The sequence below is a fragment of the Coregonus lavaretus genome (genome assembly GCF_964263955.1).
Source record: "Coregonus lavaretus genome assembly, chromosome: 26".
NCBI lineage: Eukaryota > Metazoa > Chordata > Actinopteri > Salmoniformes > Salmonidae > Coregonus > Coregonus lavaretus.
The window spans coordinates 11240934-11313022 of NC_140013.1; the positions used below are offsets into that span (position 1 = coordinate 11240934).

A 72089-nucleotide genomic window follows, 5' to 3' on the forward strand; every position below is an offset into this window, starting at 1 on the left:
TGTGCCACCAGAAACATTCGGTGCGTCGCTGAGGGGGACTCTCCCGTTACAGGATTCCCAGGGGTGCGTTCAGCCGGCCACAACGTTGTGCTGTGCAACCCATTGCTACGACAGTACATCACATTACCAAGCATGACTTTCCAGTTGGTTGCATGAGCAGTGTTTCAGCGTTCTACTTCAGCTCCATACTGATGACACAGCTGATATTGTGTAATGTGTTCCAAGGAGGGTCACATGAAGTTGCTTGTCGAATATCTGTATCCTGTACACGAGTAAAACCTCAGGCTCGAGCAATGAGCCATGATATATTCAGCCCGTTGATAAATAGTGCACCCATATGTTAAGAATTGGATGATGGCCTAGTGACCTTTGGCATCCTACCTCTCTCGTGATCAGATAAGAGTAACCCATAAGACTAAGATGGAGCCGATATTATAAATAAAATATACAATTGAATTTGGTGTTATAAAGATTAGAAAAAAGAAGAAACCCGCACATTGCTCTTGATAGTATCACTGCTCTTTAATAAGCTTTATGTATCGGCCTCAAGGCCTTCGTCAGAGCTTTTGTGGTTATAAAGATTAAAATGTTGCTAAATAAGTTTTCATTTTTGGAAATGAAGTTGTTACCACTCACAGTCTGACAATAGAAATGCACTGGTTTCTGTTCTCTCTCTTGTCTTGCAGTCGATGCGGTCTTCCCCCGCATCACCTGTGGCTGAGAATCCAGCATGTCTCGCGTCTCCACCACCGCCAAGCGCTACACCGGCTCCTCCTATACCAGTGCCTATAGCTCCTATGGCTCCTCCCTGACGCCCTCCTCCCTCAGCTCCTACACCTCCAACCGGGACAAGCTGCCCTCCTACAGGAGCAACGCTGCCTCCTCCTCGGGCTACTCCTCCTCCAGCTACCTGAGCAGCACCGCCAGCCGCGCCCGCAACTACAGCACCTCCTCGGAGCTCGACCGGGGCCGGCCCATCCCCCGCACTGACCTCCTGAGCAGCAGCAGCCGGCGCAGCGAGAGCCTGAGCCGCACCCCAGTGAAGACCTATGGCTCGTCGGGCCTGAGCGGGGGCTCCGGTTACTCTAGCTATAGCAGCTACTCCTCGTCCACCACGCCCAGCCGCTCTAGCTACCTCTCCTCTTCGCCCGGCACCTCCAGCATCTCCCTCAGCCGCCGGAGGTCATCGAGCCAGAGTGACCTGACGCGGGACCTGTCGTCCCTGGGCCTCACCGAGCCCACGTCCCCCTCCTCCAGTGCCCTGAGGGGTTACCGGAGCAGGGCCAGCGATTTGGCCGAATCCTACAACAGCAGTATGCAGAGCTCCAGCTATGGCCTGTCACGCAGCTCCACGCAGGAGGCCTTGAGCAGCAGCAGCCTGAAGAGCGGTGGTGGTAGCCGCTTCACCTCCTCCTATGAGAGGAGCAACAGCAGCAGCAATGGACGATCCAGCTCCCCCACCAGCAACTCCCCGGTAAGACCAGTGTTCTTCTGTTTGCTCAACTTTTTGCTGGGATCTCAGATTTAGCCTCTCAGGCCACTGACATGGCAGACTGCCACCATGTGGGGGCGCTCATGGTCAGTACAGACGCTCTGCACTGTTACTGTACAGTACTAAGATCCTGTGTTGGGGAACACATTCACTCACTGGCTTAGGGCAACAATAGGCGCATCATTTATTGGAAAAACACTGTTTCCACCATCATTGGTCGCAATAAAGAAAGTTAGACAAAATAAATCCACCCCTGTCGAACGGATAAAAATGTTGTCGATCTTTAGAAAATGTCTCCTATATCTGCTGTTTCCATTACACTTGTCGCAAATATTTTTTTTTGCAACATTGCTTTTGTCTAATAAACCTTGGTCAATGGAAACCTGCCTATTGAGGCAGGTGTCCCATTGACTAGACTCCTTGTGTTCCCTCTGTGACGCATGGAGAGTAATGACATCTGGGGGAGTGGCTGGCCTGGCTATCCTCCTCTCCTCCTCTCCTCCTCCTTAGAGAGCAGAGTGTGAATTAACCCATTTACAGGATTAGCCCTGATTGCTGACCACTGTGGGAAGGAGAAGGAGGAGGACATTTGTTTCACAACCAGCCAAGCCGATCTCTTTGACAAGGCTGTTTTGTTGTTGTAATGGGGCTGCTTTCGCAACATCTTTCACAATTAGCGTCAGGCTCAGGCAGGCAAAGAGGCTGTTGCTGCGCTGTAATGAAACTCTTCAGTGAAGGATGCATCGAGGCTAACAGTTGTTTGCCACCATATCTGCATTACTGCAGCCACTCACAGGTGGTATGGAATCTTCTCAGTAATTAACAGTTATTAATCAAAGAGGGAATGAATCTCCTGGAGTCATTTTAATTATCCTTCTTTATTCTCATAATTTTCCACCCGGACCGGTTTACAGCAGGGAGTTTATACAATAAATCCCCATACCATGACCGGAGAGTAGGCAGGTGCCATGAGCAGGTGAAGTAAGGACTAGGGGGGCATGTATGCAAACAAAGTGATTGCGCTGTAGGGGGGTTTGATTTAGGAGATAGGGGCTTATCGTTCACCCCACTCTAGAAGATCAACTCAATCTCGCTCGTGCAAAGAGCTTTCTAACCGCAAGGGTCTTTCCTGGTTAAATAAAGGTTAGCATAAATCAATATCAGCACTGAATCTTCGTCCTGACTGTCAGGCATCCCTGTGGGCTGAGTCACAATGTTCTGTCAGCTCATCCAGTCCAAGGGATGCAAAGAAAGCCTTTGTTCTTGGTATGGGTCAGGAGGAGTTTTTATGGAGTGCTGTGTTGGGTCATGCCTCAGAGCAACCAGTAGGACCAGCAGCTCCTCATCAGAGTAGCTCTCTCCCAGGCTGAGTGATGGAAGGTCAGGATGGAAGAAGAGAGGATGTGTAGGTCAAGTACACTGAGGTATTGATCATTCTAGGAAGACTGATTTTCTGCCCCTCCCTGCCCACTCTCAAATACATCTGATTATTCACCTCTCTCTCATTGATAAACAAGATATCGTGTTTTACACAAGCACTGGCCTAGCTGCTTACTTTAACCAGGTTTCCCACCATGAATTACCTGACGCATGAAGAAAGGGCTGATGGAAACAGGACATTTCGGTACAATTTCATAATTGTCGATAAACAATTTGTCTGCTCGACATGGTGGGATATTTTTGTCTGTAAAAGTAATTATGCACCATATCGAAGAAAACTTGGAGATACGCGATGATATGTTGTGTGGTCCTCCCACTATGACTCGGGAAAGCATGCAGTTTGTTAGGCTACAGATGAACTTTTTTGATGAACTTCCCATAGGGTGGTGAAAGTGCGTGGTGATGAGCTTGATACTACATTCCAATAAATATTTACATTTTACATTTTAGTCATTTAGCAGACGCTCTTATCCAGAGCGACTTACAGTTAAGTGAGTGCATACATTATTTAATTTTTTTTCATACTTGAGGGTCTTATTCTGGTGACATGATGATCGATGCTTGGCTGCCATTTGACAAATACAAATTATCTCGCTCTTAAAATGTTGAATATTCAGATGAAAATCTGTCGCCAATTAGAGGGAATCCTAGCTAATGATACCAATCAGTCAATCAAATGTATTTTATAAAGCCCTTTTCCCTTAAGGTTAAGGTCAACAGCATCATGAATTCTACCCAGTACCAGGACATTTTAGCCAAAAACCTGGTTGCCTCTGCCCCGTTGAAAGTTACCCCTGGCCAACCATGCAGGATATAACCCCACCCACTTTGCCAAAGCACAGCCCCCACATCACTTAAAGAGCAACTGCCCCTAAAAACCAACTTCTCATTTAGAAAACAGCCTATGTGGCATCGATGTGAGTCAAACATTTATTCTACTGTCAAAATTGACTACACAGTAGAAAATAGGATAATTTTGAGAGTTTTGTGAGAATTGTGGTCGTGACAACATCACAACGTAAATGAAGGTTGGGTTTGTTTCAATCCTGCCCACATGCCCACAGCTGGCAGCACACAAGTAATCATCAATTTGGACTGCAGCTGCCTATGGGGCTAATTAGGACCATTGGTAAATTACACAATGTACATGGGACAATATGTTAAAATTCCAATAGCTCCAAATTTCAAAGACTTAAAAACCTCAAACCAATGATGAATTGTTAAAATTCATATACAGTGAGGGAAAAAAGTATTTGATCCACTGACAAAGAAATGATCAGTCTATAATTTTAATGGTAGGTTTATTTGAACAGTGAGAGACAGAATAACAACAAAAAAATCCAGAAAAACGCATGTCAAAAATGTTATAAATTGATTTGCATTTTAATGAGGGAAATAACTATTTGACCCCCTCAATCAGAAAGATTTCTGGCTCCCATGTGTCTTTTATACAGGTAATAAACTGAGATTAGGAGCACACTCTTAAAGGGAGTGCTCCTAATCTCAATTTGTTACCTGTATAAAAGACACTTGTCCACAGAAGCAATCAATCAATCAGATTCCAAACTCTCCACCATGGCCAAGACCAAAGAGCTCTCCAAGGATGTCAGGGACAAGATTGTAAACCTACACAAGGCTGGAATAGGCTACAAGACCATCGCCAAGCAGCTTGGTGAGAAGGTGACAACAGTTGGTGCGATTATTCGCAAATGGAAGAAACACAAAAGAACTGTCAATCTCCCTCGGTCTGGGGCTCCATGCAAGATCTCACCTCGTGGAGTTGCAATGATCATGAGAACGGTGAGGAATCAGCCCAGAACTACACGGGAGGATCTTGTCAATGATCTCAAGGCAGCTGGGACCATAGTCACCAAGAAAACAATTGGTAACACACTACGCCGTGAAGGACTGAAATCCTGCAGCGCCCGCAAGGTCCCCCTGCTCAAGAAAGCACATATACATGCCCGTCTGAAGTTTGCCAATGAACATCTGAATGATTCAGAGGAGAACTGGGTGAAAGTGTTGTGGTCAGATGAGACCAAAATGGAGCTCTTTGGCATCAACTCAACTCGCCGTGTTTGGAGGAGGAGGAATGCTGCCTATGACCCCAAGAACACCATCCCCACCGTCAAATATGGAGGTGGAAACATTATGCTTTGGGGGTGTTTTTCTGCTAAGGGGACAGGACAACTTCACCACATCAAAGGGACGATGGACGGGGCCATGTACCGTCAAATCTTGGGTGAGAAACCTCCTTCCCTCAGCCAGGGCATTGAAAATGGGTCGTGGATGGGTATTCCAGCATGACAATGACCCAAAACACACGGCCAAGGCAACAAAGGAGTGGCTCAAGAAGAAGCACATTAAGGTCCTGGAGTGGCCTAGCCAGTCTCCAGACCTTAATCCCATAGAAAATCTGTGGAGGGAGCTGAAGGTTCGAGTTGCCAAACGTCAGCCTCGAAACCTTAATGACTTGGAGAAGATTTGCAAAGAGGAGTGGGACAAAATCCCTCCTGAGATGTGTGCAAACCTGGTGGCCAACTACAAGAAACGTCTGACCTCTGTGATTGCCAACAAGGGTTTTGCCACCAAGTACTAAGTCATGTTTTGCAGAGGGGTCAAATACTTATTTCCCTCATTAAAATGCAAATCAATTTATAACATTTTTGACATGCGTTTTTCTGGATTTTTTTGTTGTTATTCTGTCTCTCACTGTTCAAATAAACCTACCATTAAAATTATAGACTGATCATTTCTTTGTCAGTGGGTAAACGTACAAAATCAGCAGGGGATCAAATACTTTTTTCCCTCACTGTACAAATATTGAAAGCATTTAATGCAACAAAAAAAAAGGTGTGCAACATATATTGTCTCATTTACATTGTGTAATTTATTAACGGTCCCTAACAAGCCCCGGAGATAGGCTATCCAAAGTCAAACCAACTTTGCCACGGTCGCACACCAGCCAGCTGAAGCTAATTGGCAAAATAATTTGGCTAACTCTTCCCACCTGCGAACACACACAAAAGACACCCACATCAAACCACACCCTGAAACAAACTCACGTTTGAATTCAGTCATGGCCACTAGCATTTCTTAATTAACCAAATCTAAAACGAGGCCAAATCACGAAGTGCAGTCGCCCTTTAAGGGATATCAACAGACAATTTACTTACTACCCTGAGACAAGGCTGAGTATAGCCCACAAAGCTCTCCCCCACCGCACGAGCCTGAGGGGGCGCAAAACCGGACAGGAAGATTATGTCAGTAATTCAACCCACCCAAGGGAGTACAGTATAGCGAAAAAAGCCTGGCATGACGAGATGCACTCTGGTAGGGACGGAATGGGAGAGCGCGAGCAAGCTAGTGACTCAGCCCCCGTAATAAGGTCAGAGGCAGAGAATCCTAGTGGAGAGCGTAGGGTGGTTCGTCACTCCAGTGCCTTGCCGTTCACCGTCGCACCCCTGGGCCAGACTACACTCAATCATAGGACCTACTGAAGAGATTAGTCTTCAGTAAAGTCTTAAAGGTTGAGACTGAGTCTGTGTCTCTCACATGGATCGGCAGACCATTCCATAAAAGAGGAGCTCTAAAGGTGAAAGCCTTGCCTCCAGCTGTTTGCTTAGAAATACTAGGAACAATAAGGAATCTTATTGACCGTAGCATACGTGTAGGTATGTACGGCAGGACCAAATCAGAGAGATAAGTACAAGCATGTCCATACAATGCTTTGTAGGTTAACAGTCAAACCTTGAAATCAGCCATAGCCTTAACAGGAAGACAGTAGAGAGGCTAGCACTGGAAAAAAAACTATGATAAAAATTTTGGGTTCTAGTCACGATTCTAGCAGCCGTATTTTGCACTAGCTGAAGTTTATTTTGTGCCTTTATCCAGGTAGCCGGAGAGTAGAGCATTACATTAGTCTAATCTTGAAGTGACAAAAGCATGGATTGGCTTTTCTGCATCATTTTTGGACAACGTTTCCGATTTTTTGCAATGTTACGAAGATGGAAAAAAGCTGGTTTTGAAATATTTTTTATACGTTCGTCAAAAGAGAGATCAGTGTCCAGACTCAGAGTAACAACGAGATCCTTCACAGATACTGATTCAAAGGTAAACTCGACGTATTAGACTGATAACGCCTAGTCAACTGAAACCTTCCCTAATTAAGCGCAGAAGTGGGTAGGATAACATGTGATTGGGTGTCACTGACTGTGACTGTAGCAAGCTGCATTGTAAAATAGGCCTCAGTGCCTATTATACTGCACGTCCTTGGGATTCGATCAACATAGACCTACTGCATAGGATTTGTGTTCAGCATGACTGACGAACCATGGGAAAACATTGTGAAGGAAATGTCCAGTTAGTCAAAACGAAGGCTTTTGTGACGGCATCCTGATCTCACATCATGCCATTTTAGGTCATCCAGCCAGGCACCGCCAGGCAAACGGTTTAATCCTAAAGCTCCAGATGTTGCACACTGCCCAGTGTATTCACAAAGGCACACTGTAGCAAAATGTTCTGCAACGGAAAACAAAAATTAGCGTTTCTTATCGGTCAAGTTCAGGTACTCCCTCCCTAATTCAGTTAGTTTTCTTCCATTTGGAGCATAATGAATACGACCCCAATACCCAGCTCCTAGTTACAACGAACAATGGCATCGACATTAGAAGTGGCACTGAGCAAAATAGCTCAGTTCTTTTCACTAAACCCCATGAACTCATGTTCCATGTCAACTCACTGGTGTGGTGGCGTCTAACTCTAAACTCCCTTGTGGCAGTGGCCCTAGAAATAGCCCTGGCAGTAAAGTAAACTCCATCATCCTATCTCTTTACCTGGGATGAGCTGGCTGGGACAGTCCTGGACACAGTAATAATAATGCAGTGCAGTGCTGCACCTTCATGCACTGCCTACAGTTCTGCCTTTATACTGTACTATAGTCTAGGGTGGAAAAGCCTGGGCTTTTTAGAATGGAAGCAGCAATGGAAGCAGTTAAATGAAAAAAAGTTATTTAAAAAGTAGGCCTACCACATGCAAATGTTTTGATCAGGTAGCCTAGCTTTTAGGCTACTTTTCTATCACTCTTAGTGCTAGGTTTTAGTTATATAGGCCTACTGTGTTCTATAATCCGCACAACAACCTTTTTCCCTTTACCTCAGAGGGCTAGGAGGGGTTTTGGGTGGCTGAATTAGTGGCCAGGTAATTACAACAGGTATTAACACACTTTCAGAACCATTGTACAACTCCTGTCTGATGGGACCCCCAGCATCCCATTATGTGTCCGCAACTCCACATAAGTGATGCCAGCCTATCACACGTGGGTGAAATGTGTCTGCTGTTTGTTTCTTGGTTGCTTTAGTCTATGTCTAGATTCCCGCGGAACCAACAATATTTTTTTGCATGTCTGCCACCTTGTTCAGTCAGCTTCAGTAGCATAATGCTTTGATAAAAAAAAATTAACGCCAGTCTGGTCTGTGTAAGAGCTTTAATACTAAGCCCTCTGGAAAACAATTACCCATAACTCATTAGGCATTGTATTATTTCTGAGGAGTTTAGAGGTCTGGATCGTGAGAAATAGGTATACCACTCAGCAAGCTGCCCATGATGATGTCAAACAGTAGCCTAACATTCACACTGCTCAACGTCAAAATCTTGTTGGCTGTTGAATTTGAAGCCTTGGGGAGTGGATTCAAACTGTTCAGTATGTAGCCAAACTGTATCTGTAATCTACTTGGCACTGAGAACAGCAGGCCTTTGATGTTGGTATTTTAAGTGCAACGATGACCATTCAGAACGTTTTCCTCTGTTCCGTTACAGTCAGTGCCCGCAGAATGATGAGTAGCCTAAATATCAACAGAAACAGAAAGTCCTTTTCATGAATGTTGTGTTCTGTACTTCAGTGACTGTTGCATTTAGCCTAGTTTCAAAACATTGAAATGTAGCCTAGCCTAGCTTTATGCTGAACTACGGTATTCCTTTCCTTTTAGTTGTGCTAACCAATTTTGGCGTTTACTTAAAACAAATGAATCTCCTTGATGTGCTCTTATCTAGGAAATGTGGTTGGCAGATGTTCATTGACCAAATTGGTAATGATTTGCCTAGCTAACCAGGTCTTTATCGCAGAAGTCAAAATACAAAAATTGATTTCTTTGTCGGATTTTGTAGTTTGCTATCCTGTAGGCTCTGTGTTTTCCTCCATCTCCCCTGAAGGTGGGATTGTTTTACACACACACACACACACACACGCTCAGCCTGGTGAGTAATGGAATGTGTTCCTTGGCTGTTTGTTGTGTACACATGCTAGGTCACAAGACTGAGCTGGGGACATACTGCTCTCTCGTTCCCATTTAGCCTACATATCACTTCAATGAAACCCAGTAAGTACAGCAATATACCTCCCCTCTTGACTCACGTGTCTTGCTGCCCAATTGATGTTTTGTTATACATTTTTTATTTTATTGAATCTTTATTTATCCAGGTTAGTCTCATTGAGATGAAATCTATTTTTCAAGAGAGACCTGGTCCAAACAAGACAGCAGTAGTAGGGGGGAACAATGTTTCAGACAAATATCAGACATAACAACTTACAGACCTAGACACCATAAACAGAATTTAGACGTAGACAACACATACAATTACAGAAACATACAAGCGTCATAGACGCAATGCTCATGGCGTTTAATAAAGTTAGGCTAGTACAGTTTAGCTCAGTTGAGGATGAGTCACGTCACAGCATGTGAATTTAATGTTTTTATTTTTATTTATTTTTTTATTTCACCTTTATTTAACCAGGTAAGCCAGTTGAGAACAAGTTCTCATTTACAACTGCGACCTGGCCAAGATAAAGCATAGCAGTGCGATAAAAACAACAACACAGAGTTACATATGGGGTAAAAAAACATAAAGTCAAAAATACAACAGAAAATATATATACAGTGTGTGCAAATGTAGCAAGTTATGGAGGTAAGGCAATAAATAGGCTATAGTGCAAAATAATTACAATTAGTATTAACACTGGAATGCTAGATGTGCAAGAGATTATGTGCAAATAGAGATACTGGGGTGCAAAAGAGCAAAATAAATAACAATATAGGGATGAGGTAGTTGGGTGGGCTAATTTCAGATGGGCTGTGTACAGGTGCAGTGATCGGTAAGGTGCTCTGACAACTGATGCTTAAAGTTAGTGAGGGAGATAAGAGTCTCCAGCTTCAGAGATTTTTGCAATTCGTTCCAGTCATTGGCAGCAGAGAACTGGAAGGAATGGCGGCCAAAGGAGGTGTTGGCTTTGGGAATGACCAAAGTCGCTCTGGATAAGAGCGTCTGCTAAATGACCAATTTATTTATTTTATTTTATTTAGATATACCTGCTGGAGCGCAGACTACGGGTGGGTGCTGCTATGGTGACCAATGAGCTAAGATAAGGCGGGGATTTGCCTAGCAGGGATTTATAGATGGCCTGGAGCCAGTGGGTTTGACGACGAACATGTAGTGAGGACCAGCCAACAAGAGCGTACAGGTCACAGTGGTGGGTAGTGTATGGGGCTTTGGAGACAAAACGGATGGCACTGTGATAGACTACATCCAATTTGCTGAGTAGAGTGTTGGAGGCTATTTTGTAAATGACATCGCCGAAGTCAAGGATTGGTAGGATAGTCAGTTTTACGAGGGCATGTTTGGCAGCATGAGTGAAGGAGGCTTTGTTGCGAAATAGGAAGCCGATTCTAGATTTAACTTTGTATTGGAGATTCTTAATGTGAGTCTGGAAGGAGAGTTTACAGTCTAACCAGACACCTAGGTATTTGTAGTTGTCCACATACTCTAGGTCAGACCCGTCGAGAGTGGTGATTCTAGTCGGGTGGGCGGGTGCCAGCAGCGTTCGATTGAAGAGCATGCATTTAGTTTTACTAGTGTTTAAGAGCAGTTGGAGGCTACTGAAGGAGTGTTGTATGGCATTGAAGCTCGTTTGGAGGTTTGTTAACACAGTGTCCAATGAAGGGCCAGATGTATACAAAATGGTGTCGTCTGCGTAGAGGTGGATCTGAGAGTCACCAGCAGCAAGAGCGACATCATTGATATACACGGAGAAAAGAGTCGGCCCAAGAATTGAACCCTGTGGCACCCCCATAGAGACTGCCATAGGTCCAGACAACAGGCCCTCCGATTTGACACACTGAACTCTATCTGAGAAGTAGTTGGTGAACCAGGCGAGGCAGTCATTTGAGAAACCAAGGCTATTTAGTCTGCCAATAAGAATGCGGTGGTTGACAGAGTCGAAAGCCTTGGCCAGGTCGATGAAGACGGCTGCACAGTACTGTCTATTATCGATCGCGGTTATAATATCGTTTAGGACCTTGAGCGTGGCTGAAGTGCACCCATGACCAGCTCGGAAACCGGATTGCATAGCGGAGAAGGTACGGTGGGATTCGAAATGGTCGGTGATCTGTTTGTTAACTTGACTTTCAAATACTTTCGAAAGGCAGGGCAGGATGGATATAGGTCTGTAACAGTTTGGATCTAGAGTGTCACCCCCTTTGAAGAGGGGGATGACCGCGGCAGCTTTCCAATCTCTGGGGATCTCAGACGTTACGAAAGAGAGGTTGAACAGACTAGTAATAGGGGTTGCGACAATTTCGGCGGCTAGTTTTAGAAAGAAAGGGTCCAGATTGTCTAGCCCAGCTGATTTGTAGGGGTCCAGATTTTGCAGCTCTTTCAGAACATCAGCTGTCTGAATTTGTGTGAAGGAGAAGCAGGGGGGGCATGGGCAAGTTGCAGCGGAGGGTGCAGAGTTGGTGGCCGGGGTAGTGGTAGCCAGGTGGAAAGCATGGCCGGCCGTAGCAAAATGCTTGTTGAAATTCTCGATTATTGTAGATTTATCGGTGGTGATAGTGTTTCCTAGCCTCAGTGCAGTGGGCAGCTGGGAGGAAGTGCTCTTATTCTCCATGGACTTTACAGTGTCCCAAAACTTTTTGGAGTTAGTGCTACAGGATGCAAATTTCTGTTTGAAAAAGTTAGCCTTTGCTTTCCTGACTGCTTGTGTATATTGGTTCCTAACTTCCCTGAAAAGTTGCATATCGCGGGGGCTATTTGATGCTAATGCAGTACGCCACAGGATGTTTTTGTGCTGGTCAAGGGCAGTCAAGTCTGAGGAGAACCAGGGGCTATATCTGTTCTTAGTTCTGTATTTTTTGAATGGGGCATGTTTATTTAAGATTGAGAGGAAATTACATTTAAAGAACAACCAGGCATCCTCTACTGACGGAATGAGATCTATATCCATCCAGGATACCTGGGCCAGGTCAATTAGGAAGGCCTGCTCGCTAAAGTGTTTTAGGGAGCGTTTGACAGTGATGAGGGGTGGTCGTTTGACCGCGGACCCGTTACGGACGCAGGCAATAAGGCAGTGATCGCTGAGATCCTGGTTGAAGACAGCGGAGGTGTATTTAGAGGGTAAGTTAGTCAGGATGATATCTATGAGGGTACCCATGTTTACGGATTTAGGGTTGTACCTGGTAGGTTCGTTGATCATTTGCATGAGATTGAGGGCATCTAGTTTGGATTGTAGGATGGCCGGGGTATTAAGCATATCCCAATTTAGGTCACCAAGCAGTACAAACTCTGAGGATAAATGGGGGGCAATCAATTCACATATGGTGTCCAGGGCACAGCTGGGGGCTGAGGGGGTTCTGTAGCAAGCAGCAACAGTGAGAGACTTATTTCTGGAAAGGTGGATTTTTAGAAGTAGAAGCTCAAATTGTTTGGGCACAGACCTGGATAGTATGATAGAGCTCTGCAGGCTATCTCTACAGTAGATTGCAACTCCACCCCCTTTGGCAGTTCTATCTAGACGGAAAATGTTATAGTTGGGGATGGAAATTTCAGAATTTTTGGTGGCCTTCCTAAGCCAGGATTCAGACACTGCTAGAACATCAGGGTTGGCGGAGTGTGCTAACGCAGTGAATAACTCAAACTTAGGAAGTAGACTTCTGATATTTACATGCAGGAAACCAAGGCTTTTGCGATTACAGAAGTCAGCAAATGATAGCGCCTGGGGAGTAGGAGTGATACTGAGGGCTGCAGGGCCTGGGTTAGCCTCTACATCACCGGAGGAACAGAGGAGGACTAGAATAAGGATACGGCTAAAGGCTTTAAGAACTGGTCTTCTAGTGCGTTGGGTACATAGAATAAAGGGGGCCGATTTCCGGGCGTTGTAGAAAAGATTCAGGGCATTATGTACAGACAACGATATGGAAGGATATGAGTAAAGTGGAGGTAAACCTAAGCGTTGGGTAACAATGAAAGAGATAGCATCACTGGAGGCACCAATTGAGTCGGTCTCCGCGTGTATGGGGGGTGGGACAAAGGAGCTATCTAAGGCAGGTTTAGCTGGGCTGGGGGATCTACAGTGAAATAGTACAATTAGAAATAACCGAAACAACAATAAGCTAACCATATTGAGATGGGAGAGAGGCATAAAGCAATCACAGGTGTAATTTGAGAGAGCTAAGACAACAGCTGGTAATGACGACACAGTTTGGGCTGAGGCTAAACATAAACAGGATGCGGTACCGTAAAAAGGAACAGTCCAGCAGACATCAGCTGTATAGCTGAGTTATCATAAGGTCCAGTGAACAGCAATAGGATAGTTCGGAGGTAGTTCGGGGGCTGCTAAAGCACTAGCGAGCAAGAGGCCACGGCTAGCGTGTGCTAGCGGGCCGGGGCTAGCAGATGGAATCTTCGTGGTCGACGTTGTAACGGGAAGCCTGTTGTAACCACATCAGACGATTTCGTCGGCAGACCAGTCGTGTAGGATCGGCGGGGCTCCGTGTCAACACTAGGTGGTCCCGTCCGGTTGACAGAGAGGTAGATAGCCGGGAGATGGGCCTAGCTCAGGATGATTAGCCAGACCACAACGTCCATTTTGTTGCAGCTAGCTGGTAGCGATGAATCCGGAGTTAAAGGTCCAGTGATTCCGGCAGAAAAACTGATATGTTCTGGGTCGATAACGCGCTGTGCAGACAGTGCAGACTGGCCGAATAATAGTCCAGACTAGAGCTGGCTGGTGGGTGGTGCAGGCCACGAACAATGGTGAAAAACCGCTAACGGTAGCTGATAGCAAGTAGCTAGTTAGCTGGCTACTCCCGTCCGGTAGACCTAGAGGTAGATATGAGCCTGGCTCTAGGCTAGCTCGAGGCTAACTGGTGCTTGCATCGGGGGCAGTGGTGATTAGCCAGACAGCAACATCCATTCGGTTGTGGCTAGCTAGTTGCGATCCGGTGATTAATGTCCAGTGATTAAATTATTCCCGCAGAAAAATCCAATGTTCTGGGTGAAATACTGCTAACTGTGGCTAATAGCAAGTAGCTAGTTAGCTGGCTAGCTAGTTTCAACTGGAGATTCTAGATAAAAGGTAAGTCAATAATAGAATCCGTTCCACATTGAGTGAGGCGGGTTGCAGGAAAGTATATTTTGTAGAAGGATGAAAAGTCTGATAGGGAAATATGTACGAAAAATACAAAAAAACAGGGTATTTACAGGCTATTTACAGACACACGACAAAAACAGGACTGCAGTACTACGCCATCTTGGATTCAGGTTGCTTCTAGATCAGGAGCACATCACAATTACAGAGGAAGACATTTCTAAAGACCAAAGGCTAAAGAAGTAGCTGTGGCAGCATGAAAGCAGTTTTGGTTCATGAACCTATAATCTACACCTGTGTTATTACATTTTAGTAGACCTATTTAGTAGATAATTTCATATGGAATCAAAATCACTTTCTGTAGCTGTTATCAGTCTCTGACTGAGGCTGACTTGAGTTGATGGCTGATGATGTTTAGACCTTCATTTGTGTTTAGTCATTTTCACACACACTTCATAATGTCTCCTGTTTACCGATCCCCTTTCTTGGCAGACCGCTGCTCTATGTGTGACTGGTTTGGGGAAATGTAATTCTGATGTCCTCAAATGTAATAGGCAACATCATTGCAAATACAATTAGCTGTGTCGGGGACTCTGTACTTTTCCAATGCTTATGTCATTTGTTAGGTTTAAAGAGAGGTGGTGAAATTGAAATGGACTGATGGAATTTTAGCTGCATAAAGCCATCTGTATTTTCCCACTCACTTTTTGAGTCCTAATAAATCAGGGTATTTTTAGACTTTGAGCAAGAGGGGTGAGCAACAAGATTGAGTGTTGACACATGTAAACAAGCAAACATGTTTGTCTCTCATAGGTGAGAGTTCAGAGCTAACGGTGCTAAATGTTTATTACAGAGGGTAAACTGCAGTCAGCACTTAGTTTTATTGATGAACAGCAAATTGACAATGGTTTGGCAATTAATCCTATTTGTTGATGTTGCATGAGGAAAACATGTTCTAGCCTACAATCTGTTTTACCATGTTGTAAAACTTCACCTTTTGTACTTGTCACCTTTGGTACTGAATGTAGCTAAGTTAGGCCTACCCTATTTTCTTTAGGAGCTCTTCTTTACTAGGAATTTACAAAAGGCTTAATGGCTGATCCTGATGTTCCTCCCCATTTGCCACAACGCACAGAAGAGACATACTGTAAGCCTACTTTAACTGCTGAAGCATCACAGTTTGACCTTCAAATGGCCTGAAAACATTTTGCTGTGGCTGAGTAGCAGGAGTCAGACTGACAGTCTTCCTCTGTGAAGCTAACTATGAAGAGATGTATTATTACAACAAGATTATTACAGCCATGGTCAATAGCCTAACAGATAATGAGCATGTAGTAGTAGCCTAATCTCCCCAACCAGTGCTTAATTTGTAAATCGGGAGGTGCCGGAACATTTGCATAGAGCAGTAGAGTAGAGGCACTTACAGAAGTTGCACACATGGGGACATTTTTTAGTAGCCTAGGGTCCGGGAAAATGTTTGCCTTTTATAAACGCATTTCATGCAATTCTGTGCATGACTGGAGATTGGCAGAATATTATTTTATACCGCACAAATGATCGAAATGGCAGGCTACTTTGACACTGACAAACTGAGAATCTGAGATCAATTAAAATGACCTTTTCTTGAATCCATCAATAGCCTAGGCCTAGGTTTGGAGACACATATTGTAGGCTACAATATGAGGAGAAAATTATAGTCCTAAAAATGTTTTCCATTTTCACTGACTCACCCAATAGGCTCTATGCACGCATCACTTCCGCATTGGCTTAAGGATGCTTGGGCATTTCCGGTTACCGGAAAAAAACAGACAGTGACAGTAGACCGTTATGATGGCAGAGATGAAGTTTACAAGGTGTTTGCTGGAGTTGCCTAAAGTATCTGTTAATGATATACGGGAGGGTCGTCCGGACATCCAGTACGACACCACGTAGCAAACTGGATAAAGGCTTCAAATTTTACGTTTCTTCTTTTCTTTGCAACTTTGAAGGTAATATGCCAACGCTAGCTAGCCTGAGCTAGAAGCCTTGCTTTGGTGTTTTAAGTCATGACTCCGTCCATCTTCAGGTTAATCATGCTTTAAATAAAGTTGAATCATGTGTATATACCTCTCACTTCATGTGTTTGTACTTTTATGAAAGTATCAGGTAAAAACAGGGCTACAAATGAGATCTCTGTGAGAGCCCACTGCTACCGCTCAATGAAGAAACTAAAGCCACCACACCAGCTGAGAGTAGGACTAGATTAAGTAGATAGGCTAGATCTAGATAGTTTTAGATAGATACTTTACTCATCCCGAGGGAAATTCAAGGTTTCCAGTAGCTTACAACAACACACATCACACATGCAACATTTAAACAGATAATAATACTAGTCATTGTTGACAGCTCAAATACATACAGTGGGGGAAAAAAGTATTTAGGTAGCCACCAATTGTGCAAGTTCTCCCACTTAAAAAGATGAGAGAGGCCTGTAATTTTCATCATAGGTACACGTCAACTATGACAGACAAATTGAGGAAAAAAATCCAGAAAATCACATTGTAGGATTTTTTATGAATTTATTTGCAAATTATGGTGGAAAATAAGTATTTGGTCACCTACAAACAAGCAAGATTTCTGGCTCTCACAGACCTGTAACTTCTTCTTTAAGAGGCTCCTCTGTCATCCACTCGTTACCTGTATTAATGGCACCTGTTTGAACTTGTTATCAGTATAAAAGACACCTGTCCACAACCTCAAACAGTCACACTCCAAACTCCACTATGGCCAAGACCAAAGAGCTGTCAAAGGACACCAGAAACAAAATTGTAGACCTGCACCAGGCTGGGAAGACTGAATCTGCAATAGGTAAGCAGCTTGGTTTGAAGAAATCAACTGTGGGAGCAATTATTAGGAAATGGAAGACATACAAGACCACTGATAATCTCCCTCGATCTGGGGCTCCACGCAAGATCTCATTCGTGTTATAAGTCAAGACGAAGTATTACATTAACATAAACATTAAGATAAACAACAACAACGACGAAAATTAACCGTTTCGGATGTTTTTGACGACAAGCATTCAATGCTAGCATACGGTAGCACAGCGTTCTACGATAACCGGAAGTTTACATCCATCCTGAGATTTAACCGGAAATACGTCAAGCTCGCCTGTGCATATCGCCTATGACACGCAGCTCGCTCGTTGGTGATGGCTGATGCGCTTGTGTCTAAAGCCTATCTCTCTCTCTCTTTTGTAAAACAATATTTGGAAGTTGATCAAATATTTTGGTAGCCTACAGCATAGATTCTTCTATTTTCAGCAGGAGCCATTTGCTTTCCAACCTGTGTTTTCCCTCGATTGTACTTGAAATATTGCGAGTACTTGAAATATTGCGAAAGGCCTGTTTTGTCTACGTGCTGTTTTTTCACTGACAGATTTGCCGCGCGTTCCGGATGTAGGCTATTCCTTCTTATTGGGCTACAATCCACAGCGAGGCTATTTTTTAAAAGAAGTTATTGATCCTCTGTAACTAAATTATAGGCCTTATCATGGTGTAGTATTATTTCTGAACAGACAGCAGTAATTCTATAACTTTGGCAAATGTATTTCAATTTATCAGGGGTGCTGCAGTTCCTTCAGAACCCTTCGCGCGGCTATGATTCTATAAGGAAATACATGATGAAGTGCATCACTGGAGAGATGAGAGTTGCAGTCTCATGTCTATCAGAGCAGAGAGGGAGAGAGATCATAGAAAGTTAATCTCATTCTAGTTATGTGAGAGATCCTGGAGGCTTCTCACATAGACACTGCCACGAGTCTCAAACATAGGTTACAATGTTGCGCAAACCATAAACTCGGCCGGGCCCAACCAGAATCAACTCTTAGAATATTAGGCCCGGGCTGAAAATCTACTTTTTCACATTACGTTTTTTTGTGGGGGCAGGATAATTAACAAAGAAGCAACTCGAATGAACTTTGATAGCTTTTATTTTAATTTTTACAATAAAATAATTTGTCATGCCACAAGGGGTACCGGATCCAGCCAAATAGTTTCCGGAACAAGACAGTCCAAAACGGAGAGGTGGCTCAAATTAAGCACTGTCCCCAACACGATATACTGTACTCCTCTGAAACGTAGTCCTGCATTGAAATGAATGGGTCTCACACAGAGAAGCCCTTTAGAAAGGACACATATTCGACAGTAAATGTGTTGTATCTCATTGCTTGATGTATGGACAACGGGAATGAATGTTCCACGGGTGTGCTTGGAAGCACCATTCGAGTAATAAGCATAAGAAAAATGTGAATGGACCGCTCTGACTGTGTTTGACTGTGTTTGATGTCGGAGAGGTTTGTGGCAGCGGCTGACGTCTGTAGGACTAAGCCGAAAAGAGGCGGGTTTCGGTGTTGTAAAACGATGGAGAGGCAGTGTACATTTATTTACTTCTCAATCAGCCCTATGATTGATTACTGCACGAGTGATATTGTTGTTATTTGCGTATACTGAAGGTCTTCGATTTATTGAATATATAGGGGAGAAAACAAGACATTGCTCAGTCTGTTTTCATTACGAAACTATTGAATTAATGTATTGTTTATGTGTTTTTTCATGATATCAGGAGTACCAGTCTGGTATGTATCGCTTGTAAGTCGAGTGTAGATGAATGGCTCGGTTTTTCATGACAACCGCAAAAAGGAAACGAACAAGCTCGAGCAAAAATACTAATATATTCGTAACGTAGGCTACCCTTTCATACAAAGATCCTGCGACATAGAATATCAGGAGAACGAGCGCAACTCCCGGTGAATCAAGAGCGCACCGGCTCTATCTGCCTGATACCGGCAGAGCTTCAGAACACACCGGTAGCCGACTATCTCACAGTCATCATGCCCAGCATGAGACAGTCATACACGGTGACCGTACCCGAAGAACCCCCGGCCTCTGCTTTCCCGTTCATGAAGCAAGAGATGCGGCGGAAAAACTCGAGCATGTCTGGCTCCGTGCTGGTGTCAACCTTCGTAGGACTTCTCATTAATCAAGCCAAGGTAAAACAAGAGAGGATATATTGGCACCAAGATGATCTATCGAATGCTTGTCTGCGTATTAGTTACAGTAATAGATGTGTTGTTAATCAATAAGGATCTAGGAGGCTTGATGTTGCGTTTAATGGAGGAAAATAAGTAGGGGGTCTTCTACACATCAGCATTGACAGCGATATAGCATTGCAGTCACTCTAGCAGTAACCTAAACCTCCGTTAAGCCTCTGTGGAGGTTCAGTATTCTGGCAGGTCATTAGACTAGTTATATAATCTCAAATTAATCTCACTCCATAGCTGGCATTTGATAAATTATATTACATAGCCTAGGCCTGTATCAAAATATATTTAGAATGGATTTGTGTATAATTTTTATTATGCAACATTGTAATATCGTATGGAACATTATGGCCCACCCTCTCCCTATTTTTATCCATAATTCCATATCCATAGAGAGAAACAAATCGAGGTAAAATTGTTGGTCAAGGGGTCTATTTTCAGACTGATGTTGAAGTAATCTGACATACATTAGTGAGCTAATGGTGTTTATGGATCTAGCCGTGACTGGATAACTTGTTGGCCAACAGTTCTCCACTATAGTCTAATGATTGATGATTTTATTAGAACCTTGAACGTTGATGCTTCATTGATCATCTTCAATAATCGGAGTTCCTCCTAGAGAATGTGTATTGTATTGAATGCTTCAATGAATAAACTCAATTGAAGGAGCGGAGTGGCATGACTGAAAGTGTACTTGTCTACGCTATCCTTGGCTCCCAGGCTTCGCTCACATGAGGTGAAAACCTGTGGCAGACGCTAGTACCTGGCTATCACAATGAAGAGTGTGTTTTTTCAGTTGTCCCTCAAATGTTTTATCTATGGATCATATTAGGTCTTGTGAGGCTTTTCCATAACCTGTTTTGAAATGAGAGAAAGTGTTGCTATTGTTTCAGTGCATTGTCTTGGTCTTGAATAGTCAGAGAGACAGTGGATATAAATATCAATTGATTGAGCTGGTCCATGACTGGTCCATGACTGGTCCATGACTGGTCCATGACTGTCCATGACTGGTCCATGACTGGTCCATGACTGGTCCATGACTGGTCCATGACTGGTCCATGACTGGTCCATGACTGGTCCATGACTGCTCAGTCACTCCATGTGAAGACAGTTGGTGGGTTGCTGTTGTTGTTTCCCAGCAGGGGCCAAGCACAGGAAGGTCAGAACACATTGTTCTCCATCTCCAGCAGCTCTCACTCAACACAACACAACTCTGCTGCCAGCTAATGATTATACCGCATTCCATGGAGCAAGGTGGAACAGTGTCAGGCAGGCCTACTCAACCCATTCAGGGCACAAGTTGTACCTGGCTGTTTCATCATGAGATAGTTCAGCTCAGTATCAATGTCAGTGTCTGCCAAGGGCCACGGAATCCAAAACACCTAAATCCCAACAACAACAGATAACATTTCAATCAAATGTCTCGGATTGATAGCGTGGAGGCAGCGATCATGTTATGTGTAAATACATTGAGAATGCAAGGCAATTCATTAATAAGGCTCTGTGTTATGTGAAAACTAGGCCACATTTGTATCTGTAAATGGAATGACTGTAGACTAGAGATTGGACTAGCTACAGTTTGAACCAAACACTGCCTATTACCTAATGCCCTCCATCATGCCTTTCAACTCATCACCTTTTTGTGGCAGCTGCCAGCGGATGTAGGGCTATTATTAACGCATAATATCCTGGATCAATGTATGGATTGGCGTAATGGATGTGTTCTAACACTCCACATAGGTCCCAGAGCTGTTGAAGTGTTCTGGCAAGACAGCTCGCATTCAGACAGAGAGAGAGATTACAATACTTGCTTTATTGGTCCATTTCCACAGATATTCTTAATTTCTTGTTGTCACAGTACCCAACCTAACACACAACCTGAGAGCAGCACAGGGGCAGAATACAGGGGCAGTATACAGGGATATTGAAGCCTGTAACCCTGCCGGTTCTGCAGATTTCCCCGCAGGCAGCTCGGGGGTTTGAACCGGCAACCTTCCGGTCACGGGCCCGCCTCTCTAACCTCAAGGCTACCACCACGTGTAGTATCCATCCACACTCACACATTGGTCACAAGCTTCCTGTAACAGACCTTCAACCATGCTGCTGAATAGAACTGCTCAGCACTCACTGCTTAGAATAGCTGTCAATACAGTTGCACTGTGGTGTAGGCCTAAATGTAGGGTTAGGCGGCCATAGACAGATAATTCATTTGACCAACATCATTTGCACCTCAAACCCATTTGCCAAGCTTTCACAGTATTTATTTTCAATTTGTGTACAATGTGTATTCTGTGGAATCTAGAGGAAGTATGCTCTCTTGTGACAGTTGGTTACTGTCTGACTGAGATCAGGACAGAATAGCATTCTCTGCACTGCTATATACACCTATTCTTCCTCTGTTGCCTCAGGCTAGAGCTTTGTCACCAAAAAGGATCACCCAAAAGCCTACAAATCGAGATCATTTCCAAATTAATTAGTATGTTAGGCAAGATTGTCGCTAATGATGTTGCATTCGGCATAGAGGGAGCGATTGATTCCACGTGGGGGAGAGAGTGTTGTAAACTTCCTGACTGGGACACACACACAAGGTGATTAGTGCACTGCTATAATGATTAACAGTAGTGGGCCTCTTGCATGTGCCGGGGCTTGTCACTCCACTGTGAAGACTAGAGTTCTATAAGTAAGCTTATCATCAAAGGTTAATGAAAATACATTTTCATAATTGGTGACACTGATTCATCTGTTACTAGTCCAAAGAAGAACACTGGTCAGTCTGTCAGTTAATCAGTAAGTCACACTAAAGCCCTTGCCAGATGTTGTGAGTGTGACCAAGTGCGTTTGTGATGTCATATTGTCCTCTAGCTTGTTCATGTAAAAATAGCGTTCCCTGGGAGAGAGGCTTTCAGGATGACTTCTGCAGTGACAGTCGCACCGCTCTGACAGCAACCAGCCAATGAGAACGCGGCAGCAAGTTCTGAAGGAAAGGTGCTATTTTGGGCTCTGATGATATTACTCAGCAAAGTACGGCAAATTGTGACGTCATGGGGCTCGTTCTGGAAAACTGTTCTGGAGGTGACAAGCGGTGTGAGTTTGTTATGAGCATTATCAGAGGTCATCCAGTGTGATAGGTCATCCAGTATGATACTTGCCTTGCAGCGACCTAATAATCTGTCCTTCCTCCTGAAGTGTAGCCTACACTCGCATACTACTTCCCACAAATGTAAAAGCATTGGATTGGTGTAGGCTACAAAGGGAATTATACCAGTCAATTCCTTTCAATTGAAGGGAAGTGAACAAGTGAAAATTAGGGGGGAAATGAGATTATTGGGACACACGGTAAGAATGTCTCGGACAGTAGGAACCAAACCACAAGGAACTGACAGTTAACCAATAACTGACAACAGTGGTTGCGGACTAATAAATCGCTTTATTTTACATTGGAATTGAGAGAGGAGGATTTAGATAATCCTGAGTTAATTTAACTGTTGGATGGGTTTTTCTGTTCTGTTGGGAAAGGGGGACAGATGGCGTTGGGTTATTTATATAATAGTAATACGCTACAGCCCGTCCAAGTTTGTGTTCTCATAACTACATAAGCTGGAAACACTACACACTGTCCTGATTGAACTCCCAGATACCAGAAGCACATGGGTGTGTCTGTTTTTCACTGTGTGTCCTGTGGTGATTGGTCACTCCTGCGGTCATGGGGAGGGACTAGTGAGGGAGGCTATATGAGCCTGGCCAGAACAGAACATGCAGGTGAGGGTTACTGGAGAGCTTCAGTCAGGGTCACTTCAGTGTTATATTGAGTTCCACTGGAAGCTGGATCAGGTTTCCTCTCCTGTGCCCCAGCAGCGCTGTGCTCTACATCAACCCATAAAAACATAATTGTGTCGGATTTCTGGCCTGTCTGACTCTGCGGGAACTGTTCTCTACCTATCCCAGTCTCCCTTCAGCTGGTCTAAATGTGGGGACTGTATCATTGTGATGGGGCCTTATGTTCACTTATGTTCAACGTACTAGGCCTAAATAATTGATTGCACCGGCCTTAAGGCACAACACATTGCATTCCATATTAAAGAGATAGGCTAGGCCCTACTGTACTTAATGTCAAGTTTTGTCCGCAGTCAGATTGGTGCTTTGGTAATTATTTCCATTACTACTCAATTATAAAACGACTGAATTTATATAATTGAACAGCAGTGACGTCGGCCATTTGATTTTCTACAAAGCCCTTATTCTACAATTGTAGACCGTTATCCACCTTAAAAGCCTTTAGGCTATTGCTAAGCCAAGACTTTTCAGTTGTGTAGAAAACACTGCACATCTGAGGTGGCATATACGACATGATTCCCTCTGTATTGAACCAGGACCAGGCTAATGTTTGGACAATGAATATGTCAATCTTTACATCTCATAGCATTTATAGTAGCCTAACCTATAATAGAAAGGCCCAGTTTTCTGAGGATGGCCCATGTTTATCGCACACGTCCTTCGACCGTAGGCCCATGTAAAGATCACATTCTCTCACACGCTTTTTCTGGTAAATGTTGTTGTTTTTCCATCTTCTTCTTCCCCCTAGAACTCCAAGAGTGCCCAGGGCCTGGTGGGCCTACGGAACCTGGGAAATACCGTAAGTAATGGCCTGGGTGCACACACACTCATACATATGTACACAGACACATCATATATTCATACTCTAATTAGGCCTCTATTCATGTGTATTGTGTAAGACACGTTGAATATTGTCAGTGTACCGAAAATAGTGTAATCCACATCTCCTATCCTCTGCCATCAGCTTAAGGGCTGTGTTTTGATATCACTAACACATTCCCTTAGCTAGTCTATTTCCATTAGCTGAGATTATTTGCCATGCCATCTCATGGCTCTACGAACAGGAGGGGAGGGGACAGGGGAGGGGGGCATTTGCTAGGCAACAGGGAGAAGGATGGGTCCCAAAATAAACTGTCTACTTGTACTGTCTTATCAGGGTGCTTTTTCTGCTGTTGAACTCTGTACCGGCTGGGGGACTTGACTGTCTCTTTCTCTATCCCTGCTACCTTTCATTCACTCAGCCTACTGTTCCTTGTTTTCCCCATTCTAGCACATATCACGTGGCCACATGTGATGTTGGCTGTTCCTCTGTGTGTGTGTGCGTGCATGCATGTATGTATGTAACAAAAAAATTCTAAAAATAACTCCAGCAGATTTCACCTCTGCACATTTGTCTTCGACGTTGAAAACGTTATTGTCAAATTGTGTATGCAGGAATTCTTTTTCAAATATTTTTCAACAATCTCGATTTTGGAGCTGTAACTTCCTGCACCACAAACAGCATGGTAGTGTGCGTGTTAACCATCTTCTAAAGACTGTGTGTGTGTGTGTGTGTGTGTGTGTGTGTGTGTCCCTACAGTGCTTCATGAACTCCATCCTGCAGTGTCTCAGCAACACGCACAACCTCCGGGACTACTGTCTGCACAACTCCTACCGACGCGACCTTAACAAAAACAGCCGCACCAACACTGGAACACTCATGGAGGGTGAGATAGCTAGCCTAGGTCCCCTGCAGTCAATGAATGCTGAAAATAGTATTTACCAGCCAGTCTCCCATTTTACAGTGTTTGCCCCTATTCCAAGGGAATCTGATCTATCTTCTTGGTTTCCTGGTTGTGCTTGTAGAATTCGCCAAGCTCCTCCAGACCATGTGGACGTCCTCGAGCAGCGAGGCGGTCGGCCCCTCAGAGTTCAAAACTCAGATCCAGAGATACGCCCCCCGATTCGTGGGATACAAGTACGTGTTGTTCCTCAACTAACTATTCACTGAGGCTAACTCTGAAATGGCACCCTGTTCTCTATATAGTGCACAACTTTTGACAACAGCAGAGCCCTATGGGCCTTAATGAAAATGTATGCACTTTATACAGATGTAGGATCTTAATTTGAGCCCGTTTGCTACAGCAGGAAAATAATCCTGCAGCAACAGGAAATGTGAACTATTATATGGATTATAATTAACAGACATTGTTGTAGGGGTTGATACATTTTTCGTAAGGGAAAATCAAATCCGAAATTTCAAAGTGGTAATGACAAACTTCAGAAGCGTTTTTAAACCTCAAATACACTAGAAGTTTGAAATTTCCTGCAATGCAGGAAAGTTCTCCTTCAACAGGGTGATCGCATTAAGATCCTACATCTGTAGGGAATAGGTTGCCATTTCAGAGGCACTCCAAATCTAATACCTTTGTATCAGTAATGGTATTATAGATGATTTCCCAATGCGTTAAAAAATAACCAGTGTGTCTGTCTGTCTGTGTCCCTCCCTCCAGCCAACAGGACGCCCAGGAGTTCCTGCGCTTCCTGCTGGACGGGCTGCACAACGAGGTAAACCGGGTCACGGTGCGGCCGCGGGGCAGCTCGGAGGACTTTGACCACTTGCCGTGAGTGTTGCTCTCCTCTCCTGCTCTTTCTCTCTCCATTAACTACCATGGGACTATGGTCAAGAGAATGTTAACTGGGAGGGTAGGGCTGCAGCACGTCCCATGGTATTAGTATGCAGTCAGTGGGTGTGGAGGCGTGACGCCTCGTGGGTTTAAAAGAGGGAAGGCGTGGGAGCAATGAGCATGAGGCTTTAACTCACTGAATACTGACCCACCCTCTCCTGTCCGGTCGTCCCTCCCACAGTGACAGAGAGAAAGGGGAGAGAATGTGGAGCAAGTACCTGGAGAGAGAGGACAGTAAAGTAGTGGGTAAGGGCACGCATCAACACCCACAGGGGTTAAGTAACACTCTGTGTTGTTAATAAATAGAGTTTTCTGGTAATGTGTAGTCTGTTGATGGATGAAGTGCGTGTGTGCGCAGGTCGGCATTTATTGTCATGCATCTTTCCCTGGAGGCAGCTCTGCAGAGTGGTCACTAGCTGGCACTGCCGCAAAGTCATAACATCGGATTTTAAACCTAACCTTAATCCTAACCTTAACCACACCGCTAACCCTAATGCCTAACCTCAAATTAAGGTAACATTTTTACGATATAGCTAGGCAATTTTGACTTTGCAGCTGTGTGTCTCCGTCTGTGTGTGTGTGTGTGTGTGTGTGTGTGTGTGTGTGTGTGTGTGTGTGTGTGTGTGTGTGTGTGTGTGTGTGAGAGAGAGAGAGGGGGTAGTAATGTTCTCTCTCTGCCCTGCCCTCCACAGACCTGTTTGTGGGTCAGCTGAAGAGCTCGTTGACATGCAGCACATGTGGCTACTGCTCCACTGTCTTTGACCCCTTCTGGGATCTCTCTCTACCCATCGCCAAGGTCAGTATCAACAATGCACACCAGCTTCCTCCCCACAGTATTGTACATTCACCGTTCATACAGTCCCAGCGTTTTATGTAACCTAATGTGCTGTGTGTCTATGTGTCAAGAAGGGCTACGGAGAAGTGAGTCTGATGGACTGCATGAGTCTCTTCACCAAAGAGGATGTGCTCGACGGCGATGAGAAACCAACGTGCTACAGGTGTAAAGCCAGAAGAAGATGCACAAAGAAGTTCACTGTACAGAAATTCCCCAAGATCTTAGTGCTTCGTATCCTTTCTCAAGCTGTTCATATTTTTGGGCTGCATTTGTCTGATGGTACTCTATCCCATTAGATGTGGTAAAGGAGAGAGGAGTTGGCTGACGCCTGGTCCCAGATCTGTATATATGTGCTTAAGCCAACAAATCATGTATGAGACAATTGTAGTCAGAGGAGTTGGTTAGGATTAAACTAAAGCACACAGATCTGGGACCAGCCTAGAAGTGCTCTCCGTTGCTATAGAGGTTTGCCTATGTGTTAATGTATGTATGTGAACCTTCATATTTAACCCACTCAAGGTTCCATATGAAACTCCTGAATCTCTGTATTTACAGACGCTTCCTCCCTACACTGCTTTTTCCTTTACCCACCCACTTGTCCAGATCTGAAGCGCTTCTCTGAAGCGCGGAGAACCAGCAAACTGTCCACATTTGTCAACTTCCCCATGGAGAAACTGGACCTCAGGGAGTTTGCCTCAGAAAACAGCAGTGAGTACCATCGTCTGTCGAGTAGAATCGTCTGACAATAGCATTGTACTGATTCCTCTCTCTTTTTCCTGTCCCTTTCCCCCACAGTAAATGCAGTTTATAACCTGTACGCAGTGTCCAATCACTCAGGCACGACCATGGGCGGCCATTACACAGCGTACTGTCGCAACCCCACCTCGGGAGAATGGTACACGTTCAATGACTCCAGGTATGTCTTTCCCTCTCCCTTTATCACACTACACTACCCACAAGGCTCTGCTAGCAAACCATACTGCTCAGAACTGAGCTCTTTTAAATTGAATCGACTGGAAATCTTCGACCACTTGAAATACTCCTGCTTAGAACATTCAAGCACTCTTCCACCTCACTCCATACACAGGGTACATCCCTAATGGCACCATATTCCCTTTATAGCGCACTACTTTTATCACTAGTCTGGTCAACAGTAGTGCACCACTATATTCAGTAGGGAATAGGATGAGGGTTAGAATGGACTACCACAGTGTAGGACCTCTGTGTAACAAATCATTTGCCAGTTCTCATGTTGAGAGTGCTAGAGCAGAGATTGTCGGGGAGAGGACATGAAGAGCCTGTGTCTGTCTGTCTGTCTGTCGGTCCTGCTGGCTGGCTACACACCATTCACCCAGAGCTACTTACTTTCTTAATAACAGTACCTCCCTGTAATTCTGTCAAGTGTGCAGTAGCCTACCTCCTCCCTCTCTCCCATTGCAACATTGCAGCACATTCACATGCATCCCCTCTTCCTCTCTCCCCTCACAGAGTAACGCCAATGTCCTCCAGCCAAGTGCGCAGCAGTGACGCCTATGTGCTGTTCTACGAGCTGGCCTCCTCCTCGCGGATGTGATGGCCTCCCGGAGGTGGAGGGAGGGAGGAGGAGGGCAAAGCCAGGCCCATTAGGACTAATCACATACACAAGAGGGTACTGCTCCCCCTCCCCAACTCCATCCACAACAGAGAGAGGCTACTTCAACTGCTGGACGTCCACCCTCAGACTATGGAAACACTACAGGAATCTGTCCTCTTTGCTGTTCCCGTTCAAACCAGCCCTCCTCACTCCACCCTCTCTTCTCTCTCCTGCCTCTCTCTCTCTCTGCTCTTGGGGAGCAGGATGGTCGGAGGAGTCAGCCTGTGCCTGTGCTTGTGTGGTGCGTGAGTATGTGTGTGTTAGGCGAACACAGGGGAGCATCTCGAGGCAATAAAAACCAAGCGTCTCCGTCTCTGAGTCCCTCTCTCTATGCACTGCAACAAACCAAACTCTCGTCCCGACTGCACCTTCTTCTCTTCTTATTGTTCGAGATCGCCTCAATATTAAAAGACATTGTTTCAATTTTCATTTTGGATTTTCTTGTTGATTTTTGTATTGGTATTACCCTCATCATCACGGTGGAAGATTAACTGAACTGTGTTGCGGCAGCGCCCCCTGCTGACATGTTGGAGTAGGACAATATGGCGCCGTCAGAAATTCTTCTTACCACACTGCTCACACAAACCTGAGTGTCCCCTCCTGCCGACACACTGCAATGTCTCATCCCAGTTTCTCTGTTCAGCTGTGTATAGTACTATTCTGTCTTCTCACTGCTACTGCTCTCGCTCTCACTGCTGCTCTCTCTCTCTCTCTCTCTCTCTCTCTCTCTCGCTCTCACTGCTGCTCTCTCACTTTGTCCTGCATCTTCCTCTCTGAAGGGTTGTCCTCTGAGAGTGCTGTGTTCAGAGGATGCCCTGTACCTTGTGTTATTTTTTTTTAGTGTGGCTGCTACTGATGTTTTAAAGTGCTGTGAATGAAAGGACAATCCAGTACGAACTAATACTATTGATCACAATCTTGTCAGTATGGATTTGTTCATCCTCAATTGTCATGCCATTGAACAACATGGAAAGAATGTTTTCAAAAAAACATATCTGTATATTTTTATATTCTGATGCAATATAGAGAATGTACTATACAGTGGTGCTGAAAAGACCCGTTACTGTCTTCAGTTAATTTAACAGGTGAAGGAGAAAGGCTCTTAATTATGCTTACAGGTGACTTCCATGTGATACGAGTCATACTTCTTCACAGTGGCAGTCAAAACACATGAATTTATTATATATATAAATGAATTTTAAAAACAGTGGCTTTTAGTTTCGTATTTCGTGTTGTGTTGATGTTATGTCAGTTATTATGGGTTATATATTTTACATTACAAACACGAGAATTACATTGTGCTGCCAAGGCACATAGCCCTTACAGACACTGGATGCCTGTGCACGTAATTTAAAATATTCAGGTTATAAAATAACTAGCTTTTTATTTGGGTGGCTAAAAGAGCAAACAGATCTTCACCTATATTTGATTATTATCATCTAAATCTATCATATAGGCACCCTATGTTGTGGCTTTAAATGGTCGCAGACCGTGGTTGAAATGGTTTATGGGTGAGAGCATGGTGCCAACAACACCAGGTTTATGGGTTAAATTCCCGCTTGGTTAACATACTGATTATGTGTCACTGTCAATGTTGACAGTTCTGTAATCTCATTCACCAAACACTTCCTACCAATGCTCGTAACAAAGATACTGATAACTTCCCCTTTCAGCTGCTATACACAATTAGCCTGGGGACGAGGTTAACAGTTCTGTTGCTATGGATAAAAGTGTCTGCTAAATTACCATATTAATAACAAACCACCAAGCTCATCCAACGTTGTATATCCACTTGATTGACATGTATTCTAAAATGATTTCCCTGTATTGAGAAACCCCCCCCCCATCCATTCAACAGTTTGTTTATGGGAATCCCAGACTTGCCTCCTGGACTGACGTGGTGTTCCCTTAGCTCAGGCCTATTTCTGTAGCCTTTCTGGATTTCACTGTCCTGCTGAGGGCTGATTCCATGTAAGTACAACACCCAGGAATAGTTCTGCTCACTCTGCTCCCTGGTTACAATAGATGACATCACTCAACAGAGAATACTGGGAGGAGTCATTCTTAAATACAAAATGGGAAGTAAACTTTTATCTCGTTTGCTTTGAGTCTATCTATATCGGTATATACACTGAGTATACCAAACATTAGGAACACCTTCCTAATATTGAGCACCCCCCCCCCCTTTTTGCCCTCAGAACAGCCTCAATTCGTCAGGACATGGACTCTACAAGGTGTCGAACGTGTTCCATGTTGACTTCAATGCTTCCCACAGTTGTGTAAAGTTGGCTGGATGTCCTTTGGGTGGTGGACCATTCCTGATACACACGGGAAACTGTAGAGCGTGAAAAAACCCAGCAGCGTTGCGGTTCTTCACACAAACGGGTGCGCATGGCACCTACTACCAAACTCTGTTCAAAGGCACTTAAATCTTTTGTCTTGCCTATTCACCCTCTGAATGGTACACATACACAATCTGTCTCAAGGCTTAAAAATCTCCCCTTTATCTACAATGAAGTGGATTTAACAAGTGACATCAATAAGGGATCATGGCTTTCACCTGGATTCACCTGTTCAGTCTATGTCATGGAAAGAACAGGTGCTCATAATGTTTTGACTTGAATCAACCCACTTATGACACGCCTGGTTGGTTGCATATTAACTAGAACAACTTCTGAAAAACTGTAAAGTGTAACTGTTATGAATGCCTTGGGCATGACTAGGCTACGATACCACTTATCATAGGGTGGGTTTGTTATACTAATCAATGGGTACTATTGAAGCAAATGGGAGGTACCTTCTTCACAATGTACCAGGTTAGGGAGGAGAAGAGATTTTGTGTTATCGCCAGAACGTAAATCACAGGAGCATGGACTTGGCTGTTGCAATCTACTGCACTTCTCAATGGTAACATAAAGAGTGGCACATTCAAATGGCAGCTCACAGTTCAACCACTCTTGGTAAGTCTTTTGACTGTTATTCTATTCTTGTATCATTAATAGTGCCACATATGCATTAGCTATAATAAGATCATTTGTTGTTACTCAATAAAATGAATGCATGAATAGATATAAAATACCCCTATTAGGTAAAGACCCATGTATTTCAAAGCTGAGCCTGCTTTACTTGGAGAGAGACTGAGTGGAAAGAGCTCAGTGGGGAACACCATCTTGGGCAAGAGGGAATTTCACACAGGGGTAATGACAACTCACAGCTCCAAGAGGAAGGGCACTGTTACTGGAAGACAGGTGACTGTGGTTGACACGCCTGGATGGTACGTGGGACACAGCACCCCTGGCAGCGTGGCACAGGAGCTGAGGCGAGCCCTGTCCCTCTGTTCCCTGGGGCCCCATGCCATCCTCCTGGTGGTCTCTGCCACAGCGGACTTCAGTCAGGGAGAATGGAGGACCATGGAGGAGCATCTGAGGCAGATGCAGGCCCCTATCTGGCAGCGAGCTATAGTGCTCCTCACCCACGGAGCTGAGATACCAGGAGGAACCACCGTCGAGGAACACATCCGAGGGAAGGGCAAGAGTCTCCTGTGGCTTGTGGAGAGGTGTGGGAACAAGTTCCATGTTCTGGACAGCCAAGCCAGGGACAAAGAGGTTCAGGTCCAATTGCTGTTGGAGAAAATTGATAGGATGGTGGAGATAAATAGCCGCCCAAGGGAAATACAGGAGAGGTTGTACACCCAGGTGAGAGAGCGCTTGAGGATGGGAGGAGGGAAACAGCAGGGAGAGGACATGGAAATGCTTGTCATGCAGGACATGAGGACAAGGCAGAACCAGCAGGTCACAGCAGTGGTCCCGATAGGTAAGTGCTCTGCTCTCACAAGGCTCAATGATGAGCTGGGGTGTAAAATTGCATGTTTGTGGCAAACGTTAAAGAATACAATTGCAAATAGAGAACATTAGGCTACTTAGTAGCATTGTATATTTGCACAGGCTATATTGAGATGTTTTTGTTTCTTTTTGACAGAGACATCCAAACGTAGGCCAGCTGCGTTTTGCCTTGTGCTGCTGGGAAGAAGACTTTCTGGGAAGAGTTCAGCAGGAAATACCATTCTTGGCAGAAGAGAGTTTGACAGTGGCAAAAGTCCAGTGTGTGGTGGGACAGGGAGAGGTGGAAGGGAGGACAATCACAGTGGTGGACACTCCCGGTTGGAGTCTCTACGGTCTGTCCAACCCGAAGCAGGTCAGACTGGAGATGAGAGGCAGTGCATCCCTGTGCCCCTATGGGGTAGTTCGTATGTTCCTCTTGGCCATACCTGTTGACTCCTTCACAGAGAAAGATAGGCGTGCTGTGGAGAAATACCTGAGTGTTTTGGGTGAGGGAGTATGGAGAAGCACCATGGTGCTTTTCACCTATGGCAATGAGTTAAGAGGCAGAACCATTGAGAAGCACATTGAGGAGACTGGAGAGCCACTCCGTGGGCTGCTGGGGAAGTGTGGTCACAGGTACCACGTATTAGATAACAATATTAAGGGTGACCTAACCCAGGTTCTTGAGCTGTTGGAGATGGTGGAGCAGTTGTAGACACTGGATCATTCACCTCTGCTGAAAACACCCTGTTAAATTAAATGTTTTAAATTATACATTGATGTTATTTGCGATAAATTATTTAAAGTATGTTCTTGTAATGCCTAATACTTAGTTTTCCCCTTTTTATAAGAAATTACCAAACTGTATTAAGACTGTATTAAGTCTTTATTAATGTATTAAATACATTGGAAATGAAAAGTAAGTATACTAACACAAGCTTCACATTACTAAAATGTGTTGAGTAAATTGCCACAGTAGATTCTCTCTGGTAAACGAGGAAATACCTACTATCAATTTCAACAGAATTGATAGTTCTCAAATAGTTAAATCTGTGCTTAGTCTGCTCAAATATTAGGTTTAATTTACACCGAACATAATACCCACCTGAGGGCTAAATAGTCTTGAAAAATGTTGGCAGCAAACAGTGCAGTCAACATTCTGTTTTTCCTGTGTTCTGTATCACATTGTACAACAGCTGATTAAAATAACACTGTAAAAGTGTGAGAAAATGTGATCAGTGTTATTGCCTGATAGTTGCTGGTTGAAAATACAATCTACACAAGACCTTCTGATCAGTAGGTTTCCATGGGGACATCACCATGTGATAAATTGATTAATAGATCACAACAGTATGAGTCAAACAAGGAAATGGTTCCAATCGTTTTTCCACCATTCATTTTTTAATTTTTTAATTTCACCTTTATTTAACCAGGTAAGCCAATTGAGAACAAGTTCTCATTTACAACTGCGACCTGGCCAATATAAAGCAAAGCAGTGCAATAAAAATAACAACACAGAGTTACATATGGGGTAAAACAAAACATAAAGTCAAAAATACAACAGAAAATATATATACAGTGTGTTCAAATGTAGCAAGTTATGGAGGTAAGGCAATAAATAGGCCATAGTGCAAAATAATTACAATTAGTATTAACACTGGAATGATAGATGTGCAAGAGATTATGTGCAAATAGAGATACTGGGGTGCAAATGAGCAAAATAAATAACAATATGGGGATGAGGTAGTTGGGTGGGCTAATTTCAGATGGGCTGTGTACAGGTGCAGTGATCAGTAAGGTGCTCTGACAACTGATGCTTAAAGTTAGTGAGGGAGATAAGAGTCTCCAGCTTCAGAGATTTTTGCAATTCGTTCCAGTCATTGGCAGCAGAGAACTGGAAGGAATGGCGGCCAAAGGAGGTGTTGGCTTTGGGGATGACCAGTGAGATATACCTGCTGGAGCGCATACTACAGGTGGGTGTTGCTATGGTGACCAATGAGCTAAGATAAGGCGGGGATTTGCCTAGCAGTGATTTTTAGATGGCCTGGAGCCAGTGGGTTTGGCGACGAATATGTAGTGAGGACCAGCCAACAAGAGCGTACAGGTCACAGTGGTGGGTAGTATATGGGGCTTTGGTGACAAAACGGATGGCACTGTGATAGACTACATCCAATTTGCTGAGTAGAGTGTTGGAGGCTATTTTGTAAATTACATCGCCGAAGTCAAGGATCGGTAGGATAGTCAGTTTTACGAGGGCATGTTTGGAAGCATGAGTGAAGGAGGCTTTGTTGCGAAATAGGAAGCCGATTCTAGATTTAAACTTTGGATTGGAGATGCTTAATGTGAGTCTGGAAGGAGAGTTTACAGTCTAACCAGACACCTAAGTATTTGTAGTTGTCCACATACTCTAGGTCAGACCCGTCGAGAGTAGTGATTCTAGTCGGGTGGGCGGGTGCCAGCAGCGTTCGATTGAAGAGCATGCATTTAGTTTTACTAGTGTTAAACAGCAGTTGGCGGCTACTGAAGGAGTGTTGTATGGCATTGAAGCTCGTTTGGAGGTTTGTTAACACAGTGTCCAATGAAGTGCCAGATGTATACAATATGGTGTCGTCTGCGTAGAGGTGGATCTGAAAGTCACCAGCAGCAAGAGCGACATCATTGATATACACGGAGAAAAGAGTCGGCCCAAGAATTGAACCCTGTGGCACCCCCATAGAGACTGCCATAGGTCAAGAAAACAGGCCCTCCGATTTGACACATTTGACACATTGAACTCTTCCCATAGGGTATTTTAGAAACACTTAAAATAAGGGCTGTGTTTCGTGTATGCTTACCTTTGCGTGACGTTTTGATAACCGTGTAAATCTCTCTAGGACAAGGTGACTTTTATCAATATATTCGCCAGTATATACTCCCCAAAAATGAAATGCTAATTAGCTGCTAATGTGGCTATCATAAAGAACTACAAATGCCATGATGATCTGGATGAGACTGCTGAATTGAGTCAAAGGTAAGAATCTCTGGATTAACTATCTAATGTTTGCTCAATATAGTAATGAATAAATTGGCAACATTTATTTAAATTGACAATTCTGTGAACTGTCTTGTGCAAGTTTTAAATGTACACAATACCTGCTAGCAAAGGTGTCAGCTAGAGATGACATGTAGGAGCTTGCAGGGATTTGTAGTCTTGCATGATGTCTACTTTGATGCTAATTTTTTATTTTTCGAATCTGAGAGTAAATCTGAGAGTAAATAGAGCCGAATATATTGATATAGGTCACGTTGTCCGAGAGAGATTTACATGGTTATCAAAACGTCACGCCAGGGTAAGCCTACACGCCCTTATTTTAAGTGTTTCTAAAATTCCCTATGGGAAAAATGAATGGTGGAAAATCAATTGGAACCATTTCCCTGTTTGACCGCTAGGTTTTATGGGTATTATGACACCAGTGTGGGGCTCTATTGACCAATAACAAAAACTATTTTATTAGGATCTCTTTTGGTCCTCATTTGGACTAATCTACCAAGAGTCCTTAAACATTAAAATACAATTTATAATATGATCACATTTTCACATATAACACACTGTTACAAACAGACATAATACACTGACATATTGACCAGATAAATACTCTAACAGTCTGAAATGATAGATTGATTCCTTCATCTACCATAGTACTGCACAACCTTCCAATGTATTACATTTAAATGGTTCTAAAGTATTGTTTGAATGTATATATTGAAAGGTTTCTGGTTTACTCAGATAAATTATTCTTTATTGCTCTGAATCTAAATGTTATTTTGCCTATTTCTCTTTTCTGTCTGGATAACACATAGATGGTGGACAATCTATTCCTAGTATTGACTGAATGTCTGTCTCTTACCAACTGAATACTGTTGTGAATGGAGTTTGGCCGTTTTAAGTGGTGTACATGTTGAAATAAAATAAGCATGTTTTTTTTTATTATCTTGTTGATTGATGACCAACCAAGAGCATTGGGCATGACTACAACAGAAGAACCACCTCTCCACCTTAAAACAATCCTTGCTGCTTTGTTCTGTGCAATCTGCAGCCTGCTAATTTCATTTGCTGATGCATTTCCCCAGACCACAGAACAGTAGTTAATAATATAATAATATGCCATTTATCAGACGCTTTTATCCAAAGCGACTTACAGTCATGTGTGCATACATTTTTACGTATGGGTGGTCCCGGGGATCGAACCCACTGCCCTGGCGTTACAAGCGCCATGCTCTACCAATTGAGCTAGTTGCGGTCAGCGAAAGGTAGGCTTTATTGCATGAATAGTTACGTATGCATAACCTAGCTATTTCTTGTCCTTGAATGACATTTAACTAATAATTGACAACATGTATTTGAGTGAGTGTTTGAACTCCTGATCAACCTATCAGAACCAATAAAACAACTATTTGTGCAATTTCATGGCCTTACCATATCCCATCTGTTCACAAGGTTGATGTCCTCCATCCATGCCACTTGGCTACTATTGTTGGGTTCATAATTGCTACTGCCTCCAGTGATGTAATATCTGACAGGTAAGAATTCATATTTGGATTATTGCCACTAAACCAATGTGTAGTGATTGAGTCACCTCCTCCCCTCCTCTGAGTGGGACTTGAACAGTGATACTTTGTTTGCCGGCTGAGTGCACTACCCCCAGAGCCATAAAAACAAGAGCTTTTGGGGCAGAGGCAGTAGTACACTCAGATACAGAACTGACATGTACAAGAGCCCATCACCAGAGTTATCTCTAGAGATCAAACGGAGTACAATTCCCCCCCTACTGCATGCAGCACAACACCTTAACACTGTGGTCAATTTACACAACCATTCTCATTATCAGCAGGGTTTTGCTGTGTACCTCAATTATTCATAATACATGATCATCTCATAAACACTGTATTCACATCTCAGACACAGGTTATAGATTAGAATGGGAAGGCTTTTACATGCACTGTGCCGTAGTATTAGTATTATACAGCCTACACATGATATCTGACTAGTCAGCTGGCATTGATGATCAGTTTATGATTCATGTTGTCATCACTCAAGAATTACACTTTATGATACCTGACTCAAAGCTCCAAAGTTGCATTGGGTGGAGGAATATGATTTAGTGATTTGATAGGGATGAGGCCACAGTTGGATATATTTTTAGTGGTAACAAACACTACAAATATTAAGTGGATATGTGCTCACCTTCATCTTGATCCTTATGTGGGTCACCTTCAACTTTAGGCACAGACTGACCAGTGACTGTGTGGTTTGGCACTCCTTGCATGTCTTATATCTACACCATGTACCTGAGTAACTACCACAGTCAGAAAGCACTCCCTCCTTCCCTTCAAGCTGTTCCTCCTCTGGCATCCCCTGCTGGTGGTCCATCACATGGTCCTCCTCACTGTCCTCAAGCCCATCATTCTGGTGAGGAAGGAGCACAACAATTACTGTACAGCAACGTTAGTTCTTTGTAGTCCTCATGCATTACGTCAGCAGTTGATCTTTTTTTAATGCGTGATTGAATTGATTTCACGTCGATTACAACACTGTCTATTAATGCCTAATGGACCAGTTTCTGTCATTGAGAATCTGCTATGTCTTCCTCATAAGCTGGCAGGGCTCAGTGAGTTAGTGTTTCATATTCATATAGTGCTGTTCCCCCCCCCAGTTCTTCAGGACATGGTGGAGACTTCTTCATGGCAGAATTCAGCACTCACTTTGTCTCGTTAGGAAAGGTTCTAATCCAGGTAAGGATTCATAAACCCCTTTGTTTTTTAGTTGTGCTTTAGAGAGTCTGTTGACCATAGTATGAAATTGTATTATAACTAAACTTTCCATATGTTTTCCTCTCTAGTTGGGACTAGAGGACTCATGGCTTCACAGAGTCAATGGTTCTGCTGAGTTTCTTCACCTGCCATATCCTGCTCTTCCCCTACCTGTACTGGGTGTATGGTCAGCAGTACACCATTCCCTTTCCATCTACAGCTCCACTGCAACTTAGCCAACCTATCCATACTGGCACCTCAGATCTACTGGTTTGTGCTGCTGTGTCCAAGGCCTATCGGCTCTACCTGCGTCAGACTAGGTCAAAGGGTCAACCTGCTCACAAAGATGGCTCAAAAACAGATTAGAGGTGCCATCTAATTCTGTGGTTAGCAACATGTAATGTCAATTATGCTTCCTTTGATGCTGGTCTTCCATGCCTTGAGTTGACAGTTCTCAATCCTTCCCTCTGAAGGAACAGTCTGTGTGGAATTTAGGACCTGCAACCGCCTATCAATACAAAATTACCGGTATTTATCTAAATTCTCAGGGGTATACTGTGTGTTATATTGTCTGTACTATTACTATGAAGCATGTGCAGTAAATATTTAGTGATGTTGAATACTTTTTTCTGACTGAAAGAGTTTGACACAATACATCATGACTGAGCAGGATAACTTTCTATCCCCCAATAATTTTTCATAGTTAATTTAAATATTTGTTAATTGTTGCACTAGGAAATACAGATTTGACAGAGAAATGTAGTAGAGGTGAAGCACTGAAAGACCAAGCTTGTTGGTGAAGTTGTAACCCTGGCTTGTGTCCTAGTGTGGATGATCAAAGTTTGTTTCAATATGTGAGTTTTGATTAATAGGCCATTGAAAGACATGCAATTTGTCAGTTTTATTCAAATTCAAAATGAAATTTATTTTAATTTTCAACAAAAGGTCAGAACACATTTTAGTTTTGAGGCTGGGATTAATAAACCCTCATTCAAGTACTTTTTTCAGACAGCACATCAACCTGAAGACGACAGCTGAGCAATTTTCTGATGCAACACAGCCTTCATCTCGGCGCTCTCCAGGTTGTCTGTGATGGTGGTGAAGAAGTGGCGAGTGTTCTCTGTCTCCAGGTGGGAGCTGCTGCTGGGGTGTGCGGCCAGCACTGCCTCATAGTGGGTCAGGATCTCCAGGGCACACAGGAACAGGGACTCGCACTGCCCGCCGGGCATCATCACCTGAACGTGCTGCACATGGCAGAAGAGCTGGCTCAGTACAAACAGCACCTCCTGGCTGGCGGTGTTGGTAGCTGCCCTCTCTTCCTTTGGGTCTTTGGGTGAGGTGGAGGTGGTGTTGGAGGAAGACTGTGACAGCTTTCCCCTCAGGGAGTCTATGACCTCCCTCATGGCGCTGGCGTACAGCCGCCCCACGTGGGCCCAGCCCTGGCCGGGCAGCCAGTCTTTGCAGCTGGAGCCACAGAGCAGCTGGAGGACACGCAGCAGCAGCACAGACAAACGCAGCTCGCAGGAGAACGCCCGCAGGTCCAGCAGGGGGAGAAAGTCCACATACTCCAGAGAGTAAGGCACGTGGAGCCGGCCTGAGCGGAGCAGCTCTCGCATGGCTCTCAGCAGCCTGCCCCACTCAGTGACGGTGCACCAGGGTAGGGTCTGTGTCACGGCCACCAGCAGGCCTTTGCTGAACATGTTGACGTCGTCGGGCCGGTGCTGGTCCAGAGCCAGAGAGGCCAGCATGGTGTCCTGAACCTCGTCGGAGAGAGCGCAGCACTCCATCCACGCCAGCAGCCCTGTGCCCTGCCCATACTGGGACAACTTTAGGCCAGACCACTCCTGCTCCGGCAGCTCGCACACAGCCAACAGTGAGGATGGCACCTCATTTTTGAAGTGATCTCCCCACACCACCTTCAGGTGGAACCGAACAGTCCAGTCCAGGGCCTCCACTTTATTGTAGAGCCAGAAGAGGGCTCTGGACCAGGTGTTGGGGGCTGAGGCCACTTCCCTTCCCACCACCTTGCCCAGTGCAGTCAGCACAGTGACGAGCAGCTCCTTGGACTCCATGGATAAGTGATGTGGTGCGCCCTCTGCAGGAAGCTCCCAGCACCTGCAGCCGTCGTTCAGAAGCTGGCAGAGGACGTAGAGGAGGGGGAACGGGGAGCAGTTCATAACCCAGTGTGGAGATACATCCTGGGAATCCAAAGAAAAGGCAGAGTGGAGCAAACGCAGGCCCAGCTCCAGGCTGCAGGTGCTAGAGCCAGACGAGGGGGAGAGGTGAGGCAGGACGAAAGCACACACAACCTCTTCAGGGTGCAGGAAACTCTGGCCTCTCTCGGAGCTCTCGGAAACGCTTGGCTGCATCAGTGCAACCAGGAAGTGCAGGAACTGGTCCTCCTCCTTAGCCGACAACAGTTTAGTCATGGCAGTATCTTGAAGACAGCTGCACAGTAAGCTCCCCACAGTGCTGCCCGTCCCCTCTGTGCAACCAGGGGCACCGCCCCTCAGCCCTGAGAGCTGTTGGAGTATCTTGGAGAGGAGGCTGTGGGCCCCAAGGTTCACCACCGCCAGATGGCAGCAACGACGCAGGGTGGCCTCTGGGTTCTGAAAGGCCACGCGGGCTATGGCGGCCACGGCCAAGCTAAGGTTGTTCTGCGCCGCTCCTCCCTGGATGATGCAGTTGAACGCCATGTTGAGCTCCTCACTAAAGCCCTCCGTCACAGCCTGGGGCAGAGAGCCCTGGAGACCCCTCTTGGAGCAGGTTAACATTTCCGCTAATGTTGTGTTTTTCTCTTTTAAGGGAAGCTCTGCGAAAATGTTCACAATAATGTCCTTCAGCTTTTTGCAGTGCTCTACTTCAGTATCCATTTGGCACTTTGCAATGAGAGTGGAGACTAATTTCATGACAATGTCCTTTCGCTGGAATGCGTTTTTGTTTCTCTCCAGACAGCTGATCCACTCCTCCACGCTCAGGGACCAGCTCAGTTCAGTAGCAAATAGCATAGTGAAATCTTGGAAGCCCTCCAAGCGGTGGTTAATGATAGCTACGGCAATGTGGGCCATTTCCCCAGCGTTGCTCTCTGTGTCGGGGAAGGACAGTGAGCCTAACAAGCCTCTCAAAGTGCTTTGCACATTGTTCAGTGTCTGCTGCTCACCCTCATCGATGGTCCCAGACATGGACCTTTCCTCTAGGGACTCAAGCACTCTGACCAGACAGCTTTTCAGACGGAGTGTCAAGTCACTGGGGTCACCGCTGTCTGTCATCTCCAGCAGCCCTCTCTTCTCCCAGGCCTGAGTGAGCTGGGAGACAGTCTGCAGGGCTTGCATTAGTGTCATTCCACAGGGTTTAAACTGGGAGGGTGTGTGGGCTGCCTTCAGGTCACTGTGGGCCTCGCTTATCACCTGGACCAGGTTAAACTTCTCTATCCCATCACGCCTCTTTCTCACAGTCACTGCACTAGTCAGGCTCTGAAGTTGCACCTCAGCTGGGAGGATGATAGCTTGGTCTATCAGATGCGAGGTGTACAGGGAGTCGAGGCAGTTGGACAGGGCACGGTAGCAAAGGTCAGAGGTGCTCAGATGCTCTTTCATCTCCTCCAGAGCATGAAAAAGAATGGACAGCACATCAGTTGTGGACGGTGGTGATGTTGGGGTGTCTGGGTCTGACTTGAATCTCTTGGCAGCCTGAGGTGAGAGGCCAGTGGTGTTGGTGAGGCGGGTCCACTGGTTAGTAAAGACCTTATCCAGGTCATCCTCCTCTTGCCCGCCCTTCCACAGCTCCCACCACACCTCCAGCAGGACGCGGACGTCCTCCTCAGTGCTGTTACGGGTGATGTGTTGAACTAGTTTCTCTAGCTCTGAACTCAGGTGGGCCGATGGGACGCACAGAAGCAGCTGGGCGTAGATCTGAGAGAAGCCTGTCAACTTGACCAGCTCGAACAGCACTGTGCGGTTAATGTCAGGTAGGCTGTTCTGCAGAGAGAAGAATGGATTCTCTCTCCAGCCGATTTCCATGTCCTCTTCGCTCTCCCTCCCCAGTAATTTGCTCCATAAGATGCAGATGATTTTCTTCTTCCAGTGGACACTACTCGGACAGCTACCACCCTCCTGCCCACAGATCTCTCTGACAGCCTGTAGAATTGGGTGGCCAACCTTACTCCAGTCCTCCTTTTGTAGGGCACTGAGTGACGCTGGCTGGCACAGCCTGTTGGCCAACAGAAAACCTCCCTGGAGAACAGCAGTCTTCTCACAGCTCAGCCAGGAATCTGAAAGCACAAGCAGAACAGTGAGAATGAATGAACACATAGGAGTAGACTAGAGAGTAGTTAGTTCAGTACAGAAACCAGGTTGCCAGGACCAAGGATAAATACATTTGAATTCAGTCACTTTTTGACAGCTTTTGCTCATTTTTTTACAACTTTGCATACAGTACATGTTTGCCCATGGAAGAAGTTGTCAGAAAGTTACTTTTTGTAACCGAATGACAAAACATTCCAGAGATAAAGGTGTTCAAAGTTGACCCAATTTGCATACCCCACCATATCATCAGACATCCATGTCTTCATCACTGGAAAAGATAAATGGTTGAGTTTGATATAATTGAAAAGCTTACAAATAGGGTTGCAAGCTTCGGTTGAGACACAACATGCTTTTGAATACAGGGTAGGTGTCATTTCAGTCCTAGAAATATAATTCATAGAATGGACCTATCCTTCAGACCACTGCAATTTAGCTGGTACGCCATTGAATTTGAACTTCTAATTACTACCACAAAGATGACCTCCGATCTACCCACATTTGAATGTCCACTGATAGGGGAGAAATTATAGGCGTAGCGCCTATGTGAAAGCTAGGTGATTTGCAACAGCACTAGGCTGCATTCAAAACAAATCTCACCCTCCACCGCATCCCATTTCCCATGGCGGAGATTTGCGCTTGAGCCTTTTACTACAAACAGCTGTAAAAACTATATTTTTTGCTATTAAAAATATATTTCAGACGATTTAGATGGTACACTGATTCACTATTCAGTGCTTGTTTTCTGAAATTGAGTGAACAGCGTAGATTTTTAGCAAACAGGAAATGACAGAGCGATTTCTACATTGGCCACTTAACCCGATTTCCACTAGATAGCACAGCTTTCCCATTTTGAAATCAGATGCCACTCAGGCACGAGAAATCAATAGGCGAATATCACAGCCTATCACAACACTGTAGGGTAAGTAATACTGTGGAACACATCATTCCACTATTACTGCAGAAATATTTGACATTTTCTGAAATTACAACGCAAAAATTCTTAATAATGATCCTGTGTAGATTTTTTTTTAAACCTTTATTTAACTAGGCAAGTCAGTTAAGAACAAATTCTTATTTACAATGACGGCCTACCCCGGCCAAAACCTCTTTAAATGGTCATGTATATTCTATATTCTATTATCTATATTTCTATGATTTCAATATGTTTCCTATGGAAGATTAACAGTAAAACTTAAAACAGATATTCCCATTCAAGTCAACATTCTCTTATGTGTGGACCTCCAACCATCTTTGTGGTACCATTTGAAAACGTATTAGTACATTTATCAGCCCAAACATGACACCCACCCTGTCTTCAAGAGCATGTTGTGTCTTAACTAATGGCAGTCACAAGACGACAACCTCAGATGATGTAAAATAGGGTCTAAACTACCACATATGTGAATAGCAAAAATCAGTTAACGCGTTTTTAGATAGTTGGTTTTTAAGGTTAAATGACAGTTAAGGAATTATAAAATAGTTTGACAACCCTGTTTGTAAACTTTTAAGTGGATATCAATGTCAACCGTTTTTTTTCTCCACCCCCAGCGATGAAGACATGTCTCATGGTATGGTGGGTATGCAAAATAGGTAATATTTTTCCATTCAGGTCCAAAAAGTCACTTTCTGAGTACTTCTACAATGGGCAAATATGTATATAGGGTTTAGTTCAAATGAAAAGGGGTGCCGTCAAAAACGGATTGAATTCAAATGCATTTACCCCAACACATAGCTACACATTTCACTACTGGTACTACTGTGTATTCAGTCTCAGCTAGCTAGTTCTGTAAATAATGCAAATACATACAGCTAACATGTTATAGCTATAAACAAAGCAAATGCATTCAGCTCAAATCACATAGCTACCTTGATTCATCATTGTGTTTGGGTGAGGCGCAGTTCAGTCTTCAAATGTGCATCCTTTCATCCACGCTGGACCCAATTGCACGCCAAGCCAACTACAACGAAGAGCACGTGTACAATTTAGTTCAATGAATTATTCTACTAATTATAATAAAAGGAGACAAGTTAATACTTTAACTAGATACTTACTTTTGAAGGCGAGATTACAAGAAACCACTGAAAGACACGTGTTGATTTGTTTTTTTCTTCGATCATTGAAAACAACTCGTCGTATGTCCGCATGAACGTCACGTGGGCGGGACCTATTTTATTGAAGAGGGTCATACTGTACTTTCGTGCCTTTACAGCGCCACTCGTGGTATGGATGTATGGGGGGGGTTGTTTAGTTTTGGTTTAAATATTGTTTTGTGTCATAGTTTTTAACACTTTCTTCCTCATTCAAATATCTGATTATATTACTTTGCTATTACAAGCCATTGTAAAAATCTAACGCTAACTTATCTTACAGACAGCTGCACGAGCAGGTGCAATCTTTTTCACTTGCGTCAAGTTGCGGAAATGAAAGTGAAAGTCTGAATGGCACAGGGAAAGATAGCCCCAGAAGACAGTTTTGTAACATTATGAGTTTAAACGTCAATATTCTTCTCTGTTTATTTCTCTGTGCAGGTAGGCTACTTTATGACCTATTATTGCGAGTATATCTCTTTCCTCCGATGGTTTCACGCATGCTGTGCTCATTCAGAGTTGTTATGAATGGACTATTTGTTAGCCTATAATTATGATTGATTTTTAAAGGTGAAATTAAATTTAAGCTCTCATTGTGATTATTCTACATTCATCGATTTGACAGAGGTGACAGGAATCCAGTCTTTAGAACAGGTGCCTTGGCTGCCCTGTCAGCTGGTGGATGAACGTGTCAAGTTCAATGATGAGGGACATGCTGAAACCGAGTACCAACACAGAGACGCTGGGCTGCAGTTTGGCCATCCAGGGGACAGTGCTTTGAACCCTAATACCATCACCTTCCTTGTGACAGGTGAATGAGAGAAACAGCTAAACAAATGTTAGATTTGGTTATGTTTTCTACACTGATGGTTAATGTTTGGTGTTTCAACACTGAGAGGTGCTATTCAAACCGTGTGTGTGTATGTGTGTGTTCAGGCTCTAAGGTGGACATGAGGAAGTACATTGAAGGGGCAGTAGTGGAGCACCAGCTGCAGTGTGAGATCCGCAGGTACAGCACGGAGGGCATCCAGATGCGTTGGCCAGGTTTAGGAGCCCAGGAGCACGACATCTGGTTCACCTGCACCTTACGGCACACCGACGGCCTCTTTGTCATCACCAGCTTCCTCAGACATACCCCTGCCACGCCGACACCTGGCCAGGCAAACTACCACCACTGGGCCGCAATCGCAGACAGAGAGACGCTAACCACCTCAAGTAATGCAGACTTTTCATTCTGTCTATTTGTTATGCAGTAGATCACATTCTCTCCCGAGTGGCGCAGTGGTCTAAGGCACTGCATCGCAGTGCTAGCTGTGCCACTAGAGATCCTGGTTCGAATCCAGGCTCTGTCGTAGCCGGCCGCGACCGGGAGACCCATGGGGCGGCGCACAATTCGTCCAGGGTAGGGGAGGGAATGGCCGGCAGGGGATGTAGCTCAGTTGATAGAGCATGGCGTTTGCAACGCCAGGGTTGTGGGTTCGATAAAATAATGTATGTGCTAACTGTAAGTCGCTCTGGATAAGAGCGTCTGCTAAATGACTAAAATGTAATGTAAATGTAATGTCGAACTCATTCCACGGAGGGCTGAGTGTCTGCGGGTTTTCTCTCAACCCTTGAACTTGATTGATGAATTAAGGTCACTCATTAATAAGGAACTCCCCTCACCTAATTGTCTAAGCCTTACTTGAAAGGATAAATCAAAAACCCGCAGACGCTCAGCCCTCCGTGGAATGAGTTTGACATCCCTGCAGTAGATGTAGGCTGTACTCTAGTCCAGTGCTTCCCAATCATGGTCATGGAGACCCTAATGGGTGCACATTTGAATTTTTTGCCTAGCCCTAACACCTGATTCTAATCAAATGCTTGATGATGAATTGATTATTTTAATCAACTGTTTTAGTGCTAGGGCAAAAACTAAAATGTAAACCCCTTGGTGTCCCCTGAACCAGGATTGGGAAGCACTGCTCTAGTCGGTAGCATATGTCAGTGTCAGTTGAGGCTGCTGAGGGGAGGACGGCTTATAACAATGGCTGGAACGGAGCTAATGGAATGGCATCGAACACATGGAAACCATGTGTTTTATGTATTTGATACCATTCCACCTGTTCCGCTCCAACCATTACCACAAGCCCGTCCTTATCAACTAAGGTGCCACCAACCTCCTGTGGTCAGTGTTTCCTTTTATACCCTTTAGGCAGTTGTCTTGACTTATGATCTACAGTACCAGTCAAAAGTTTGGACACCTACTCATTCCAGGGTTTTTCTTTATTTTTACTATTTTCTACATTGTAGAATAATAGTGAAGACATCAAAACTATGAAATAACACATGTGGAATCAAACATTATTTAAACAAATCTAAATATATTTTATATTTTATATTTTAGATTCTTCAAAGTAGCCACCCTTTGCCTTGATGACAGCTTTGCACACTCTTGGCATTCTCTCAACCAGCTTCATGAGGTAGTCACCTGGAATGCGTTTCAATTAACAGGTGTGCCTTGTTAATTTGTGGAAATTCTTTCCTTAATGCGTTCGAGCCAATCCGTTGTGTTGTGACAAGGTAGGGGTGGTATACAGAAGACAGCCCTATTTGGTAAAAGACCAAGTCCATATTATGTCAAGAAAAGCTCAAATAAGCAAAGAGAAACTACAGTCCATCATTACATTTACGTCATTTAGCAGACACTCTTATCCAGAGCGACTTACAGTTAGTGCATACATTATTTTTTATTTTATTTTTTTATCGAACCCACAACTCTGGCGTTGCAAACGCCATGCTCTACCAACTGAGCTACCTCCCTGCCGGCCATTCCCTCCCCTACCATGGACGACGCTGGGCCAATTGTGCGCTGCCCCATTGTCTCCCGGTTGCGGCCAGCTACAGCAGAGCCTGGATTCGAACCAGGATCTCTAGTGGCACAGCTAGCACTGCGATGCAGTGCCTTAGACCACTGCGCCACTCGGGAGGTGAAGGTCAGTCAAACCGAGTTTCTTCAAGTGCAGTCGCAAAAACCATCAAGCACTATGATGAAACTGTCTCTCATGAGGACCGCCACAGGAAAGGAAGACCCAGAGCTACCTCTGCTGCAGAGGATAAGGTCATTAGAGTTACCAGCCTCAGAAATTGCAGCCCAAATAAATGCTTCACAGAGTTCAAGTCACAGACACATCTCAACATCAACTGTTCAGAGGAGACTGTGTGAACCAGGCCTTCATGGTCGAATTGCTGCAAAGAAACCACTAAGAAGAAGAGACTTGCTTGGGCCAAGAAACACGAGCAATGGACATTAGACTGGTGGAAATCTGTCCTTTGGTCTGAGTCCAAATTTGAGATTTTTGGTTCCAACCGCCGTGTCTTTGTGAGACGCAGAGTAGGTGAACGGATGATCTCTGCATGTGTGGTTCCCACCGTGAAGCATGGAGGAGGAGGTGTGATGGTGCTTTGCTGGTGACACTGTCAGTGATTTATTTAGAATTCAAGGCACACTTAACCAGCATGGCTACCACAGCATTCTGCAGCGATACGCCATCCCATCTGGTTTGCGTTTAGTGGGACTATCATTTGTTTTTCAACAGGACAATGATCCAACACACCTCCAGGCTGTGTAAGGGCTATTTGACCAAGAAGGAGAATGATGGAGTGCTGCGTCAGATGACCTGGCATCCACAATCACCCGACCTCAACCCAATTGAGATGGTTTGGGATGAGTTGGACCGCAGAGTGAAGGAAAAGCAGTCAACAAGTGCTCAGCATATGTAGGAGCTCCTTCAAGACTGTTGGAAAAGCATTCCAGGTGAAGCTGGTTGAGAGAAAAACCCTTGAATGAGTAGGTGTGTCCAAACATGTGTGAGTTCAATTTTCATTTAAATTGTAAAATACTTCTCTCTCCTGAAAGTCTGAGTCACATATACTGTACAGTATGTTTATGTAACACACATCAGAATAAGACCCTAGCTATAACCTCCCTTTTTTTTCTCAATTCCTCCCTCTCTGCCCTCTGCACCCCTTGCCCCCCTTCCTCCCCTGCCTTGGCTGTGACCTGTGAACTGTGACCTGTGTATAGCTGTGATGCTAGTCCTCACCCGCTCTCCCTCTGTGCGAGTGGGCCTAGTGAAGCAACAGAGCCTGCACTGTCAGTTTGACGTGGACCACAAGGCGGCCGACCTGACAGTGGAATGGCGTTTGCAGCGACGCGGCGAACGCACCACGCTCTTCAGCCACTCCAGCCGCTCGGGCCAGACGGAGGGTGACGGGGTGACGCTTAAGGGCATTGGTAGGGGCGACGCATCCCTGACGCTCCCCCTCACCAAGCAGGGCAGCGAGGGGACGTATATCTGCTCCGTCTCAGTGCCTCCGCTGTTTGGCAGCCATGATATCGCTCTGCACATCATGGGTAAGGTGGAGGGGTTAGGGGTCACAGGACTTGAGGCACATACATTTAATTGTTGAAGCTTTGCTCCGTCATTTGCTCTATCATAAAACATTTAAAGGATAAACAAATTACTTTTATTATCATTACCTGATATGGTATACACATTTATGAATATGTACATCTCTATGACATGATAACCATAATAACCAATTAAAGGTGTCATAGACTGCCATTTTGATCACCTAGTATATACCACCAACATCCTCATTGTAATGCCAGTCATTTCTGACATCGTCCCTCAGAGCCACCTCGCGTGTCCTTGAACGTAGACTCTACCATCTCCCTGGTGGACAGGGGGGAGCAGAAGGTGGTGTGTGAGGCGGAGGGCTACTACCCCCTGGACGTGGAGATGGAGTGGTTCAGGGAGCCCAGTGGTGGAGGTGGAGGCCTCCTACCAGAGAAGCTGGACACTGTCCTGTACTCCAGCCACCGCCACCACCGGGACGGGACCTACTCTCTGTCGGCCTTCTTCCTGCTCCACGCTTCCCTGCATGACTCAGGCTCCAAGTACTTCTGCAGGGTGTCTCACAGCTCCCTGCGCATGCCCATCCGCAAGAGCTTCACCCTCATCGTCACAGGTTAGGTAGTTTAGGAGCTTATCATAAAGTTTTAAAGAAAATGTCGTTTTCTCAGGCACAGTTGAGTACCTTATAACCCTTTATTGAAAACAGTTTGATTACGTACAATGATACAGTATGCGTTCATAAACATTTCTGCAGATTTACAGAAGCATATTTTATAAATTCTATATACACTGAGTATACCAAACATTAGGAACACCTTCCTAATGGTCGACCCCCCCCCCCCTTTCCCGCAGTTGTGTCAAGTTGCCTGGATGTCCTTTGGGTGGTTGACCATTCTTGATACATACGGTAAACTGCTGAGCGTGAAAAACCCAGCAGCGTTGCAGTTCTTCACACAAACTGGTGTGCCTGGCACCTACTACCATACCACGTTCAAAGGCAATTAAATACTTTGTCTTGCCTATTCACCCTCTGAATGGCACACATACACAATCCATGTCTCAATTGTCTCAAGGCGTAACAATTATTCTTTTTAACATGTTTCCTACCCAGGTGTTCTTAATGTTTCGTATACTCAGTGGATATAGTCTTCAGAGGATATTGTGATCCAAACACAGACTCTACTATAATGTATGCAGTACCAATTCATGGCCACTTGATGGCAGCCCCAGTACATACATTATGTACTGTAATATGCTATGAGAGGAGAGCATACTACAAAAACTGCATTGACTGATAAACTTTGGATGTTGTGTTTTAACAGAGTTTGGCAGTTGGAACTTTGTGCTGTGGTTGATCTTTGGCTTTGGATTCATCCTAGTCATGGTGGCCATTTTGTGTGTGATGCTACCCCGCCTGAGCTCAGGTGAGCCTCTCTAGTTCACCACAGACTCAGTCCTTTACCTTTTGTCATTGTCATGTTAAGTTTGTTCATGAGCTAACCCAATTGAAATATTGCTAATTGTTGTTTGCTTGCTAGGACAACCTTTGAACTTTGAATGTTTTTCTTTCACAGCAAGAAAAGCAAACCAGGTGGGTACATCTTCATACATAACGCATGTGTGTGTTTCAAGTTGTATTAGTCGTACAGTTCCTTTGGAAAGTATTCAGACCCCTTGACTTTTTCCACATTTTGTTACGTTACAGCCTTATTCTAAAATGGAGGAAATAAAAACAATTCCTCAGCAATCTACACACAATACCCCATAATGACAAAGCGAAAAGAGGTTCTTAGAAATGTTTGCAAATTTATAAAAAAACAAAAAACAGAAATACCTTATTTACATAAGTATTCAGACCCTTTGCTATGAGACTCGAAATTGAGCTCAGGTGCATCCTTTTTCCATTGATCATCCTTGAGATGTTTCTACAACTTGATTGGAGTCCACCTGTGGTAAATTCAATTGATTGGACATGATTTGGAAAGGCACACACCTGTCTATATAAGGTCCCACAGTTGTCAGAGCAAAAACCAAGCCATGAGATCGAAGGAATTGTCCGTAGAGCTTCGAGACAGGATTGTGTCGAGGCACAGATCTGGGGAGGGTACCAAAAAACATTCTACAGCATTGAAGGTCCCCAAGAACATAGTGGCCTCCATCATTCTTAAATGGAAGAAGTTTGGAACCACCAAGACTCTTCCTAGAGCTGGCCGCCAAGCCAAACTGAGCAATCGGGGGGAGAAGTGCCTTGGTCAGGGAGGTGACCAAGAACCTGATGGTCACTCTGACAGAGATCTAGAGTTCCTCTGTGGAGATGGGAGAACCTTGCAGAAGGACAACCATCTCTGCAGCATTCCACCAATCAGGCCTTTATGGTAGAGTGGCCAGACGGAAGCCACTCCTCAGTAAAAGGAACATGACAGCCCGCTTGGAGTTTGCCAAAAGGCACCTAATAACTCTCAGACCATGAGAAACAAGATTCTCTGGTCTGATGAAACCAAGATTGAACTCTTTGGCCTAAATACCAAGCGTCATGTCTGGAGGAAACCTGGCACCATCCCTATGGTGAAGCATGGTGGTAGCAGCATCATGCTGTGGGGATGTTTTTCAACGGCAGGGACTGGGAGACTAGTCAGGATCGAGGGAAAGATGAACGGAGCAAAGTACAGAGAGATCCTTGATGAAAACCTGCTCCAGAGAGCTCAGGACCTCAGACTGGGGCGAAGGTTCACCTTCCAACAGGACAACGACCCTAAGCACACAGCCAAGACAACGCAGGGGTGGCCCAGCCAGAGCCCAGACTTGAACCCGATCTAACATCTCTGGAGGAACCTGAAAATAGCTGTGAAGCAGATCTGCAGAGAAGAATGGGAGAAACTCTCCAAATACAGGTGCCAAGCTTCTAGCGTCATACCCAAAATGACTCAATGCTGTAATCGCTGCCAAAGGTGCTTCAACAAAGTACTGGTTAAAGCGTCTGAATACTTATGTAAATGTGATATTTCCGTTGTTTATTTTTAATAAATTAGCAAAAGAAATTACAAATCTGTTTTTGCTTTGAATATTATGGGGTATTGTGTGTAGATTGATGAGGGGAAAAAAAACAATTTAATCAATTTTAGAATAAGGCTGTAAAGTAACAAAATGTGGAAAATGTCAAGGGGTCTGAATACTTTCCGAAGGCACTGTACATACGGGATACGCATGGCATACATCATCCAACGAAATGCTTACTTGCAGGTTCCTTCTGGACAATGCAACAACAATAAGAAATAATAAAAGATAAGAATACGAACATAAAGTAAATGGCTCAGTAGAATAGAAGAAACATTTTAGCATAAGTATAATACAGGAAGGCAAAATATATAGTCCAATATTTACACGTGTACTGGGGAAGGTAGTAGTAAATTAAGAGTTTGGTAGCAGCAGTTGTTATGTGTGTAGCATGAATGTAGGATTGCGATACTTAGAGGTATCGTGGCAAGGAAACAAAACATGAAGCAGACTACATTTCCTGAGGAAAGCAGTCCTAATGTTGGAAACAAGCAGCAGTCACCCAGAATCACATGTTTCTTTTCCAAGCTATAGCACACAATATTTTACATATAGTAGGTTTATTTAAAGGACCAAAGAGTTTAGTCTGCTTTGTGTTTTCCTTTTTGCCATGGAAAATCAGGTATTGTAGTATCACGATACTGATATCCTGACAACCCTACATGACTGTATACGTGTGGGTGTGCATGAGTGAGTGTGTATTTGTGTGTGTGTGAGAGAGAGAGACTTCCCTGCTCATTGTGTGTGTGTTTACTGTGTCTCTCCTGTTCAGAGAAAGCCCTACTGAGAGAACATGCCAGAGTGGTTGGAGCTGATCTCCATGGATACAGACAGTCCATTCCTACCCTCTTTCTTCTCCCCCTTCTCTTCATCTCAGTACTTCTCTATCAGGTGGTTTATTTCGGGGATGTGGGTATATTGTGTGTCAATCAAGGAATTTGATATAGGGTTATGTTTCCCCTGATTCTCCCATTTATAAAAGTACAGTAAATATAAATATAGAAAGATTGATCATGTATTTTTAATTCATTGGGGAAAGAGAGACTATCCCACAAGGTCATGGGTTAGGGTTAGGGTTAGGTTATGGTACTGCTCTATGATAATACCACTTTAAGATTGTGTAAGGTAGCTTAAAATATTAAAATACTTGACATGGAATAATTGTATTTGATAAAAATGCATGATAATATTTGATATAATAATAATAATAATAATAATAATAATAATATGCCATTTAGCAGACGCTTTTATCCAAAGCGACTTACAGATATGAAAAATATGCACTAGGAAATGTATTTGTTTGAAGTTGTTTAAAATTGCAAACCAAGGGTACGGATGAGAATATGTGTGAATTCTTTTTTTTTTCATTTATATTGAATAATTGCTGTTGTTTTTACTGTTTTCGCTCTAGAGGGTCAGAGAGAGTGTGATATGTGTGATGTCCAATCCAATCAAGCTTTATTTATACAGCACAAAATAGCCCTTTTTCCCTTTTCTAATAGAGTATGAAAAGCTGTAGTCCGACGCGTTTGACACACTATTGTCTGTCTTCTGCTGAAAGCCAATATGTTTCCTAGCTGGAAGCCTCAGAGGCTTTGGAGTAATCTTGGTTATAAAGTCTTTAGTACCCTACATATGGAGAAATGCTGTGCCAAAACCCTATCTCTCAGTTTCTACATAGTCAACTATACCATAAACCAGGGGTACTCAAGTACTATTTGAGAAGGTCCTGTCACACAAATTTCCGAGGTGGCAAAAGTCCGGATGGATAATGTAATTTATCGGCTTAGTAACAAACCCCCACCTCGCAACCCATGCAACCCCAGACTGTTTACACCCCTCTTGTTGGTGGAGAGAAAATGTTGCAGTTTTAAAGCTAATTTCCTGCAATTCTATGCATTCTTCCATGTCTTATGTGTGTTTATATGATACCAGGGGTCAAAGCCCGAAACGTGTAAAAACAACAACAAAAAATCGATGGTCCGTATTGACCCCGTTCCGGATCCAGTCCGCGGTCCGCCAGTTGAGTATGGAGGCCATAAACACTTCACTCTGGAATGGCAGCTGTTCCCAAAGGGCACTTGGTACATCCCCCCTTCTTTACCCCGTCCACCCACTCACCCTCACCATCATCCTCTCTCACACTTATTCGACCCCTCATTCTCTAGCCCGCTTTTCCACTTTCAAGTGAACCCCCATACTCCATATTCTACCATTCACCTAGGCATTGAAGAGATGTCCCATATCCCATCCAGAAAATGACTTGATTCTTCAGTGTTTCGTGCCACAGCACGGACGGTGGGTCTTGAGAAGCAGAGCACTGCAGAGCTGTCCAGTGGAGTACATGCCAATGCCCTGCTAGTGCAAATGCCAAGCCATACCTCTGCACTCTAGTGTTGGCACGTGGGGAGAAGTGTGGCTCTGGAGAGGCTATCATCACAGAGCAGAGCCAGTGTAAAGCTGCATGCCTGGTGGGTCAGGAGTCAGCTGAGGGCCAGGGCTCCGCTCTGCCACCCAGCCCAGCTCAGAGCTCCACTAGTGGGAAGGGCTGTAATGGGATATGGGGGCTCAAGGATGCACAGAGTAGACCCATGGGTAGTTCTAACTGAGCATCTGCTTCCTGTAAACGATGATGATGCACAATCTGGGGTCTTACTGGGGTCAGGATTGGTTGGTGTGGTCTAGGTCTATTATAGTCAACTATTATTGTGGGTTACATATTTAGTCCCTCAGAGGGGCTCCATCGAATATAAACTGGGGAAGTAAAGAGACAGATCTGGATAGTAACTTCCATTCAGTAAATGTTTCCGGGCGAGTTTCGGAGATATACTCCTTCATCAAAGGGATTGTAAAAAAAATTAAATGGTGTAGCTAGTGTGTTTGTAAAAATGATTCATGCAAATTTGTTGATAAGCGTGCACCTGTTAAGAAACTAACTGTGAGAACTGTTTGAGCCCCCTGGATTGATGATGAATTGAAAAATGGTATGGTTCAAAGAAATGATGCATACTGTAAATTGAAAAATGTTTTCACTAAACTTAATAAAAATAATAATACATTATATTACCACACAAAGATAAATGACATAAAACACAATGGAAAAATACTTTGGAGTACCTTCAATTATATAATGGGCAGAAAACCCAATTCATCTCCATCGTTCATTGAAGTCGATGGGTATAACAAAATCTTTCAATATTGCCAATCATTTCAATTACTATTTCACTAGTAAAGAGGAAAAACTCAGAAGTGAAATGACAACAATGAACAGTGAACCATAATATTTTTGTATAAAATATTTAATAATGTAATAGATGAGTTGTTAATTTGAATCTGGTCAAGTTAGTGTGAGAGAGGTGGAAAAACTATGGTTATCCATCAAGAATGGTAGGGACTGTATTGTCACCCCTATTTGCTATATATTTAACCAAAGCCTAAAGGAGTGTGTCCACATGCGTGGAAGGAAGCTAAAGTAATTCCACTGCCTAAAAATAGTAAAGCACCCTTTGGTGGCTCTAACAGCCGCCCAATCAGATTGCTTCCTGTTCTTAGTAAACTGTTGTAGAGGATTGTTTGACCAAATACAATGCTATCTTTCAGAGAACATGACTTTCAACATGCATATAGAGAAGGGCACTCAACTTGTACTGCACTAACTCAGATGACTGATGATTAGTTAAAATAAATGGATAGTAAGATGATAGTTGGAGCTGTTTTGTTATATTTCAGTGCAGCCTTTTATGTTATTGATCATAAATTGTTATTGAAAAAACTAACTTGCTATGGCTTTACATCACCTGCCATCACATGGTTGGAGAGTTATTTATCCAATAGAACCCAGAGAGTGTTCTTCAATGGAAGCTTCTCTAACATCTGATATGTACAGTGTGGTGTCCCTCAGGGCAGTTGCCTTGGGCCGCTACTCCTCTCTATTTTTACAAGTGATTTGCCACTGGTCTTACACAAAGCTACCATGACTATGTATGTGGATGATTTCACACTCTACCCAAAGCCAGTGAGCTCACTGAAATTCTAAATAAGGAGTTACAGTCAGTATCAGAATGGGTTATTAATAATAAACTGGTTTTAAATACATCTAAAACTAAAAGCATGGTTCAAAACATTCTCCAAGACCTAAACCTCAACTGGAGTTGTATATAAACGGTGTGACCATTGAGCAAGTTGAGGAAGCTAAACTCCTACGTATAACATTGGATGGTCAATTATCATGGGCAAGTCATACTGACAAAGTTGTTGTGAAGATGGGAAGGGGTATGTCTGTTATAAAAATATGTTCTGCGTTTTTGACACAAAAATCAACTGTACTAGTTGTTCAAGCTCTGGTCTTGTCCCATCTTGATTATATCTAGTAATATGGTCAAGTGCAGCAAAGAAAGAACTAGCAAAGCTGCATCTGGCTCAAAACAGAGCAGCACGCCTTGCCCTTAACTGCATTTAAACAGATTTAAAAACAACTCATGGAAAGGCGGGGACTGTGAGGGGGGACATGCAAACACACGCACACACAGACACACTATCACAAATTGTTTTTTTTGTTTTATTGTTTGTATTATTTTTTGGATGCATTGTTTGTATATCATTGTATTTTACATTTGTGTGACTGTCTATCAGTGTATCAGTGGTTTGTTACTTGTTATGTTTTTTGTGGACCCCAAGAAGAGTAGCTGCTGCTTCTGCAAAAGCTAATGGGGATCCAAATAAACAAATAAGTATATTGAAGACAACTCAACTGGAGGAGTCAGTCTGTCAGGGATAAACATTTGCCAGAAGGATAAACAGAGTTTAGGTGGGACCAGATAGAAGGGCTGTTCAGTTGCCCTCAGCCCTGGTCCCCTGTCTACTAACAGTCAGCCCTGGTCCCCTGTCTACTAACAGTCAGCCTTGGTCCCCTGTCTACTAACAGTCTGCCCTGGTCCCCTGTCTACTAACAGTCAGCCCTGGTCCCCTGTCTACTAACAGTCTGCCCTGGTCCCCTGTCTACTAACAGTCAGCCCTGGTCCCCTGTCTACTAACAGTCAGCCCTGGTCCCCTGTCTACTAACAGTCAGCCCTGGTCCCCTGTCTACTAACAGTCTGCCCTGGTCCCCTGTCTACTAACAGTCAGCCCTGGTCCCCTGTCTACTAACAGTCTGCCCTGGTCCCCTGTCTACTAACAGTCTGCCCTGGTCCCCTGTCTACTAACAGTCAGCCCTGGTCCCCTGTCTACTAACAGTCTGCCCTGGTCCCCTGTCTACTAACAGTCAGCCCTGGTCCCCTGTCTACTAACAGTCTGCCCTGGTCCCCTGTCTACTAACAGTCTGCCCTGGTCCCCTGTCTACTAACAGTCAGCCCTGGTCCCCTGTCTACTAACAGTCTGCCCTGGTCCCCTGTCTACTAACAGTCAGCCCTGGTCCCCTGTATACTAACAGTCTGCCCTGGTCCCCTGTATACTAACAGTCAGCCCTGGTCCCCTGTCTACTAACAGTCTGCCCTGGTCCCCTGTCTACTAACAGTCAGCCCTGGTCCCCTGTCTACTAACAGTCTGCCCTGGTCCCCTGTCTACTAACAGTCTGCCCTGGTCCCCTGTCTACTAACAGTCTGCCCTGGTCCCCTGTCTACTAACAGTCAGCCCTGGTCCCCTGTCTACTAACAGTCAGCCCTGGTCCCCTGTCTACTAACAGTCTGCCCTGGTCCCCTGTCTACTAACAGTCAGCCCTGGTCCCCTGTATACTAACAGTCTGCCCTGGTCCCCTGTATACTAACAGTCAGCCCTGGTCCCCTGTCTACTAACAGTCTGCCCTGGTCCCCTGTCTACTAACAGTCAGCCCTGGTCCCCTGTCTACTAACAGTCAGCCCTGGTCCCCTGTCTACTAACAGTCAGCCCTGGTCCCCTGTCTACTAACAGTCTGCCCTGGTCCCCTGTATACTAACAGTCTGCCCTGGTCCCCTGTATACTAACAGTCAGCCCTGGTCCCCTGTCTACTAACAGTCAGCCCTGGTCCCCTGTCTACTAACAGTCAGCCCTGGTCCCCTGTCTACTAACAGTCAGCCCTGGTCCCCTGTCTACTAACAGTCAGCCCTGGTCCCCTGTCTACTAACAGTCAGCCCTGGTCCCCTGTCTACTAACAGTCAGCCCTGGTCCCCTGTATACTAACAGTCTGCCCTGGTCCCCTGTCTACTAACAGTCAGCGCTGGTCCCCTGTCTACTAACAGTCAGCCCTGGTCCCCTGTCTACTAACAGTCTGCCCTGGTCCCCTGTCTACTAACAGTCAGCCCTGTTCCCCTGTCTACTAACAGTCTGCCCTGGTCCCCTGTCTACTAACAGTCTGCCCTGGTCCCCTGTCTACTAACAGTCAGCCCTGGTCCCCTGTCTACTAACAGTCAGCCCTGGTCCCCTGTCTACTAACAGTCTGCCCTGGTCCCCTGTCTACTAACAGTCAGCCCTGTTCCCCTGTCTACTAACAGTCTGCCCTGGTCCCCTGTCTACTAACAGTCTGCCCTGGTCCCCTGTCTACTAACAGTCAGCCCTGGTCCCCTGTCTACTAACAGTCTGCCCTGGTCCCCTGTCTACTAACAGTCTGCCCTGGTCCCCTGTCTACTAACAGTCTGCCCTGGTCCCCTGTCTACTAACAGTCTGCCCTGGTCCCCTGTCTACTAACAGTCTGCCCTGGGACCCGTGGCGCCTTTCTGCTGCTGCTGAACAGGCGTGTGGTGTGGCCCCTGGCTTAATCACATATGCCAATGGAAAACAAACAGCACTAGATCTCACTGGGAGGTGGAAGAAGGGAGATGGAGGCTTGTAAAATAAAATGAAAGCTAAGGCAGAAGAAACAGTGCTTTTGTTTTCCAGTGCAGTGCCAGACTTGGCTTTCCTCCAAAGCAGCCACCTGTGAACCTGCTGGTGGAGTGTAAAGCTTGTTCTAGGAGAAAAACACTAATTCTAAGGTAAATGATGGTAAATGTGCTGGTAGAGTAGCTCTACCGGAGGGTGAAATCAAGGTTCAACTAGAGCGAACAGATAGGACAATAGGAAGGGAACAGAAACAGTAGGAATTGCGCCAGTTGGCTAGGATTAAACTGACGTCATTGAATATCACTTGCCCAGTTTTTGAGACAAGGGTAAGTTAGGTCTAGTTTAAGTCCACAGGCACAGTAGCGGTTTCGCTTGAGCTCAGTTATGCTGCTTGTGTAATCCCTACGAATGCCACAGATGTTGTTACACGAAATAAACTATTTGCTCAGGATAAGACCTTAGTGTCTATAAGAGGCTGCAGATGTCATGTGTACAAAAAGCCACAGCATTTGACCTCCCCTCATAAAATGAACTTGCTTCTAGTATCCTTAGCCGTTTTGAAATGTCTGGCTTGGCCATAGCCTTTGTCTCATTTTTGGCCCCTTGTGCCTCAGTCTCTTTGTCTGACCTTCCTCTTCTATTGCCATCTCTTTTTTCATTTTTGGGGTACTTTTATCCCCTTTTTTGGTAGTTATAGTCTTGTCCCATCGCCTCAACTCGCCTACGGACTCGGGAGAGGCGAAGGTCGAGAGCCATGTGTCCTCCAAAACACAACCCTGCCAAGCCGCACTGCTTGCTTAACCCAGAAGCCAGCCACACCAATGTGTCGGAGGAAACATCGTCCAGCTGGCGACCGAAGTCAGCTTGCAGGCTCCCGAAGTCAGCTTGCAGGCACCCGGCCCGCCACAAGGAGTCACTAGAGCGCGATGGATCAAGGAAATCCCAACACAGCCTGGGTTCAAACCCGGGTCTGTAGTGACGTCTCAAGCACTGCGATGCAGTACCTTAGACCGCTGCGCCACTCGGGAGGCCCCTGCCGTCTCTCTTTTCATCAACTTGTGTTTGTGTATGTTTGAACATTATGTCACACACAAGGTGCGAGTCTGCCCTCTATGTGGCAGGTAGTGACCCTGTCGCCAGGTTGTCTCCCTGCAGACCTATGGAAAGCCTAGCTAGCAGGGTGTAATGTCGAGGTCAAGATCAGGGAAAGTCCACCTGTGTCAGGACTCAGAGACTCCAGGAGAAGCTTACCAGGCCTTGTGACGAAACCACAGTCCACACACTTTTAACTGGCACTAACTTAATCACCATCCATGCAGAGCAAGTGGAAAGATTTGTGTGTGCGTCCGTCTTTCCGTCTGTCTGTCTGTCTGCATTCATCTGTCTGTGGCAGTTCTCTTATAACCCAACACTCACTCTCCTCACCAGTAATCCCACCGTTTCTTATTCAACTTCCAGCCTGTGTCTGCTGGGACCATTTTCTACTCATTACTGTATGTACTATATACAAAATACCATGTGCTCTTATTATGCAGTCTAGAGATGATAGAGTGAACCTGACTGCCCTCAATGCCCCATCCTAATTCAGTTTTCTGACCTGTTGTGAAGTTTCAGAATAGCGTTGTTGACTAGATCGTGAGAGAAAAATTATGGAGATTGAACACTGTCCCAGCCAAAGGATCCTCATCTCCCAGTGCTGCTTATCCACCCATCTCTGGGCTGGGTCATGTTGCCTGAACTGGCCTCACCCAGACATGGGTTCAAATACTATTTGAAGTCTTTCCAATACTTTGAGCGTTTGCTTTAGCCTGCCTGGAGTACCAGATTGGCTGGATTTCACCGTTTTGGGACTGTTCTATTGGTTCAATTGCCCCAGGCAAGCTCAACCAAAGGTAGCTAAATGAATTGAAAATATATCAAATAATATTTGAACCCAGGTCTGGCCTCACCAAGTGTGTAATAAAAGGTATAAATACAAGCAGCAGCTTGGAAGAGATGATGTCATGTGAAAGACACATGCATCTTGGTACCTCAGCAAACAAGACACAACTCATCACCGTTGCTCAAAGTACCAGCAGCTTCCCCTTCTCTTTCCTCTCTGTTTGTCTTTCCCTCCGTTGTCTTCTCTCTTCTTTCATTAAGAGCTAAATAAACCAGTGAAGAAGCCTAGCACCACTAGGACTGTGTTCCAGAGCTAGGCATGTCCAGTTGCTCTCTATCCCTCAGTGTTCTGTTGACACATCCTATCATTACTCACTGCTAGTTGTTCAGCAGGATCCATTCTGAGTTTTCAGTCTATGTATAGTCTTCTGTGGGAGTCCTCTACTGCCTGGAGTATTTGAACCCAGGTCTGGCCTCACCAAGTATACAATAAAAGGTATCAATACAAGCAGCAGCTTGGAAGAGATGATGTCATGTGAAAGACACATGCATGGACTTTTTCCCTTCATGTTGAAATGTTGTGTAAGTGGCTATAGTATGATTCATATGGCTTTCAACAACTAAACATTACATTTACATTTACCTTTTAGTCATTTAGCAGACGCTCTTATCCAGAGCGACTTACACTGAGTGCATACATTATACATTTTTGTTTTGTTTTTATTTTTTTATACTAGCCCCCGTGGGAATCGAACCCACAACCCTGGCGTTGCAAACGCCATGCTCTACCAACTGAGCTACATCCCTGCCGGCCATTCCCTCCCCTACCCTGGACGACGCTGGGCCAATATGTGCGCCGCCCCATGGATCGTTCGATCATCAAAACATAAGTGTCATAACATAGTTATGTTATGTGGGCCAATGTGAGTAAGGGTATTAGTAGGAACTCTCAGCAGCTAGTTAGACCATAAGAGGCTTCAGTTTCTAAAGAGTCGGCCCTGTGAGATTTTACATAGAAGTGGCTGTGTTTCAGGCTGAGAAGTAAAACTGTAAAGTACACCATGATGATTAGGAAGTGGTGATGGCAAGCATTTGAAAGCTCGAGTTGTTTTGACTCCTGAGACTTGAGATACACATTTCATGTTGAGTAACAATATATTTTTAGCATTTAATGCTCAGACTGTTTACATGTTTGTTTACATGGAAACTGAAAGGGATACACAGTATGTGTCTGTTATGGGACTTAGTTCCCTGAAATTGAGTGGTAATATAACTCCTGTGGGGGGTAGATGTCTGAGTGCTCGTTAGTGGGCTATATTCATCCAGGATCCAGTGATAAATGAGAGGCATCCAGACAGACACAGGGGAGGAAGAGGGGCAAGCAGAGGGATCACATTATAAACATTATCCTCGTAACCATTTCTTTGGTGCATGTTGCTGGCTTGGTTTATGTCTGAAATGGCCCCTTATTCCCTATACACTGAGTGTACCAAATATTAGGAACACCTGCTATTTCCATGACATAGACTGACCAGGTGAATCCAGGTGAAAGTTATGATCCCTTATTGATGTCACCTGTTAAATCCACTTCACTCAGTGTAGATGAAGGGGAGGAGACAGGTTAAAGAAGGATTTTTTAACCCTAGAGATAATTGAGACATGGATTGTGTATGTGTGCCATTCAGAGGGTGAATGGGAAAGACAAAATATTGAAATTCCTTTGAATGGGGTATGGTAGTTGGTGCCGGTTTGAGTGTGTCAAGAACTGCAACGCTGCTGGGTTTTTCCACGCTCAACAGTTTCCCATGTGTATCAAGAATGGTCCACCACCCAAAGGACATCCAGCCAACTTCACACAACTGTGGGAAGCTTTAGAGCCAATATGGGCCAGCATCCCTGTGGAATGCTTTCAACGCCTTGTAGAGTCCATGCCTCAAACGCATTGAGGCTGTTCTGAGGGCGAAAGGGGGTGCAACTCAATATTAGGAAGGTGTTCCTAATGTTTTGTACACTGGTCAAAAGTAGTACACTGTGAATAGAGTGCCATTTGGTACCCACCCTACAGTACGTGCTCAATTATTACACTGAGTCTGGCCTTGGCCTGGGCCTCCCGGTACCTCTCTGTCATCTCACCAGTTTGTAGTGGCAAATACAAAAAGTTATTGATGCCACTTACTAGTGACCTGGGGATAATTCCATTGCAACAATCCAATAAAAGAGAGAAATCCAATAATTTTTGTCCATTTATTTTCGTTATTTTCTTAAATCATTGTCACTAACAGAAAGAGTACGATATGAAACGGTTGAAAATTGTCTGTGCTCTCAGGCACACTAGTTCCCACCCACACAATTTTAATTTATTTTTTATTTTACCCTTATTTTACCAGGTAAGTTGACTGAGAACACATTCTAATTTACAGCAACGACTTGGGGAATAGTTACAGGGGAGAGGAGGCGGGATGAATGAGCCAATTGGAAGCAGGGGATGATTAGGTGTCCATGATTGTATGAGGGTCCAGATTGGGAATTTAGCCAGGACACCGGGGTTAACACCCCTACTCTTACGATAAGTGCCATGGGATCTTTAGTGACCACAGAGAGTCAGGACACCCATTTAACATCCCATCCGAAAGACGCCACCCTACACAGGGCAATGTCCCCAATCACTGCCCTGGGGCATTGCGATATTTTATTTTAGACCAGAGGAAAAAATGCCGGCCCTTGCAGTCTAGGTAGGGCTTCATGTGCGAGATCTCTAATAGCGTCATTCTAGTGGAATCCAGAAAGAACAAAACCCTGTCCTCAAACATTTACATTTTATGTATTTAGTCTTCATAATCATCGTCCTTCATCAATTGTGTATTTTTATTTTTATTTTTGCAAATTTAAAAGACCTAGCTAGCTAAAAGACAAAGTCAACCGGTTCCTTTAAAAATTGCAGCTAATTTTCTCATTCACCTGGCAGCCTTTTATATATTCAATGGGGGGAAATGTAAATCAGCGGGGAAGTCAGGTGCTAAACAGGTATAGGGATTAAATCAATAGAACACAAACATGATGAATAGCTCCTACAACCCCCTATTCTCTATATAATGCACTGGTCAAAAGTAGTTCAATGTGAATAGGGTGCCACGTGCTCCGTCATCTCGCTGAGTCTGGCCTTGGACTCCCGGTACCTCTGTCATCTTACCTGTTTGAAGAAGCCATTCGTAGTAATTACCGTCTGACCATTTTCAACAGTGCAGCTTTGCTAAGGACTGATCTGAAGTCATGGTCCATATGGAAGTAGATTCTCCCAGGGCTTGCCAGGAATTGTGGCCAGGTATTTCCTCACTCCTCGGCACATTGCACCGATTAAAGAAGAAAGTTGTCCACTGAAAATGTATCTTCTAAAACTCGCTTTACGCCACAAGCTTGAGTTATGGGGTTCACTTCCAAAAAGGCATTTCCTATATAGTCAAACTATAATTTAAAGGCAGACATCAGCGGGCAAACAACTATTTAAGATGAATTCAAATTGAAGGATGATTTAAGCGACGAGGGATAGAAGTTGGAAAACCTCATGATGTCATCACGTCAGACATCACTCTTAAACTTGCTGGAACTGTAATTGAGACTGAGAGTTGAGGTTCAGTTTTATAACTTGTATATAGATAGATAGGATGGAAAACATTATTAACCCCCAAGGACAAATTGATTTAATTTGTTCGAGGGCCAATGTGGGGGTCACAGGTCAGGATCAGACCACCTCCCCTAAAGCATGACACGGGAAAGGTCAGGGGGGCAGATTCCCAGCCAGTAAAACACCCTGAGTGGAAATGTGTGTGTATGTGTCCTCATCTCCTCTACCACTCAGCGGGTTAATGTCTATCCATCCTCCCACTGGCTGCAGCAACAGGAAGTGAGGTCATGCAGACAGTGTTTTATCAGGCCTTCAGGTAGCCAGTAAATCAGTTCTGTCTGTGTGTGTGCGTGTGTGTGTGCGTGCGTGCATATGTACATGTGCAGTCAGGGTATACGGTGCATGACTCCAAAGGGTAAATCACGCTCTATGTGTGTACTCTCTGTATGAGAGTGTGGGCCTCTCTTAGCAGCAGAGATCTGTCAGTTATGCGGGAGTATGTGGGAGTCCTCTACTGTTCTACAGTGAATTATCTTGGCACCTCAGCAAACTCATCATCGTCTCCCAAAGTACCAGCAGCTTCCCCTTCTCTTCCCTCTCTGTTTGTCTTTCCCTCCGTTGTCTTCTCTCTTCTTTCATTAAGAGCTAAATAAACCAGTGAAGAAGCCTAGCCCCACTAGGACTGTGTTCCAGAGCTAGGCATGTCCAGTTGCTCTCTATCCCTCAGTGTTCTGTTGACACATCCTATCATTACTCACTGCTAGTTGTTCAGCAGGATCCATTCTGAGTTTTCAGTCTATGTATAGTCTTCCAGAGGCTAAACATGAACAAATCTGATGTTTTCCACTTAAAGGAAAATATAAAAGCATACTTGGAGGCTGCTCTGAGGCTTTCTTCCCCATCCCAAGGCCGGTATAGCTCTACCAGTGTTGCCAGATTCTATTGCCACTTTCTAGCACAATCAGAACCAAAATCCTGCCCAATCCACTAAAAAGTAGCCACATTTTAACAGATTTCTCTGTGAGCTGGGTGGGCGGGATTTGTATGTTTCTTGCATCGCATTTCTTTTAGGTGTGAAACTACCCAATCTGGCAACACTGAGCTCTACCTCCAGGACCACCAGTGGTAATGAGGGGATAGTAGAGAGGGGCCAGGGGAGGAAGCAGAGGGGGTTGTGGTTGTAGTTACTGGTGCTTCTTCATTTTAACAGAGGTGTGGTCTCCTTGATGGCTTTCTCACACTCCTCTCTCTGGACTGTTAAGCACTTTAGGCCCTGATCTCTCCCCCTACCTTCCTTTTCACTCCTCCTCTCAGACCAACAGCCCTCTTCCTCTGTGTTAGTCTTCAGCTGTGACAGACGCACAGAAGGGTGTCTCCCCTCCTCTAAAAGCTCAGACACACCGGTTGGATTGTCAAACGTTTGCCTGCCGACAGTTTTTTATTTATTTTTATTTCACCTTTATTTAGTACTTAGCACCTCTGAACAGTGTCGGCAGTCAATCTCTTATGTGTTCATTTACATTTACATTTTAGTCATTTAGCAGACGCTCTTATCCAGAGCGACTTACAGTTAGTGAATACATATTTTATGTATTCACTAATGTATTCACACTGTATTTGTTCACACAGCAAAGACCTTGGAAGTCGTCAGCCACTCAGCCATGTTAAAATACTCCAAACCAGAAGGTGGTAGTAGCGTTGTTTGGCAATGCATATATGTGCGTATTGCTTATGGTCTAGATTCCAAGTTATCTGCGCTAATGTCGTTATTTTGTACAAAGCCGTTGTTGATACTAGCCAGATGGCCACTACTAGATAACTACCTAGCAAGATGATGAAGAAACAATTTAAGGCACTCTCCATAATCCCATATTGCCAGTGCCAGCCCATAGCCAAATGTTTAGCTAGCTAGTTAATGTTAGCATATTCGCTAGCTAGCACAACATAGCTAGCTAGCTAAGGACATTGCACTAACTAGGCAGCTAACACAGGCAGCTGTTTAATGGAAACTATCTAATCCATTGTGATTTAATTATAATGGCAATACTAACTAGAGTGGTTAGCTGTCTTGGAGGAAGTATTTAGTGTTGTGTGCATTGCGTCTGTGCACTTATCTAGCTACCATCCCATAGCCTACATTGCATATGAAGTGTGACTGGCTCATCTGTGGATGTACGCAGAAAATGCCCTCTTTAAAAATAAATAATTGTTGGCTCCCCCACATGGGGTTTCGTGCTCTCTGACTGGCTCAAAGTCAAGTTATTGGCCACTGACAAGCATTGCTATTCTACAAGTAGAATCGGTAGGTTCGTTGCTACTGGGTCGGCACGCAGCAGGTACCATTTTTGTTCTAGCAAGAGAAGGAACGGCCTCCCTCATGGCCCAGTACTAAATTACTTTGTAGGTTGGTGTGATGAATCAGACTTGGTCCTCAATACCAACAAGATCAAAGAGATGTGCATAGATAGACTTCAGGAAGCGAACAACACCCACCTCTGCAACATCTATCAGAGGTCAGAACATAGAGATTGTAGAGGAATACAAATATCTGACTGTCCACTTAGACAATAAGCTTCAGTAGAGTAAATCTACAGACCTGATTTACAAAAAGAGTCAACAGAGACTGTACTTTCTCAAAAAGCTGGGATCTTTTAATGTTAACTGTGTTTTACAAATCTTAGTATTTAAACTTTTTGCATTGTTTGTTGGTTTGGCAATGCCACTGTCAGACAGAAAAATATGCTGAGAAGGATTATCACCACAGCAAGCAAGGTGATGAGATCTTTAAGTTCAGAGCCCTTAGCAAGGCTCACAAAAACATTTTAGACCCAAGCCACCCCCGTACCTGAACTTTGAACTACTCCCCTCTGGGTGCAGGTATAGGGCACCCCCCGGCAGGAAAAACAGAACTAGACAAACATTTGTGCCAGGTGTGATATCCCTCCTAAACAGCTTGGGCTAATGTTCCTATCCACCAGTAAGGCCAGCAGGCTAGTCTCTTTCATTGATATATACTGTATGTAACTGTTATGAATTTTGTATTGTCAATTTGTTGTCTACTGTATAAACGCCACTTTAAAAATGTGCATGATAGTGCAACAAAATGTCCCCATGGGGACAATAAAGTCAGTAATGTAAAGTAAGTACTCATCGGCAGTATATCGGCAGTGAGATTCTCAGTGTGTTTCATGCTTAACAGCCCCACCATAGTCACAGTGTCAACACTGCTGTCTGACCACTGTGCTTCATCTCTGTAGAAAACTCATTCAGATGTAGAATGCTCAGTGATGTGGCAGTAACTGGTAAAGACACATTCCTGTATTTCATTACAAACTGTAGTTTATTGTCCAATTTCAGATGAGTGTTTTCTAGTCTGGCTGGGCTAGAGGCTGGAGCTCTCACCTGTGTCACATACAGATGTCATGTGTTCATCATACCTCCTCCCATCCCTCCTCCACACCAAACACACACACACACACACACACACACACACATACAAACACACAGGTGAGCTGAGGCACATCTGTCTTAGAGTTATCACTCTCCTCCTCAGCAACACTTTCATTAGGAGTTGGCAGAGGCAGCCTGCCTCGTGCGCACACACACACACACACACACACACACACACACACACACACACACACACACACAAACCACTGGATCCACAGCAACTCAAAAGCTTTTTCTGGGAGTGTGAGTGAGGAAGGATCTTTGGGTTCTCTGCCTCTCCTAGCAGCCTGTCATTCATCACTCAAGCTGTTTGCTAACTCTGCTTCATGCGTTGCCAAAATAAGTAGCTCTGTTTGTGCTCAGACAATCCTACATTTCACACATACACACACGCACACCATTCACCTGCACTGCACAGGCCCCAGAAGCACTGAGAATACTGGGCCTCAATTGGCTCTCAGTCACTGCAGCAAATAGCTATCGCCATAATGAAAGGTTTTTAATACGAGTAGCTGTTTTCCCCTGATGTGTCTTTGTCAAACTGTGGAAGTTTATTTAGTGGTGAAAGTCATTCTCAATCATTTTAACGTTCAACTGTCTCGGTAATTAGCAGGTTCAATGCAGCGAAGGGGTATTTTGGAATGACACCCTCCATTATATGGTGTGCAAGGACTGAACACTCGTTGGTGCAACACAGAATGTACCGAGATAGAAGGAGAGATTGTGGGTGTCTTTATGCCAACAAAGTGTGATTCCAGAGTTTCTACAGTGTTAAGTAGCCTTAGTTATGTTATTTTAAGGACCTATCTTGTGCCTCCTCGCCACAGCGCTACCGTGTCCTCAAGCAACTCAGCGAGAAGAAGCTGAAGGGTTTTTAAAGTGGACAACTGAAACGAAAACCATTCTCTTTTTTCATGAGTGTTCCAGAAGACAGACCTTCATTGCCAGGACAAATAGTGATGTTGTTTCCAAACCAAACTTCAAGGTCTTTAAGTGAGTGTGTGTGTGTGTGTGTGTGTGTGTGTGGGGGGGGGGGGTCGGTCACATATTAACAGAGCTCTCTGCCTAGGCTTCCTCACGGCACCATGACAACCAATACTTACAAAGTAATCCTTATTTTGAATATTTTTGAAATAGACCAAATTTCTTTTGGGCTGAGAATATAAGACTTATAACTCTGAGAGAGCATCCAAGGGCTAGAATGATGTATATAGAATGTATGACAAACAATAATTTTTAAATATAATTCTAAAATCTTCAGAATTCTGAGATTTTTGTCCATAATACAGAATTCAAGCCAACATTCCAATCTCATTATGACTCAACAATTAAGCTAGGCAACGACCATATAATTTGGAATTAGAACTTGGCTACAACAAGTTCCAAATCAAAGAAAACAACCAGCATATCCATTCACCACACCATAACTACTCAAGTGTATATCTTTTTAAATCTTCATAAGTGGACAGACATCGCGGAGGAGAGGTGAGTTAGAACATAATAATGTGTAAAAGTGTTTGACTTCTAAGGAAATCAGTGAAGGTAGGCCTACTTATTACCATTTAATAAATTATACCAGTTAGCCTGAAGGTAACTGAAGTTGGAAAACTGGCATGGCCAGACAGTTTTAAGAAAATGACATGGAAAAGATTCACACAAAATAAAAAAAATAAGGAATACATGTTTCTCCATACATATTGATGCAGAGAGAAGTCATTGAGATGGAGAAAGAGATGACTGAAAGTGAGGAGATGGAGAAAGGCAACAAGATGAGGGGGGAACGAGAGATAGAAAGACAAAGAGAAATGGAGGGGCTGCTGAGAATGAGAAAGGAGATTGAGACTTGTAACAAGGTAGACCACTATCGGTGGAAGCTGCAGAGAGAGGTGTTGGAGGAAGTCAACAAGGTGAGGGTGGAACCAGAGCAAGAAAGAGAAAGGCTAATTGAAGAGTTGCTGAGACAGATAAGGGAGACTGAGGCTTCTATTGAGGTAAACTGCTACCAATGGAAGCTGGAGAGAGAGTTGTTTGAGAAACAGAGAGAAAGTGCAGTGTCAGACAGAAAAAAGATGGAGCTCAAGATGGCAAAGCTGAAGGTGCAGAACATACTGCACTTGGCCAAGATAGGGAAGTTGACCGTGGAGAACACGAGGCTGTCAGCTGAGAATGAAAGGGTGAGAGAGGTGTCGGACAAACAGAGAGAAAGCGCAGTGTCAGACAGAAAAAAGATGGAGCTCAAGATGGCAAAGCTGAAGGTGCAGAACATACTGCACTTGGCCAAGATAGGGAAGTTGACCGTGGAGAACACGAGGCTGTTAGCTGAGAATGAAAGGGTGGGGAAGGAGAGGGTGAGAGAGAGGAATGGATGGAACCTCATAAGAAATGGTTTGGAGACAGCTTTGGCCAAAGCAGACCAGGAGAGGAATCAGACCCTAGTAGCCTGGAAGGAGGACAGGGGGAGATGGGCCAAGGCCAAGGCTGGCCTACGAAGCCTCTTGGATCAACGGGGGGAAAGATGGATGAAGGAGAAGGAGGAGATTAAGAGGAGGAGCACGCAGGCAGCAGAGGAGTGGATAATTGAGCTGAGAGAGAAGGAGAGAGCGATAGAGGCTCTGGAAAGAGAAAAGATTAGGATTCTGTGCCTGAATGGACAAGAGAAGAAGGGATGGGAGATGGAAAAGAGAGAGATGGAGAAGGAGAACTGGAAGATTACAGAGGAGCGGGAGAGAAAGAGTAGTGAAATTGAGAAAATGCAAAGGGACAAAGAGAGATGGGCAATAGAGAAGAGGGATGTGGTGGAGAGGATGAAGGAGGCGTACATAAAGCTGTACCAGATGCAGACTGTCCTGAGGTTCAGAGAGCAAGAGCAGGCACAGGTACAGTACTCCATTTAACCAGTCACAGTTCAGGGAGGTCATAAGTCACCTCCTAATGGTTATACTATCAGATTCAACAGATTAAGTTGACTGCATGCAAGAGAAGGAGTAATAATAATATTTCAGATCACTGACCAACATGTATGGACTTTCTCTTTCAGATGGAAACTAAACGCGCCCAGAGAGTCAGGGCAAAGCAGGAGAAAAAGGAGAGGAAAGAAAGAGACTTGTTGGAGAAGAACAAAGTAAAAGAACTGCTCAGAGCTAGAAAAGCAGAGAGTAAGGAAGAAGTGAGGAAGAATAAGGAGAGGGTGAAAGCCCACCTGGACGAGGTGGCAAGGAACTATAACGAAAAGAAACAGAGGGAGAAAGAAAGAGAAAAGCTGTTGAAAAAGGCATATGGCAAAGAAAATCACATGTTGTACATCCCAGACCTCATACTGAAGAAGATGTAAGAACACAACGCATATGGAAGAGTAAATATTATCAGCTAGCATTGGTCAAAAGTTCATTTCTATCTTCTTTCATTTAGTGGAATACTTCATCAATAAAATAATATGAGCATTTATTTGTCAGCATTCATTCCCATATGGAAGAAAGAACACACAAAATATGAGAAAAGTATAAGATGTGGATTAAAGGTTGATGTGGTTACTGGATAATGCAATGTGAAGGGCTAGATTCTATCAAATCGGAGGTGGAACTGCGTTAGAGATGGCAAATCCACAAGCAGCTCCTTGCATTAGCTTATCGTGTACACTGCCATAGGATGCAACGAGAGAGAGAGAGAGAGAGGCATCAACAGAATACCCTTAGGTGCATGAATGCCTAGTGTGTTTATGTATACGTGTGTGTCAGAGGAGGCTGGTGGGAGGAGGTATAGGAGGACAGGCTCATTGTAATGGCTGGAATGGAATAAATGGAAGAGTTTCCATATGTTTGATGTGTTTGATACCGTTCCATTTATTCCATTCCAGCCATTCCAATATGCCCATCCTCCTATAGCTCCTCCTACCAGCCTCCTCTGGTGTGTGTGTGTATGTGTCAGTGGTACTTTTATTTTTTATTTTATTTCACCTTTATTTAACCAGGTAAACCAGTTGAGAACAAGTTCTCATTTACAACTGCGACCTGGCCAAGATAAAGCAAAGCAGTGCGATAAAAACAACAACACAGAGTTACATATGGGGTAAAACAAAACAAAGTCAAAAATACAACAGAAATACATATAATATACAGTGTGTGCAAATTTAGCAAGTTATGGAGGTAAGGCAATAAAATAGGCTATAGTGCAAAATAATTACAATTAGTATTAACACTGGAATGATAGATGTGCAAGAGATGATGTGCAAATAGAGATACTGGGGTACAAATGAGCAAAATAAATAACAATATAGGGATGAGGTAGTTGGGCGGGCTACACGCCTCCGATGAGAAACACTGCTCTTACCCCCTCATCCCCCATCAGTGGCTGTCTCCTGCCCCCTCTCCTCCATCCGTCTCTGGCCACCTCTCCTGCTCCCACTCCTCCATCCCTCTCTGGCACACTCTCCTGCCCCCTCTCCTCCATCCCTCTCTGGCCCACTCTCCTGGCCCCTCTCCTCCATCCCTC

At 44.4% G+C, this 72089-nt stretch overlaps 3 protein-coding genes across 5 annotated transcripts; 2 read left to right on the forward strand and 1 right to left on the reverse strand.

The window, feature by feature from the left end:
- Positions 1-717: 717 nt before the first annotated feature.
- Positions 718-28827, forward strand: LOC311101334 (ubiquitin carboxyl-terminal hydrolase 2-like). Of its 3 annotated transcripts, none has more exons than XM_084142467.1 (11): positions 718-1474; positions 24014-24064; positions 24845-24971; positions 25111-25222; positions 25758-25868; positions 26113-26177; positions 26624-26727; positions 26838-26997; positions 27370-27474; positions 27562-27682; positions 28255-28826. In XM_084142467.1, exons 1-11 carry the CDS (start codon positions 731-733, stop codon positions 28337-28339), a joined length of 1785 nt encoding a protein of 594 aa, XP_083998593.1. In that variant the 5' UTR covers positions 718-730; the 3' UTR covers positions 28340-28826. The 3 variants fall into 3 exon arrangements, with proteins under 3 accessions (XP_083998593.1, XP_083998591.1, XP_083998592.1); XM_084142465.1 differs by lacking the exon at positions 718-1474 and adding an exon at positions 18731-19380 and having other exon boundaries at positions 26841-26997; positions 28255-28827; XM_084142466.1 differs by lacking the exon at positions 718-1474 and adding an exon at positions 19094-19380.
- A 10071-nt stretch (positions 28828-38898) lies between these two features.
- On the reverse strand, positions 38899-44451 carry gemin4 (gem (nuclear organelle) associated protein 4). Its single transcript, XM_084142708.1, has 3 exons — positions 44367-44451; positions 44181-44272; positions 38899-42280 (listed from the first exon to the last, which is right to left on the reverse strand). The coding sequence occupies exons 2-3, from the start codon at positions 44191-44193 to the stop codon at positions 39027-39029; spliced, it is 3267 nt and encodes a 1088-aa protein (XP_083998834.1). The 5' UTR covers positions 44194-44272; positions 44367-44451; the 3' UTR covers positions 38899-39026.
- Positions 44452-44664: 213 nt separating this feature from the next.
- On the forward strand, positions 44665-52872 carry LOC311102199 (tapasin-related protein-like). Its single transcript, XM_084143451.1, has 8 exons — positions 44665-44843; positions 45028-45213; positions 45339-45617; positions 48469-48798; positions 49080-49415; positions 50125-50226; positions 50377-50393; positions 52629-52872. The coding sequence occupies exons 1-8, from the start codon at positions 44798-44800 to the stop codon at positions 52641-52643; spliced, it is 1311 nt and encodes a 436-aa protein (XP_083999577.1). The 5' UTR covers positions 44665-44797; the 3' UTR covers positions 52644-52872.
- The last annotated feature ends 19217 nt before the right edge of the window (positions 52873-72089 follow it).

Bases quoted from the DNA above. Each gene is read 5' to 3' on its own strand.
- LOC311101334 (XM_084142467.1), top strand. From the start codon at position 731: ATGTCTCGCGTCTCCACCACCGCCAAGCGCTACACCGGCTCCTCCTAT. The intron at 26,998-27,369 runs GTATCCTTTCTC...CCACTTGTCCAG, and splicing joins CCCCAAGATCTTAGTGCTTC to ATCTGAAGCGCTTCTCTGAA. The intron at 27,683-28,254 runs GTATGTCTTTCC...CTCCCCTCACAG, and splicing joins TACACGTTCAATGACTCCAG to AGTAACGCCAATGTCCTCCA.
- LOC311102199 (XM_084143451.1), top strand. From the start codon at position 44,798: ATGAGTTTAAACGTCAATATTCTTCTCTGTTTATTTCTCTGTGCAG. The intron at 45,618-48,468 runs GTAATGCAGACT...ACCTGTGTATAG, and splicing joins AGAGACGCTAACCACCTCAA to CTGTGATGCTAGTCCTCACC. The intron at 48,799-49,079 runs GTAAGGTGGAGG...ATCGTCCCTCAG, and splicing joins TATCGCTCTGCACATCATGG to AGCCACCTCGCGTGTCCTTG.